General features: G+C 30.9%; 6 protein-coding genes across 10 annotated transcripts in view; 4 read left to right on the top strand and 2 right to left on the bottom strand.

Annotated features, from left to right (window-relative positions):
- LOC110636779 (multicopper oxidase LPR1 homolog 1-like) overlaps window positions 1–2,439 on the top strand; it is a 3,932-nt gene extending 1,493 nt beyond the window's left edge. Inside the window, exons 3-4 of the mRNA XM_021786621.2 lie at window positions 605–2,071; window positions 2,185–2,439. Coding sequence (XP_021642313.2) covers window positions 605–2,071; window positions 2,185–2,238 — 1,521 coding nt within the window. The 3' untranslated portion in view covers window positions 2,239–2,439. The remainder of the gene's footprint in view (window positions 1–604; window positions 2,072–2,184) is intronic.
- A 1,858-nt stretch (window positions 2,440–4,297) lies between these two features.
- Window positions 4,298–6,254, top strand: LOC131177316 (actin-interacting protein 1-2-like). The gene has a single exon (XM_058142293.1). It carries the CDS (start codon window positions 5,562–5,564, stop codon window positions 6,042–6,044), a length of 483 nt encoding a protein of 160 aa, XP_057998276.1. The 5' UTR covers window positions 4,298–5,561; the 3' UTR covers window positions 6,045–6,254.
- A 26,705-nt stretch (window positions 6,255–32,959) lies between these two features.
- Window positions 32,960–37,601, top strand: LOC131177311 (beta-glucosidase 44-like). Its single transcript, XM_058142277.1, has 11 exons — window positions 32,960–33,362; window positions 33,739–33,797; window positions 35,244–35,319; window positions 35,468–35,539; window positions 35,652–35,739; window positions 35,874–36,126; window positions 36,211–36,326; window positions 36,465–36,682; window positions 36,783–36,814; window positions 36,905–37,007; window positions 37,213–37,601. The coding sequence occupies exons 1-11, from the start codon at window positions 33,134–33,136 to the stop codon at window positions 37,488–37,490; spliced, it is 1,524 nt and encodes a 507-aa protein (XP_057998260.1). The 5' UTR covers window positions 32,960–33,133; the 3' UTR covers window positions 37,491–37,601.
- A 457-nt stretch (window positions 37,602–38,058) lies between these two features.
- Window positions 38,059–42,484, bottom strand: LOC110651019 (exonuclease 1). Its single transcript, XM_021806204.2, has 12 exons — window positions 42,363–42,484; window positions 42,253–42,289; window positions 41,982–42,156; window positions 41,758–41,836; window positions 41,184–41,228; window positions 40,899–41,048; window positions 40,648–40,762; window positions 40,176–40,276; window positions 39,622–39,719; window positions 39,411–39,503; window positions 38,889–39,100; window positions 38,059–38,618 (listed from the first exon to the last, which is right to left on the bottom strand). Exons 1-12 carry the CDS (start codon window positions 42,438–42,440, stop codon window positions 38,119–38,121), a joined length of 1,683 nt encoding a protein of 560 aa, XP_021661896.2. The 5' UTR covers window positions 42,441–42,484; the 3' UTR covers window positions 38,059–38,118.
- A 673-nt stretch (window positions 42,485–43,157) lies between these two features.
- On the bottom strand, window positions 43,158–54,280 carry LOC131177314 (alpha-dioxygenase 2-like). 2 transcript variants are annotated; one of them, XM_058142289.1, is made up of 10 exons: window positions 54,132–54,280; window positions 53,565–53,825; window positions 48,380–48,529; window positions 47,590–47,723; window positions 46,952–47,165; window positions 46,377–46,522; window positions 46,038–46,265; window positions 45,330–45,532; window positions 44,394–44,637; window positions 43,158–43,450 (listed from the first exon to the last, which is right to left on the bottom strand). In XM_058142289.1, the coding sequence occupies exons 1-10, from the start codon at window positions 54,222–54,224 to the stop codon at window positions 43,225–43,227; spliced, it is 1,899 nt and encodes a 632-aa protein (XP_057998272.1). In that variant the 5' UTR covers window positions 54,225–54,280; the 3' UTR covers window positions 43,158–43,224. The 2 variants fall into 2 exon arrangements, with proteins under 2 accessions (XP_057998272.1, XP_057998273.1); XM_058142290.1 differs by lacking the exon at window positions 48,380–48,529.
- An 11,290-nt stretch (window positions 54,281–65,570) lies between these two features.
- On the top strand, window positions 65,571–69,210 carry LOC131169030 (putative pentatricopeptide repeat-containing protein At1g12700, mitochondrial). 4 transcript variants are annotated; one of them, XM_058142286.1, is made up of 3 exons: window positions 65,571–67,609; window positions 67,774–67,864; window positions 68,751–69,210. In XM_058142286.1, the coding sequence occupies exon 1, from the start codon at window positions 65,696–65,698 to the stop codon at window positions 67,544–67,546; it is 1,851 nt and encodes a 616-aa protein (XP_057998269.1). In that variant the 5' UTR covers window positions 65,571–65,695; the 3' UTR covers window positions 67,547–67,609; window positions 67,774–67,864; window positions 68,751–69,210. The 4 variants fall into 4 exon arrangements, with proteins under 4 accessions (XP_057998269.1, XP_057998268.1, XP_057998267.1 ...); XM_058142285.1 differs by having other exon boundaries at window positions 67,721–67,864; XM_058142287.1 differs by having other exon boundaries at window positions 65,684–65,792; window positions 65,914–67,864.
- Window positions 69,211–72,089: the final 2,879 nt, after the last annotated feature.

The raw sequence follows: 72,089 nt of genomic DNA, 5'->3' as shown, positions 1-72,089 counted from the left end.
ATTAGTTTAATAAAATATTTCATAAGTATATTTATCTAACATTAAAATTATATATTTAACTATAAACATTTTTTTATGGGTATAGAATGATTGATTTGAGTATTAGATCTGCAAGATAATAGAAAACAGTTAACTACCACTCCAATACTTAAATTAGTAATGGAAAATAGATTATAAATGAATAAAACTAATTCCATTAACGTAGCTGATAACATTTATTTATATTTTAGTGTATTTCTATTAGGATTAGGAGATTGTAATTAAGTGAAATTAAAAATTCACTTTATCTAGAACTCTAATTACGGCAGTTATCTTGAAATCCTTATCTTAATCCAATTGTCCAGGAATATACTCAGACGAGTAACTCTTTATTCGAATATTTGAATTCATTTTCTAAGTACCTTACAATTACTTGAATTGGACTATGAACTTTGACCTATGTTATTCAGTTGTTCATTACTCGTTTTCAAGTATTATTAACCTCGATAAATTATTATTATTATTATTATTATTATTATTATGTAACACTTGTTTTTAATTATTTTAAAAATATAGTTATTTTGTGTAATTCATTTAAACGACATCGTTTTATTATTTCTTTCAGAAATTTCACCGCGATTTCCCAGCCACAACTGTATTTGCTTACGGAACATCGGCTGCAACCGCCACTGTACCTGGCCCCACTATAGAGGCAATTAAAGGAGTACCTACATCTGTGACGTGGCAAAATTTTCTCCCTCAATCTCACATACTCCCGTGGGATCCAACGGTCCCAACAGCCATCCCTAAGCACGGAGGTGTCCCCACTGTTGTTCATCTCCACGGTGGGGTCCATCCACCAACATCGGACGGTCATGCTTTAGCTTGGTTCACAGCAGGATTTCGTGAGACTGGGCCTACATGGTCTCAACGAACGTATACTTACCCTAACGTGCAACACTCTGGTAATCTCTGGTACCATGATCATGCAGTTGGTCTGACACGTGTCAATCTCCTAGCTGGTTTGATTGCAGCCTATGTAATTCGCGATCCATATCTCGACGCAAAATTAAAACTCCCAATGGGCCCAGAGTTTGATCGTCATTTAATGATCGTCGACCGAAGCTTTTACAAAGATGGTTCGTTGTACATGAATTACACTGGAATCAATCCCACAATACACCCGCAATGGCAACCGGAATACTTCGGTGACGCTGTTATTGTCAACGGTAAAGCTTGGCCTTATCTTGAGGTCAAACGAAGAAAATACAGATTCCGCATAATCAACGCCGCCAATGCAAGATACTTCCGTTTTTCCTTATCCAACGGCTTATCTTTTATCCAAGTAGGATCAGATGCATCATACCTACCTTATCCAATCTCTACACCCACCATACTCCTAGCTCCTTCGGAGATTGCTGACGTCATCATTGATTTCTCGAAAGCATCTGCCAAAGAATCCGTTTTGACCAATGATGCTCCATACCCGTACCCGACTGGTAATTCGGTTGACGAGCTGAACAGTAAGATCATGAAGTTCATCATTAACCCTAAATCACCGACACCGCCTGATACATCACGAGTCCCACCAAATTTGGTTGAATATCAGACGGCATCAACAGCAGGAGCAGCAGTTACAAGGTACATTGTGATGTACGAGTACCAAAGTCAAACCGGAGCTCCAACCCATTTATACATAAATGGGAAAAGATTTGAAGATCCGGTAACGGAGACGCCAAAATCCGGCAGCACAGAAGTATGGGAAGTGATAAACCTGACCGGCGATAATCACCCATTACACGTCCATCTCGGTACAATTCAAGCACTTAAAGCGCAGGAGCTGGTGGATTTATCTACATTCAGTGCGTGCATGAGTGTTAAGAACGATGCAATTGCATGCAACGTGAGTAAGCACGCAACTGGGAAGGTGATTAATACGCCGGAAAACGAGAAGACTTGGAAGAACACGGTGAAGATTGAACCTGGGTACCAGACGACGGTGGTGGTTAAGTTTAATTTGGTTGAGAATAACAAAGCAAAGGCGTATCCTTTTGACGCAAGTGCAGAACCAGGTTATGTGTATCACTGCCATGTAAGTTTAGATTCCATCTAAACACTTTCTTTTCTTCTTCTATTACATGATCATGATTCTGATTGATTGATTGATTGATTGATTGATTCATCGATGATGTTCTTTTCATGCAGATTTTGGATCATGAAGATAATGCTATGATACGTCCACTGAAGCTTCTTCCTTGAAAAATACACATATATATATGAATTATATATGTGGAAATGTAAATTTATACTATATATCGAGTCATTTCTTTATGTGCTGTTGTTTTTTTTTTTTTCGCATGTTTTGTTTTGTGGGGCTTTAAGTTTCCGTTTCCATGTTATTTTGCCCATTTTTCTTGTTGTAATTAAGGAATAAATTCAAATTTACCAAATGTTAACCTACCGGCATTAGAATTGCCTTATTCAGCTCTATTCCATAATAATTTTTAAAATAGCATTTATATCCATATATATATATATATATATATATATACCAAAACCAACTCCACGTATATATATATTTCGGTGGATGGTGGGACGACAAGGACGTGGAGTTGGTTTCGTATATATATGGTTTCGTATATATATATATATACACAAAAGAGTTGGCTCTGCGTCCATATATATACGAAACCAACTCCACATCCCTGTCGTCCCACCATCCACCGATAAAACCAACTCCACGTCCCTGTCGTCCCACAAAGCAGCAAAAAAAAAAAAAAAAAAAAAAAATATATATATATATATATATATATATATATATATATAAAAAAGAGTTGGCTCTTCGTCCCGTTCATCCACCGAAACCAACTCCACGTCTCTGTCGCCCTATATATTTTGGTGGATGGTGGGACGACAAGGACATGGAGTTGGTTTCGGTGGATGAACGGGATGCAAAGCCAACTCCATATATATATATATATATATATATATATATATATATATATATATTTCGGTGGATGGTGGGACGACAGGGATGTGGAGTTGGTTTCGGTGGATGAACGGGACGCAGAGCCAACTCTTTTGTGTGTGTATATATATATATATATATTTCGGTGGATGGTGGGACGACAGGGACATGGAGTTGGTTTCGGTGGATGAACGGGATGCAAAGCCAACTCCATATATATATATATATATATATGTGTGTGTGTGTGTGTGTGTGTGTGTGTGTGTGTGTATTACAAGTATCGGTAAAGAGGAAACCTTTTATATATTTTCTTATTTATATATATATATATATATATATATATATATAATACACACACACACTAGAGTTGGCTCTGCGTCCCGTTCATCCACCGAAACCAACTCCATGTCCCTGTCGTCCCACCATCCACCGAAATATATATATATATATGTGTGTGTGTGTGTGTGTGTGTGTGTTTGTGTGTGTGTGTGTGTGTATTACAAGTATCGGTAAAGAGGAAACCTTTTATATATTTTCTTTTTTTTTTTAATAAAAATCAGTTATTGTCCAACAGTAATCATGATCAACCCAATTCAATACCAATGATTAAAGAAAAAAAATGAATTTCTAGAGTAGTTGTAACAGATCAAGGAAAGAAAATAAAATCAGATTCACCCATTATTGAACAAAGAACGAGAATTTTTACCTTGAAAACAGAATTAAAGGTAATGAATAGAGAAATAAAAATTTAGGGATTCTCTGCGTACATCAGATTATAAATCGTAAATATATATATATATATATATATATATATATATATATATATATATATATATATATATATATATATATAACAATAAATAAAAGATGATGAAAATACCTGTTGAGAGTATTTGGTATAAAAGGAGGTGATAAACAGGCTTTGAGAGCAAAGTTTAACAGAAAGATATTATTAGGGTATATATATTTCAAGAGTTTCATTAGGTGTAGAATGGGATAAGAGTCATCATTGAACTGAGTTGTTCAGACTACAAATATATATTTAATTTCAAAAATAATATATCTATAAAAATAAATAAGCAGGCCATCCAATAAAATATATTTTTTTAGATAATTATATTAAATTATTGTTAGCTAATTAAAATAAATAAATAAATAAAATATTAGGTTTCCACGTAATCAAAAGCTACCGAATAATAGAATTTCTAGTCCTATATATAGTGTTGCTTTGCAATTCTAATCATAAGTGAATTAGGAACCCTAATTTAACTCTAGTTCGGAATACTAAATACGATGAACTAGGAAATAATAATAATAAACGTAATAATTATAGAATCCCTAAAGAATAAAACTCTAAACTTCCTAATTTTGCAATAAATAAAATTCCTAAACTCTGTCTAGTGTCTTCGTCCAATGCTGCTTCACCCAGTACCAGTACTGACTGACAATAGGACTAAATTATTTTGTAGGTTCTGACCATTTCTGCTGGTAAGTCAGCGAAAGTGTGGGAGATCTGTGAAGATGGTAATGGGGAATTGAAGAAAACATTGGCATGTTCTGGCTCAGGTGGAGTTGATGACATGCTAGTTGGTTGCCTTTGGCAGAATGATTATCTTGTCACTGTGTCCCTTGGTGGCACAATTAGCATCTTCTTTGCAAGTGATCTCAAAAAAAGTCCACGACAAATATCTGGACATATGAAGAATGCTACATCATTAGCTGTGCTTAAAAATGTCCAAAAAACTATATTGTCCGGTAGTTATGATGGTTTGATAGTTAAATGGATTCAAGGCATTGGGTACAGCTGCTGTTGAAGAAGAAATTGTCACATCTGGATTTGATAATAAGGTGACTGACATGCATATATTCTTCAATTCTACTTTGAAATAACTATATTTACTTTTTGTTTCCATTTCTAATCAATTATAGAGTTAAGAAAGTGAAAGAGAACATGCTTGTTACAATCTTTTTTCTTCCTTATTTAATTATGTAGACAGAATATATCTTGATTGTGGCTTCTCTTTCATTATTTGATACTTAGCTTATGAACAAATAATATGCATCTAAAGCTATAATTGAATTTCCAAGGAGAAGTATTTCCCCAGCAAATATTTTGAAATCCTCGAGTTCAAATATATACAGTATAAAACTGACAAAAGAAGACAGTTAGACTCCACTGGTAATTGAACTTTTATCTGGAAAGTTATTTGGAGAAAGTTTTAAAGTGTCTTTAAATAGCATTGGTGAGATTTTTCTTCCAATGTAAGTTGCTGCTTGTTGCTGAAATTATAAAATATCCTCAATAATTCACTCATTTATGTAATTTCTTGGCTTATAAAATTGACAATCAATGGAAGATCTACAAAATATGATGATGAAATTACTTGGTATGGATGATTTGTCAAATCATTTGTTAGTCCCAGATTCTGTAAAGCCACAAATGGATTATTATTATTATTATTATTATTATTATTATTATTATTGTTGTTGTTGTTGTTGTTTCTTCGTGACTTTAATAAATAATTAGATAAAATTCTACTTAGGTTTGATTAATTAAACATGACTTTTTCCTGAGGCACCATCATTTTTTGGAAAAAAAAAAAAATTATATGTGATGGTTCTGCTCGTAATGCTTTTCTTTCTTCCCTTTCCCTGTGCCTGGATTTGGAGAGTTCGTTTTCAAGGGGACCAATGTGGAGATGCCAATTCCATTGACATTAGCAGTCAACCAAAAGACTTTAGTCTTGCCCTTCTCAATCCTGGGCTTGCTTTGGTCACAATTGATTCAGGTGTTGTCATGCTCCGTGGCACAAAAATAGTGTCAACAATCAATCTTGGTTTTTCGGTGACAGCATCTGCAATTGCACATGATGGAAGTGAAGCAATCATAGGTGGGCATGATGGCAAATTGCATGTATATTCTATAACAGGTGACAATCTTAAGGAAGAAGCAGTACTTGAGAAACGTCATGGGGCTGTCAGTGTCATACGTTACTCTCCAGATGTTTCAATTTTTGCAGCTGGTGATGCAAATAGAGAAGCTATTGTTTGGGACCGAGTCTCCCGAGAGGTACCTTGTTCTCCTAATTTAATTTGACAATTTTGTTGCCGTAAAACTGTTTATTTATGACATTTGATTAGTTTAGCAGAAGTGACAAATGTGCAAACCTATGTTTGTTGTGTGTGCGTGTGTGAAATAACATTATATTTATTTTAAGAGTGATACAACTGATTGGCTCACCAACTTGGCTCACAACTTTGCTGATCTAGTAAGTTATGAGAAGGCCTTAAAATTTTCTAGCACTTTGCCTGGAGGTAAGAAACTTACCTACACTGGGTGTACATAGGTAGCTCTCACAAAAGAGTGGGCTTCATGCAATGAGATCCATTTCTATTAGTGATGGTGTATGTACACATGATAAGCTTAGTCATGTAGTTAAACCTAGTCACATGATAAGTCTGTTGGAAGTATAACTAAAATTAGATTATCCAGTTGACTGCTCATACCATTTTCAACATGAAGTAAACATGCCCTTAGAATAGTGAGAATAGGTACAGTCAAGTATTTAAAACCTGATTAGTTGGACCTGGTTAACAAGGAGTTGCTTTGTTAACTGATCTAGTTGACTGCCCAAACACCTGTGAGTGGTCAAAGCCTGATTAAAATTAGCTGATCCACTAATCCCACTGCAACCTGGCCTTCCAGATTAAAATGAATTTGACCTGCTTTCGGAAATGTTGAAAGTGCAAGTTGCCTGTTAGATGCTTGAACCCTGTTTCAGAAGAAGTCCACAATAGCCTCCGGGCCACCAAGCCACCTAAAGAATTTTGATGTAAACTGTTAGTCTCAAAGTCTCTACTCTCTGACAAGTGCAAAGGATATTCAAGTCCTGAATATCATTTCATCATTTTATAAACACTCCCTTATTTTTGGTTGACATTTTGTTTGTTTAATACGGATGCAACCAGATACTCCTAGGTGAACCATAGATTAACTATTAGACAATAGTGTAGACAAACCATATCATAACTATTAGACACTAGCGTATCCATAATGTATGCATTGGTGCTATTATTCTTACACTTAAACATCAAGTTTGCTATTACCTAATTCTAGTCTTGTCGTGTACTGTGTCCTTGTTCTGTGAGGAGATAGATGAGTTTATTACACAAGGGTTTGATTTATTCTACCAGGCAAAGCCCGACTGGTATATTACATTGAACCAAGCATTGATCCTTGATTTGAAATACTCCTATGATTGTATACTGTCAGATCCCCCTTAGGCCTGGTCGTCAGTTTATTGTTTTATTTAAGAATGTGTACCTTGCTTTATTTAAGAATGGCAACAACAGTAGATGTCCTCTTATTTGCTTTTTTAAGTATTCTAGTTTGTTACCTCATAATCTTGTTAGTTATATTTTTCACAACTTAAGAACATGTTATACCATACTGCCCGCATAAATTGCCATGCTTGGTCTCCTGATAGCAGCGTGGTTGCTACTGGATCACTTGACACTTGTGTCATTATGTACGAAGTGGACAAGCCTGCATCTAGTCGGATGACCATAAAGGGAGCTCATTTGGGTGGGGTATATTGTCGACACCATATTTTGGCCGATCCCCAAAATCAATAAAACTTTGAAACTGACCTCAGTACTAAGTCTAATTTTGACAGCCAGTCACATTTCCGATCTCTCTTTGATAGGCAGTCACATTTCCGATCTCTCTTTGATAGACAGTAACATTTCCGATCTCTCCTCACAAAGAATTAAATTAATGCTAAGTCCTCACATCAGTCAAAGCCTTACCAGTCTATTAAATCGCTCACTGATCTCTCGAACCCATTGTCGAATCTCCGGACCAGACAAGTATATTCCTGGTCTCTGTTAATAGACAAAATGAACTGACACCAAATCTTTTCTTACCAGTTTTATTGCCGATCTCCCTTTCAAAAGTTTAAAAGCTAAGGTTTTGGTCCGGTTTAATGAGGATTCCGATCTTAAGTGTTCAAGTTAAATTTCTAATTTTAATCAAGTCCCGTTCAACATTTCTTTCCTACCGATCTCATGCTCATTATGTTTTTCCGATCTCTCACACTTAGGATAATAATAGCTTTCAGTTATTTCAATATACTCAGACAATCAAGTGTTTAGAAATGTTCCGATCACAACCATTCATCAAACAAAAGGCATTATATTTCATTTCATCGCGAAATTTGTACAAGTTATTCGGCTGGGGGATCACCCCCAGCCTGATCTACATTTTGCTCATCCTCTCCTTCCTCTTCACTATCCTCACCCTCGCCCCCGGGAGCCAGGTCGGCCATCCAAGAGAAGTCCTCTTCTGTGTAACGCTTCTGGAGTTCGACCAAGAGGTCCTTGTGAGCATTCACATAGGCACCAGCTATCCCTGTCACCATTTCTTCGTCTTTCGCCTTAAGCTCCTCGATAAGTTGGGCGACCTGAGAAGCATCGTTGGCCCGGAGCGCCTCGACTTCCCTGAGAGCACGATCCCTTTCAGCCAGAACATGATTCTGTTCGACCACCTCTTCTTCGTCAGACGACCACGAGAACTGAATAGAAGGAGGACTCGCCGCTCTTTGACCCTCGACACCGCTCATTTTCAAAGAAAACAAAGAACTTAAACTAAAAAGAAGATCAAAGCCCTTACCGGAGTCGGATCGGCGTCGGAAGAACTTGAGCAAACGAGAGAACTTTGAGGTTGTGAGCGAGAGATTGAAAATGACATACAGGAGCAAATGGCTAACCCTTCACCCCTATTTATACTTGTCCGAGCATTTAATGCTCACGAGGTTCTAGGCAGTGCATCGGTTAACGAGATTCGCCAGCTGTTCTGACACGTCTCTCGAACATTCCAAGGAGATCGATTAAATGGAGATCGGCATAATAAGTTGAATATTTTGAATGAAGGATTAGTTAAGAGTCGTTTTGTTAGGAACCAGATCGGACAAATATATCAGAGATCGGAAAATAATCAATAAGATAATAATTGGAGAAACAAGATTTTTATTTCCAAAAGATCGGATTACATCATTTGGGCGATCTCTAGAGATCGGATGACAATAAAGGTCTAACTACATCATTTGGGCGATCTCTAGAGATCTGATTACATTGAAGGATTACATCATTTGGGCGATCTCTAGAGACCGGTGGAACATCCTATCTAAAGAGTCCCAGGTTTATAACTGATCCCAAGGGTGTCGCCGATCGGAGCTTAATCCGCTGTCGGAACACCCAATGTGGAAGGAAACAGCTGTCGGAACACTCAATGTGGTGAGAAGCAGAGTGAACTTGAGGAAGCAATCGCCTAGGGTCAGCGGAGCATCAGCAATTTGCTCAGTAAGGTTGTCTCATTTACTTATGTATCTGGGTGATCCAAATTTAGTGAAAAATCAAATGCTCCTTTAGTCAAAAGGATCAACATATCCATTTAAGCCCTCCTAACTAATACAAAGTTAAATCTACTTACCCTTATTAAGGGACGAGGTGGGGTGCCTAACACCTTCCCCACCCGTTTACGGACCCCGAACCTAGAATCTCTGCCTTGAAGTGGTTTCATTTCAATTTATTTTCACAAATGGTTTTCTTTAGTTTCCCTTAAAACTAAGGTGGCGACTCCTCACTCTTTCCCACTTCGGTGAGTGATCGACTAGGCGACCGCAAAATCCCTTGCGACAGCTTGGTGACTCCACTGGGGACAGTACAAAGACTGACTTAGCCCCGGTCTAGTGGTCCAAGAGTAGATTTAATTTTGTCCGATCAAATTATAGTTAAATGGGCTTATTCAGCGATGTTTTATACATTATTGCTGCTAACTATTTTGCTTGTTTCTGATTTTATTTCCTCTGATTGCTCTTCGTTTCAAAAAAGAAAAAAAGAAAAATGGAAAAATAAAATCCCCCTGAATTGGGAAGAGGTAAAAGTGTCCCTTCACACACTAAACACTCACACGATGTCCTCACACACTTTGGCCCTATACCCGGGCTTTCTTCCCCTTTTAGGAAAGTAGGAGGGAGTCATGTAGCGGTACCCGTGGGTTCTACCCCGTTAGTATCCGTGAAGGCTTCTGCTCAAATTGAAACTCGTTCTATCCACTGTGATACTCGTGGAATTTTCCCGATAATATCATGGTTATAGAATGGGGCTCTACTGTTTACAGTAGGGGCAATTTGGGAACCTGTGGCTTTTAGAAAATTAGACCCTGAGCTAAACTATCACGATAGCTGAAAGCCATAGTAAGCTACCTTATAAGATAGAACTACCCAAATAGGTAGCGCTCGTCCGATATCAGGAGTCTCCCTATTATAGGACAAAAGGGGCATACTTACTCTCATCCTTTTCTGCTTTAATTTCCTTTTGTTCATTTTTGTGAGGGTAATCTTGAATTCTACTAAAACACCTACACATTTTCCTACTTTGATAAATGTGTACGTGTCATCCTGTCAACAGTATGATTCAAAATTACCCTAATTCATCTTGCTAATAAGTTTTTCCCGCAGGCATCACCAAATTAAGGTCTGTAAAAGGATAAGCATCATTTTTAATATGGCATCCTCGAGTCAGTCGGCAGAAGAAGTTCTTAGACCAGAACAGAATGCTAAACCATTGTTGAACCTATGAGGCGGTTCGGGCCATGGTTTAGCAAAATTGTGAATGAATAGTATGACTCCCGTAGGAACCTCCTCGCTAGGGTTATGCAAAAAATTGGATGCGCCATATGGACAGGTATCATGGATGCGCGTTCAATCCAGTCATTCATGGTCAGACTATCGAACGATGCCATGATAAAATTGATGCGATAATCCTTTTACAGATTTCAACCCAGCTATCAAATGCCACTGTATCCTTCGTCCAGACCAGGACTTTTAGTTTCTTTGCAAAATTCAAGGTTCATTTAAAATCTTCTTTTTTTTTTTTTTTTTTTTTTTACTCCTTACAGGAAATCAATATTGCTTCAAACAAGGCAAGTCTGACCAAGCACACGGTTCCACCCAAGCGAGTATACTTAACAAGATCTCGAACAAGGAAGATAATGGAAGATCAGGAACAAGTACAGAACCTACAGGGGCAAGTTTCCGAATTGAAAGATCAGGTCTCAGAACTTATGAGACTAATGAGGGAAATGTCCCAGAATAAACCCACTTCAGAGCCTAGCCTACCATTACCTCCTCCACCACCTCCAACAAATGATCCTCACCAAGCTTCAACTTCTTTCACCTTTCAATCACCTATCCCGGACAGCGATCACTTTGTCAATCCGGTCGTCATGACTAATGACCTGCCTTTCTCCTATTACCCGGCTGTCTCAAATGCCGAGCCTCACCCTTCAATCCTAATCCCTCCAATTCACTCCACCCCTCAGCTCCCGACCGGGGGAGCATATCATGCAGTGGGAGGGGAAAATAAGACAAAAGAAAGTGAGAAACTATTTCCTCTAGAGGAGAGATTGAGAGCAATTGAAGGACTGAATATGTATGGTTCGGTCGACGTGGCATCACTAAGACTGGTGCCAGATGTGGTGGTGCCACCCAAATTCAAGGTTCCGGATTTCGACAAGTACACCGGGAACTCAGATCCCCGCATCCACCTGGCAACCTACATTGCCAAAATGTCTGCCCTAACAGAAGATGACCGACTTCTCATTCACTTCTTTCACGAGAGCCTCTCCGGAGCAGCTCTAAGATGGTGCATACAATTGGACAGGAGCAAGCTGCACTCCTGGAAGGATTTAGCTGATACCTTCTTGAAGCAATACAAATTCAATTGTGATGCGGCACCCACAAGGAGGGACCTCCAGAACTTGGCACAGAAAGACCGGGAAGGTTTCAAGCAGTATGCCCAGAGATGGAGAGAAAAGGCGGCGGAAGTATACCCTCCGGTGACCGACAATGAGCTATGCTCTCTGTTCATCGAAACTTTGAAGGCCCCTTACTTCAACTTGATGATTGGGAACACCTCCAACAGCTTCTCTGACATCATACAGGCCGGCGAAAGAATTGAGGCCAATCTAAGAATGGGACGGTTGCAGGAGTTGGCTGAGAACCCTGCGAAGAAGACTGCCAGCTTTGGCAAGAAGAAGGAGGGTGATGTGCATTCTGTCACCTGTCAAAACAATTATTCCCCATTCCCTCAAAACAAATATCGGCCATATCCTCCCCCTCACGGCCAAACAATAGCAAATATTTCACCTCCTTTCCCAAATTATCCACACCCACGCCCACAATACCATTCACCTACAAATTACCAACCAAGACCACCTCCTCCTCCTGCTCAACCAAGACCACCACAAAACAACCCAAGACCCCCAAGAAACCCTGATCCACCTCTTCTCCTCCCACTCAGTGAAATATACCGATACCTTGTCGGTATAAACCAAATTGTACCCGTTCCCCTAGACCCAATTCGGCCTCCATATCCCGGTGGTATGATGCCACTTTGCCGATTGTGAATATCATGGAGGAGCACAAGGGCATTCAGCGATAAGCGTGGGGCACTCGGAGGAGAGTGCACGCTTTAATCCGGAACGGGTGGTTGAAGATTGAGGGAAATGGTTCCCTCCCCAATGTTACCTCAAACCCGTTGCCCAATCATAATGCGGGCAATGGAGTAAATATGATAGAACCTGGGGATGAATGCAAAGGGTCTCCTCTAGAACCATCCATTGATGTCATCCAACTGGATTCCTTGTATGAGGCCCTAATCTTGCCAACGACTGAGGGGCAAGAGCTGAACAACTGGACAACTGAGGACGTCCCTGTACTCAATTTCGAGTAAAGTACCTTTGGTTATCTACACTTGATCATTTTGTCCATGGTGACAAGTGTAATATTGTAAATGGACCTTTTTCTTATGGCACAAACGTTAATGAATTAATAGCGCATTTTCAATCCAATTCTCTCTTTCTTTTGAATTCCATCCTTAATATACATTTTTTTATTCATTCAGGACCATTCATCAATTAACACCTAATAATCCAATAGATTCAGAGATTCCTCTGGTTAATTTTGAAATCCCCATAACTGCCATTACTTCAAATGATTCTGAGGAAGACCCTACACAAGAAGACAGTGAAAAGGATGAACCTTCCCTAGTGCCTTATGAAGACGAAATGCATACCATAAACTTAGGCACGGAAGAAGTAAAAAGGGAACTCAAGGTAGTGGAGAGTGAAGAATTGGGAGATATGATCAGTCTGCTTAAAGAATTCCTCGACGTATTTTCCTGGAGCTATGATGATATGGTGAGTTTGGACCCCCAGATAGTGATGCACAAAATTCCCCTAATTCCAGGGACAGTCCCGGTAAAGCAGAAGTTAAGGAGAATGAACCCCGACACACTGCTCAAAGTTCGGGATGAAGTTAAGAAAAGTATGACGCTGGGTTCCTGGAAGTGGTCAAATATCCCCAATGGATAGCTAATGTGGTCCCAGTAATGAAGAAGGACGGGAGAGTTCGGGTGTGCGTCGATTACAGGGATCTCAACAAAGCGAGCTTGAAAGACGATTTCCCTCTCCCTCACATTGATGTGTTAGTTGACAATCTTTGCGGGATTGGGCGGTGTTCGTGTATTGATGGGGCATCAGGGTACAATCAGATCCCGATGGACGAGGAAGATAAGGATAAAACTGCTTTCATCACTCAATGGTGAGTATTTTGCTATCGGGTCATGCCTTTTGGGTTGAAGAATGCTGGTGCTACCTACCAGCGTGCAATGGTCACATTATTCCACGATATGATGCATAAAGAGGTGGAAGTGTATGTGGATGATATGATCATCAAATCCCGGGGAGAAGAAGGTCATGTGCAGGTACTGAGGAAAGTATTCGAGAGACTCAAGAAATACCAGTTGAAACTGAACCCTGCCAAATGCATATTCGGAGCTAGATCGGGAAAGTTGTTGGGATTCATAGTAAGCGAAAGGGGAATAGAGGTTGATCCAGACAAGGTTCGAGCTATTCAAGAGATGCCATCCCCAAGAACAGAAAGGGAGGTGCGCAGTTTTCTAGGAAAGTTGAACTACATTTCGAGATTTATTGCCAATCTCACTGCTAAAGCTGAGCCAATTTTCAGGCTACTCCGGAAGAACAACTCTACCCAATGGGATTCAGTTTGCCAAGAGGCTTTTGAGAAGATCAAGCAATACTTGTCAAGACCACGATGTGGTCCCACAGTGGCGAGAAGGCCTCTTATCCTGTATATGGCAGTCCAGCAGAACTCGATGGGATGTGTTTTGGGACAACATGATGATACCGGGCGAAAGGAGATGGCTATTTATTACCTAAGTAAGAAGTTCAATGATTGTGATTCAAAGTACTCTTTCTTAGAAAAGACTTACTGCGCGTTAGCCTAGACAGCAAATCGCCTCAAGCACTACATGTTGAATCACCAGACATGGCTCATCTCCAGGATGGATCCTATCAAATATGTATTCGAAAGCCCATTCGTGCCAGGTAGGATAGCCAAGTGGCAGGTTATACTCTCCCAATACGACATAGTCTACATGACCCGGAAGGCGGTGAAAGGTAGCGTGATCGCTGACCTCCTAGCAGAGAACCCTATCCAGGATTATGAAGCTCTAGATTTTGAGTTCCCTGATGAGCATATTAATGAAGTGGACTGCGAGGAGGAGGGGCCAGCCGATGTATGGGAAATGTATTTGACGAATCACAATTTGTCAGGAATGGAATTGGAGCTGTATTGATATCCCCAGATGGAAAGCACTTCCCGATAGCCGTTAAGTTGAGATTTGACTGCACCAACAACGTCGCGAAATACGAAGCTTGTGTGATGGGTCTACAGGCCGCCATCGAAATGAAAGTCAGGAAGCTGGAGGTATACGGAGACTCAGCCCTGATTATTTATCAAGTCAAGAGAGAATGGCAAACCAAGGATCCCAAGCTAATCCCGTATCAGAAGTACCTATTAGAGCTGATCAAGAAATTCGAAGAAATCTCTTTCACTCACCTTAGTAGGGACAAGAATCAATTTGCTGATGCCTTAGCTACTCTAGCTGTTATGGCTCAAATCGAAGAGGGTCAGATGATTCAGACATTGAAGATTAAAGCAAGAAGTGAGCCAGCATATTGCTTCATGATTGAAGAAGAGCCCGATAGAAAGCCTTGGTATCATGACATCCTGGTCTACTGTAGAACCAGAGAATTCCCTTTGGGGGCAAGCAAGAATGAAAAGAAGATGATTCGAAGATTAGCATTGGGATACTTCCCCAGTGGAGAAACCCTATATAAGAGGAGCTCCAACGGCGAATTATTGAGATGCGTGGATGCAAAGGAGGCGAAGAAAATCCTTTTTGAGACTCATGAGGGAAATTGTGCAACCCATGCCAATGGGCACATGATGGCTAAGCAAATCATGCGACGTGGGTATTTTTGGACCACAATGGAAAAGGATTGCGTCGAGTATTTCCGAAAATGCCATAAGTGTCAAATCTATGCCGATCCGATCAATGTGCCACCTCACAAGTTGTTCAACCTCGTCTCACCATGGCCTTTTGCAATGTGGGGCATCGATGTGATTGGTCCCATCAATCCCAAGGCATCCAATGGGCACAAATTCATCCTTGTAGCCATCGACTACTTCTCCAAGTGGGTCGAAGCCACGTCATACGCGCACATCACACAGAATACGTTTCTCAAATTCTTCAGAAACAATATTATCTGTCGGCATGGCCTCCCTAATGAAATTGTCACTGACAACGCCAAGAATCTGAATGGTCCAAAGATTCAAAAATTGTGTGATCAATACAAAATCCGACACCTCAATTCCTCCCCATACCGTCCCCAGATGAATGGAGCGGTGGAAGCTGCGAACAAAAATCTCAAGAGGATAATCCGGAAAATGACGGTCACGTATAGGGATTGGCATGATATGCTTCCTTACGCTCTCCATGCATACTGAACTTCCGTAAGAACCTCAACCGGGGCAACTCCGTACTCACTGGTTTATGGGATGGAAGCAGTATTGCCGATTGAAGTTGAAATCCCTTCCCTAAAGATTCTGAAGGAGTCAGGAATTGATGAGTCAGAATGGATCCAGTCAAGGTTGGATCAGTTAAACTTGCTTGATGAGAAAAGGTTAGCAGCAACATGTCATGGACAGTTATACCAGATGAGAATGGCTAGAGCATTTGACAAAAATGTTCGCCCGTGTGAATTCCAACCCGGGGACTTAGTTCTGAAAAAAGTACTGCCGAATCAAAATGATCCCCGGGGCAAATGGTCACCAACCTACGAGGGGCCCTATGTAGTTAAGAAGGCGTTTTCTGGAGGAGCCTTGATCTTGACCCACATGGACGGTGAAGAGTGTCCGAGACCTGTGAATGCTGACACCGTCAAGAAATACTATGCCTAAAAAAAATAATAATAAAAAAAAAATAATAATAATTAATAAAAAGTAGGGGTGAAAACCCGAAAGGGCACTCCTAGCAAAATGTGTGAAAGAAGGCGAAAATCCCGAAAGGGCGCTTTCTGTAAAACGAGTGAAGGATGAAAACCCGAAAGGGCGTCCTGAAAAGTGAGTCAAAAAAAAAAATCTAGGGGTGAAAACCCGAAAGGGCATCCCGAGAACAAAAAGGGAGAAATAAGGAATGGGGGGTATAAAACCAGGATGAAGAGGAAACTGTCACGGCATGAGGCTTCAGAGAACTTGAAATAATGGCATTTAAGGGATTTCAAAATCAGCCACAGGGAATATGTGAGATCTATCTTTGTACCCTTATTCTTTGAAACTTCTTCTTTGTTTACATTAAACCGTAATAAAATCGCACTTCATTCCCCATGTTTCTATCTTTCCCTTATATTTATCTTTCTGCAATCTCGTTATTTAATGCGCTATTTAAATCAGTTAAAATTTTTTGCCATAAGATTAAGATTTGACAATTGATAACCTTACGTACTTTACTATGAGATTTGCAGGGAATGACCTAAAAAAAAAAAAAACACTAGAGGTGAAAACCTGAAAGGGCGCTTCTAGTCATATAGACGAAGGGGAAGTGAAAACCCGCGAGGGTGCTTTTCGGGAGAAAGTCTCAAAAACAGAAAAGGGGCATTTGAAGGAACAAGGCCATAGGTCAAGTCTTGCAACTCGTCCTCCATTCGTCATTGGTCTTCGGGATTCTGTTAAGTACACTTCATTGGGAAAGAACTTTTTGCGTCCGGATTAGACTTGCTTTGTGAGTGCAATTTAAATTTCCTGCTGATTTCCTGCAATTTAAATTTCCTGTTATCAACCTCTGGTTCCTTGATCTAAGTTGATTTTAATTTCCTGCAATTTAAATTTCTTGCTATCAACCTCTGGTTCCTTGATCTAAGTTGATTTTAATTTCCTGCAATTTAAATTTCTTGCTATCAACCTCTGGTTCCTTGATCTAAGTTGATTTTAATTTCCTGCAATTTAAATTTCCAGTTATCAACCTCTGGTTCCTTGATCTAAGTTGATTTTAATTTCCTGCAATTTAAATTTCCTGTTATCAACCTCTGGTTCCTTGATCTAAGTTGATTTTTAATTTCCAGCAATTTAAATTTCCAGTTATCAACCTCTGGTTCCTTGATCTAAGTTGATTTTAATTTCCAGCAATTTAAATTTCCTGTTATCAACCTCTGGTTCCTTGATCTAAGTTGATTTTAATTTCCCACGATTTAAATTTCCTGCTATCAACCTCTAGTTCCTTGATCTAAGTTGATTTTAATTTCCCGCAATTTAAATTTCCTGCTATCAACCTCTAGTTCCTTGATCTAAGTTGATTTTAATTTCCCGCAATTTAAATTTCCTGTTAATCAACCTCTGGTTCCTTGATCTAAGTTGATTTTAATTTCCCGCAATTTAAATTTCCTGCTATCAACCTCTGGTTCCTTGATCTAAGTTGATTTTAATTTCCCGCAATTTAAATTTCCTGCTATCAACCTCTGGTTCCTTGATCTAAGTTGATTTTAATTTCCCGCAATTTAAATTTCCTGCTATCAACCTCTGGTTCCTTAATCTAAGTTGATTTTTAATTTTCCGCAATTTAAATTTCCTGCTATCAACCTCTGGTTCCTTGATCTAAGTTGATTTTAATTTCCCGCAATTTAAATTTCCTGCTATCAACCTCTGGTTCCTTGATCTAAGTTGATTTTAATTTCCTGCAATTTAAATTTCCTGTTATCAACCTCTGGTTCCTTGATCTAAGTTGATTTTAATTTTCTGCAATTTAAATTTCCTGTTATCAACCTCTGGTTCCTTGATCCAAGTTGATTTTAATTTAACTTCTGATACCGATCCCTAGGTCGCTGACTTAGGTACGGACACCTAATCGTCCAAAATACAGGTCTGAATCTTTACATAATTCCTACACGGGAAATCTTTCCCTTAATAGAAATTATGTAAAGAGGGGCAGCTATCGACACCATATTTTGGCCGATCCCCAAAATCAATAAAAATTTGAAACTGACCTCAGTACTAAGTCTCCTTTTGACAGCCAGTCACATTTCCGATCTCTCTTTGATAGGCAGTCACATTTCCGATCTCTCTTTGATAGACAGTAACATTTCCGATCTCTCCTCACAAAGAATTAAATTAATGCTAAGTCCTCACATCAGTCAAAGCCTTACCAGTTTATTAAATCGATCTCTCGAACCCATTGTCGAATCTCCGGACCAGATAAGTATATTCCTGGTCTCTGTTAATAGACAAAATGAACTGACACCAAATCTTTTCTTACCAGTTTTATTGCCGATCTCCCTTTCAAAAGTTTAAAAGCTAAGGTTTTGGTCCGGTTTAATGAGGATTCCGATCTTAAGTGTTCAAGTTAAATTTCCAATTTTAATCAAGTCCCGTTCAACATTTCTTTCCTACCGATCTCATGCTCATTATGTTTTTCCGATCTCTCACACTTAGGATAATAATAGCTTTCAGTTATTTCAATATATTCAGACAATCAAGTGTTTAGAAATGTTCCGATCACAACCATTCATCAAACAAAAGGCATTCTATTTCATTTCATCGCGAAATTTGTACAAGTTATTCGGCTGGGGGATCACCCCCAGCCTGATCTACATTTTGCTCATCCTCTCCTTCCTCTTCACTATCCTCACCTCGCCCGGAGCCAGTCGGCCATCCAAGAGGAGTCCTCTTACGGTAACGCTCGAGTTCGGCCAAGAGGTCCTTGTGAGCATTCACATAGGCACCAGCTATCCCTGTCACCATTTCTTCGTCTTTCGCCTTAAGCTCCTCGATAAGTTGGGCGACCTGAGAAGCATCGTTGGCCCGGAGCGCCTCGACTTCCCTGAGAGCACGATCCCTTTCAGCCAGAACATGATTCTGTTTGACCACCTCTTCTTCGTCAGACGACCACGAGAACTGAATAGAAGGAGGACTCGCAGCTCTTTGACCCTCGGCACCGCTCATTTTCAAAGAAAACAAAGAACTTAAACTAAAAAGAAGATCAAAGCCCTTACCGGAGTCGGATCGGCGTCGGAAGAACTTGAGCAAACGAGAGAACTTTGAGGTTGTGAGCGAGAGATTGAAAATGACATACAGGAGCAAATGGCTAACCCTTCACCCCTATTTATACTTGTCCGAGCATTTAATGCTCACGAGGTTCTAGGCAGTACATCGGTTAACGAGATTCGCCAGCTGTTCTGACACGTCTCTCGAACATTCCAAGGAGATCGGTTAAATGGAGATCGGCATAATAAGTTGAATATTTTAAATGAAGGATTAGTTAAGAGTCGTTTTGTTAGGAACCAGATCGGACAAATATATCAGAGATCGGAAAATAATCAATAAGATAATAATTGGAGAAACAAGATTTTTATTTCCAAAAGATCGGATTACATCATTTGGGCGATCTCTAGAGATCGGATTACAATAAAGGTCTAACTACATCATTTGGGCAATCTCTAGAGATCTGATTAAATTGAAGGATTACATCATTTGGGCGATCTCTAGAGACCGGTGGAACATCCTATCTAAAGAGTCCCAGGTTTATAACTGATCCCAAGGGTGTCGCCGATCGGAGCTTAATCCGCTGTCGGAACACCCAATGTGGAAGGAAACCGCTGTCGGAACACTCAATGTGGTGAGAAGCCGAGTGAACTTGAGGAAGCAACCGCCTAGGGTCAGCGGAGCATCAGCAATTTGCTCGGCCAAAATCAGTTTGTCGATCATGCCAGTTGAACAACTCGGGATCGGCACGGTCGAGGTCCGCAATCCAGATCGGTCAATTAACCCAGTCCTCTCACCATCATCAGACAAGGTTATGCGATCACCGGGATCATAAATTTTCAGCCGGTGGGTAAAGAAATCCATCGGAAAGGGATCAACAGCCACAATCATGGCCAGAATTTCTGCCGGAGCAGCTAGAATAGCAAAGAAAGAAGGAAGAGAGGAAAATCAGATGAAGGAAATGTCTCTGTCGTCAGGGGTATATATAGGGGAAAATGGGCATTTATTGCTAAGCGGAAACGGCTTAACGGGAATCGAGGAAATTAATGTTTTGACCAGACCGGACCTAAGAAAGGGAAAGATCGGAATAATAGATCGGAAGATGGGAGACCAGCATGAAAGATCGGAAAAGAGCATGTAAAAGAGATCAGAAAGAGGGAAGATCGGAAGATAAAAAGAATAAGACAAATCCCAATAACCATCGTCAGAATCAGAGCCGAGGTAGTTAAAGCATTGCAGATGAGATCTCCACCGCACGCCTAAGAATCGCCCGCAATCTTGCCGACAGTGCCAGGTATGTCATGTGATCTGTACATCCCAATCTCCACCGTTGATCTCACTTGTAAGGACAAACCCGGGACCCTTGGATTAAGAGAGAAGACGACAATACCAGCGTCTTTCGCTCTTAGCCCTCAGATCGTTCCGGAGGAGAAGATTTGGGACCATCAGATTGAAAGAAGAAAAGGACAAATATTCTGAAGAGTGATCTCAGCCATTCATTTTGATTCTCTTTAATTCGAACATCCGATCATGTCCTTCAAATCTTGACCCTCCATCTCCTCAAAATAAATCGACCCTTCATGGGGAGCACCGATTCCTATAAATACCGCTTGAAAACTGCTCAAGAAAGCGGGCAAAAGAGGTAGTTATTATAGCGGAAGAACTCTGAAACTTGATTCAGTTTGTTACTCTGCTATTTTGAAGTTTTGATTAGAAAGACTTTTGAAACTAGTTTTCTGAAGTGTTTTCTTGAAAAGGATTCTGAATACTGAAACTCTACATTTTCAGTTTGTTCATTATCTGGACACACTCTCACTTTCAGCTTTTATCATCTCTGTCTTCATTCCCATTATCCAAGCTCAACTTCATTTAACTCGGTTTTTATCTTAATTTGATTGCATTTTAGCTAAGCACCCTTCAGTTCACAACGAACATTACCCCTCAAGCTAATCAGTCTGCTGTCTTATTACTATTTGTCTCCAGTAGTCATTTCAATAGATTTGGCTCCTTACAGGTAAGAGCTCATATTGCCGTCTGTTAAGTGTTTACGTTTACTTTTCGCATTTTCTTTGCTCTTTTTATGCATGTGATTTTCTCTAAGTTCATTTAGTGCCAAAGAACCTTAAAGAATGTTACTCTCGAGTTTATTTCTTTAGTGATCAGTCCGTCATTTTATTAATCTTCGTCATTTTTGAATGCAAGTTTTTTTAGCTCCTAGTAGCGTGTAAGTGGTTGGGTGAAACGTAGGTAACTGCAACTTAAGGGTCTCTTTTGAGAGAGAGAGCCTGAATAACACGTCAGGAAAATATCCAAACTATTAGGCTGACGTAAATGGCAAATCGGCAAGATGCCATAAAGTGGAATAAAGCCAAAGTAGACGAAACAGAATAGATCGGACATTAATAGGTACTGGTAAAGTGACCTTAGGGGAGGTCAGCAAAATTCAGTCCAGCTACTCTTATTTAGTCACAAAATATCAATTAGTTAGAAGAAGCCTTATCCCCAGCACCTTAGAACGCCAGAATCCTTAGTTTTAGGACCTTATGAAATTTAGCTGAAATTAAAACTCGGGAGATCGGAAAGACCCCATTCAGGTTCCTGTTAATTTAAAAGAGATCGGAGGAGAGTTCTTATCTGGTCTCAACTCAAAATTTAAAATAAATACTTAAAAGAGATCGGAGGAGATTTCTTATCCGGTCTCAACTCAAAATTTAAAATAAATACCCAAAAGAGATCGGAGGAGAGTTCTTATCCGATCTCAACTCAAAATTTTTAATGATTTAATAGAGATCGGAGGAGAGTTCTTATCCGATCTCAATTCGAAATTTTAATAAATATTAAAGAGTTCGGGGAAGAGTTCTTATACAACTCTTAAATTAAATCTTAATAAAATAGTTCTTTTAGATAAGATTAACATGCACCAGTAACTCACTAAGGTTGTCTTATTTACTTATGTATCTGGGTGATCCAAATTTAGTGAAAAATCAAATGCTCCTTTAGTCAAAAGGATCAACATATCCATTTAATCCCTCCTAACTAATACAAAGTTAAATCTACTTACCCTTATTAAGGGACGAGGTGGGATGCCTAACACCTTCCCCACCCGTTTACGGACCCCGAACCTAGAATCTCTGCCTTGAAGTGGTTTCATTTCAATTTATTTTCACAAATGGTTTTCTTTAGTTTCCCTTAAAACTAAGGTGGCGACTCCTCACTCTTTCCCACTTCGGTGAGTGATCGACCAGGCGACCGCAAAATCCCTTGTGACATATATGGATTTGGCTTTCACTGATGAGCTAAAGTTTGGTAAGCTCTGGTGAGGATGCTTGTGTTCGCGTTTGGAGATTAAGCCGACAGTGATGCTCATTAATGGAGGTCATCGTGAAGATGCTAGGCTAAAAAACTATCAAGGTTTGGTGAGGATTCTTGATTGGTTTTCGACTTTTATTTTTTGTTAAGTTGGGTTGCATTGAGGTTGGAGAGAGTTTGAAGAATAGGCATATTCATGAAGATTAGAGTCTGCCCTTTGTTGTTGTCATATTATGTTGGAAGTGGCCATCTACAAACAACAGTTTGATTGAGAATTTGTGATCTATTCTCTTTTGTAGCTTGGAGTTTGCATAGTTTTCACTTGGCAGGTGATCGAAGTAGGGGAATGTCTGTCATATTGTCTTTTATTGCCACTGTTATTTTGCACGCTTGTCTTTGTCAGATTGGAGTCTGCAGAAATCCTGGAAAATAAGCTGTAGAAAATAGTATGCATCAAAGAAACAAACCTTGAGCACAGATGAAAGTTGTTGAAGTGGCCAAGTGAGCTTTTTCCTTCGGTTGTAAGAGGATTGTTGCTGCAGAATGTTGTGATATTAGGTAATTTCCCCTCAGTTACAGTCTGTAAGTGATGAGAGTTGTCCATGGATTTTAGTTGTTTTTTGTAGCTGGTCTAGGGATGGCCGTGGTCCGGCAGTTCCGGTTCAGTGGTTTAAGTTAACCGGATCAAATCACAGGGTCTTTGGTTGGGTTTGATTATTATATTTTTTAATGTTGTAATTATTATAAAAAAAATTAAACATATTTTTATCCGTTTACAAGTTTGTTTCTTATTATTAATTAATTATAGATTATAGATTAATTTTGCAAAACTAACAAGTTAATAAAGTGACCTTAAGAGATAACATAAATAAAATATTATTAAAAATTTATAAACCTTTAAACTCAAATTTAATAAAAAAATAAAGTAAAATAAAAAAAAATCAATGCTTTAGCCATTGAACAACCGTTAGTATGCTCAATTTATCTTCTCACAAGCACTAACAATGACAACCTCATAATACCACTTCTGTTTATCCCCTCCCATGCATGCCCTATGGGCCCGTTTGTTTGGAATTGTTGTTGAGAATAATAATTTTTTTTTAATATATTAGTGTTTTAATTATTAAAATATTGAATAGTAAAATGGTTTTTTTAATTATTTTTTAATAACATTTAAAATAATGTTTTTTTAAAAAAAATAAATTTGATCTTAAAATCTCAATGTTAAACATAGTTAGGGTTAGGTTGTTGATGGGCTTGGTTCGAAATTGTTAGTTGGGTCTTATTGTTTTATTTGTAAATTTTTTGGGTTTAATGTTTGAAGGCTGTTGTTTATGTTTTTTTTATTATTATTTTATATTAGCTTTACAAGTTTAATTAAAGAAAAAATTAATTAAAAGACTTAATTAAACTCAAAAGTGAAAAAAAAAATAATGTTTAAAGTTTAAATTAGACTAAAAATATAAAAATTTAATTAAATCTTTTTTTTAAATTATGAAAATAATTTCAAAACAAATATCTTCAAACAAAAAATGGGGGATTCATTGTTTCCCTACTCCCAATAGAAAAATCAAAATAGGCAGCTTGACTTGGGAGCAGCATTGTGAGTGGCTAAGCAAGCTTTTGGCTAAGATGGACCACCTCCTAATCATTGGCTTCATGCCTACTCCAAGCCCTAATTGTCTACCACTTCATGGAGCCTTGGATTTGCTTTTATTTTATTTTATTTTATTTTTTAATTGTCTCCAATATGATTGAACCTCAATTGAAAATTATGCTTGTAAAATAATCAGTTCTTTTTTATATAATTAGCATACAAGTTATAATTGTTTAATAAATTTTTATATGATTTGGTTTAGACCAATAATTTCACACTCTAAAGTAGTTAATTAGAGTTGAGATATGAGACATGTTTTATTCTCAATTTCTATATATTATTTTACTATCAAATTCTCAATTTTTTTTAAAATTATCAAATTTATGAAAAGTTTACAATTTTATATATTTTTTAATTTTTTATTGAAGTATTGAATCTCTTATATCTATTTATTTTTATTTAATTTATTTTTAAATTGCTAAATACAATATTTGACCTCTAATCTTTATTGAAAACCCTACTTTAAGTTATAACACTCTAATTTTATAAAAGTGTAACTATTTAATCATCAACCCTTCATCTTTAATTTGATTTCATTTGACACGTAACTTTATAAAAAAAATAATTATTTAACTCTTGTGATTGATTACTTGCATGCACTTTGATGTAGACATTAATGTTTCTTTTTTTTTATAGTAAAGTGAAACACATACACACACAGGAATATAGGAGTTACTGTATCAACACTCACATCTAGCAATTACTGACTGGAAGGAGCTTTAGCACGTGCCTATAAATTCACACACACGCACGTCCACAACCGATGTGGGAGCTCGAAGGCTCTGTCCTAGGCACACCCCACATGGGACCTCAATTAGACAATACCAGTCCACCTACAAACGGCAACAAGGCCTTTTGATATTTTTTGACAGTAAAGTGAAACACACGCACACATAAAAGTATAAGAGTTACTGTAGCGACACTCACACCACACCCAGATAATTGCTGACTGGAATGAGTCTTAACACATGCCTATAAAATCACACACACGTTCACAACCGATATAGATATTAATGTTAACTTGTATTAATTTTATTGAATAATAGGAACATTAAAATTACCATGGTTAATAGCAGTACATTAAAGACTTTTTCTCTCTTGATGAAATCTGATAAAATAGGATGACAAATAACTTTTTTAAATAAAACTCAAAAAGATGCTTTTAGCCTTTTCTAAATACAATAATAATTTTTTTATTATAAATTATAAAAAAATATTAAATATTAAATTGGTATCATATTTAATGTTTTATGCTTTTTTTTTAATATTTTATTGAATAAATTGTGTGAAAAAAATCAATAATGGTATTGGGGTCAACAAGGGACAGGATTTCTGCTCTTTATTGTTATCTTTGGAGAAAAATAATAAATCATGACTTTTTGTTCCCTTACTTGCGTACAAGCCAAAGACTTTACATCAAAAGGAGGAAAAAAGAAAAATTATTAATTATACTCATATGAATTTTTTTCTTTATAAATTTTTTAAAAAATTAAGATTTATTTACCTCTCAAAACTATATATATATATATATATATATATATATATATATATATATATATATATATATATATCAAAACTTTTTTATGCTTTTTATGTTGTATTTATTATATAAAAATTATTATATTTTATAATTATAATAATTAGTATTTTTTGTACTAAATATTTATTTTTTTTATTTTTTAAATACATTCATCTAAATTTCATGATTAAATTATTAAAAATATTAGATATATCTAATTAATATTTATTTAATTGCTTTTTATTTATTATTTTTAAATTTTTTAATATTTCATTTAATTATAAAAATTTAAGAATTATATATCTTAAAATTAATAAAATAATTTAAAATTATATTTATAAAATATAATTAATTTCATTTCATTTTTTTTTTACTTTCTATATAGCACATACCTATAATTTTGATTTTCTTTTTCTTTACACTACCTTTATATACTTTTCTGATTAAACTTATTACTAATAAAGATAATATTTGAATATATTATATTTCTTTAATATATTAAGAAGATATAAAAAATATGATATTTTAAAATAATAAAATAATTATATAATTTAACCAACTTCAACTATTCTATATTTTTATTAAATATTTTTATTATATTATTATATTTTGTATCATTTTTATTATAAAATTTTTATTAAAAAAATTGAGAATTAAAAAATTTAAACTCTGTTTTTCATTTCTCAAAAACTAAAAATTTATTTTTTAAGTTTTTAAATTTTAGAAAACTACTTATAAATTTGTGTTCTCTCTCCTACTATATGAATAATCTAGACTATTTATAAAAAAAAATTATTATAATTATAAAAGAAAATTCTTATATTCCATCAAATTTTCATTAAAAAAAAATCAAATCATTAAACACCAAACAGTAAATTATCCATAATTATAGACATCAAAATCAAGTATTATCATATTTTAATATTGGTAGTTATATATATATGTATATATTGTAATTTTTTTTAATTAAAGCGTTTTTCAATCACAGAACCCTGAAATTTTTAATTTCAATAAATTATTGCAAAATTAAAAATTAAGAAGTGCAATAAAAAATAATAAAATGTATAAAATCTCTTGAAAAAATGGAAATTAAAAAAAAAAAAAAAAGGTGAAAGCTGTGTGCTGAGAGATATGAGAGAATCCCACTTAAAAACAATAACTATGAAATGAAAACCATGATATATGGTTTTTGAAACTCGATTCGTTTCTTTAAAACAGTTATGGAAAAGGATAAAAAAGAAACGGCAACAATTTTAGTCGTTTCATTTTTTTTCTTTTCAAAATAAAACAGAAAATAAAAAAATAACAATATTCCCCAACAAAACCTTAGTCTACATAAAAAGTAATTAATAAAACTAAAATATCGATAATTAATAACAAATTAAAAATATTATTTTATTTCATATATTAAAATAATAAAATATAATTAAAATTATTTATTTCACACGTAAAAATATGAGCAATTTCTTAAAAATGAAAGTATATTAATTAATAATATCATAATTAAAATGAATTGATTTAAATTTTTAAATGAAAGCATATTTTTCTGTTTTATTTTTCTTTTCATATATATATATAGTAATTTCTTGGGATATAAATGTAGGTTTATGCTAATAATTATTTTGTTAATTTATTTTATGGATATGTTTTTTAATAATTTTTGTAACATTAAATTTATATGTTCTATTATAATTGGTCAATTTAATTTTAAATATATATATATTAACAATTTAAATACTAAAACTTAAAAATTAAAATTCATATATATATATATAAGCAAGTAGATATTCTCAAATCACTATCACGTGGCACTTTATATGAAAAGTGAATTTAATTTTTTCATGTTACTATACGCGTCACTCTCTATAAAGAGTGAGTATTTTCTCTAATACAAATTATTTAATTCTCTTTTTTTTTTTAATTTATCCTTTAATGATAATATTATTTACATTATTACTTTAATTTTTATATTTTAAATGATTATTTTAAAAAATAATTGCTTATCCAAATTCAAGAATTTTGTGATTAAATGAGTTATTTAAACATTTATTATATTGCTTTTTTATAATTTCATTTTACAATTAATTTGTACTTAAATTTTATATTTTATTTTCAGTTAATAAAAATATTTTTTGTATTAAAAAAATTATTATAATATATTTCCTATTGATGAACATTATATCATTTTTACCATTTCAAACATGCATTCACTTTTAGAAGAGAGTTTTGCATCATTATTATAATATTATCTTCTAAAATATCTCTTTTTATTAAACATATTTACACATAATTAGTGTATAATTTACAATGTATTATTTAAATAATTTCATATTGTTAAACTTAAAAATATTATTTCACTATTTATTCAACTCTTAAAATTTTTTAATCAACTTTAAGTGTTTCAAACTAAAAAATAATAATAAAATGTATTATTTGATAATGCAATATTTAAAATGAATTGATTTATTTTTTGAATGAAAGTATATTTTTTTATTTTATTTTGCTTTTTATTTATAATATTTTCTTATAATTATTTAGGGTATTAATGTAAGTTTATGCCTATAATTATTTCTTTTAACATTTTATTTATTCCTAATTCATTTTATAGATATACCTTAATTGAATAGGCATTAAACTCAATGTGAGCTAATGATAATTATGTTAAATTAAATAAAAAATAGCTCAAGATCTGCCCAAAAATCAAATATTCTCCTATGCTTTTATCAAATTTCCTTACTTATAATTACAATTAATAAAAAAAAAATTCTTTATATATTTAGCATAATAAGTTTCCATAATTATATTTAAGTTACAATTAATAAAAATTTCTCTAATATTAATAAGTTAAAATCTCCAACTAAACAGAATCAATGATCCACGTTATATTTTAAATTATCAAAAGTCCATCATAATTGTAAGAAATAAAAACAAAAATAAAATCTCCATCATAATTGTAAGAAATAAAAACAAAAATAAAATCTCGCTAAAGAAAGACAATACCCTAATATTTGGGAGAGAACATCAAATACATATCTTAAGAAATAAACCAAGATTTATTCTAAAAGAACACATTTTATAATTTTATTAAATATGAAAGATCAACATACATTTTTTTAAATATAATATTTTATTAATAAAATCAGAAAAAATGTAACATATTAGGTTCATTCTAAATTCACACTAACAAGCTTCCTTAATATATCAAATCTCAAACTCAAAATGTAAAGTGAAAATACCTAAAATAATATCAGAAAAAATAACATTACATAATAAACTCGGAGGCTCAGACCAATAAGTAAAATTAGCATGTAAGGTAGCTATCTTAGTAAGAGAGTGAGCAGCGACATTAACTTGTCTCTGAATTCAAGTCAAGATTCAATCAGACCCATGTGATAATAACTGTATACAATAAAAAATAATTTAATCAAACTCAAAGGGATCCTGCTACAAAAAATAAATAACATCGATGACACCCTTTGGAGCCATTTCAATATCTACACAGCTAACATAATAATTACTCAATAAAAAAAGAGTTTCCCAAGAAGCAAAGGACCCAATAATAATAAAAATGAAAATAGAAACACCGAAACTCCCAAAATAAATTACTCATCCGAATCTGGAAGAATAGCACCTCCATTTTATAATTTATTGAAAACAGACCAAAAAAAAATATTATATGATTCTGGGAATCAGCACTATCATAATATCATTTAAATTGCTGACATGATGCATGAAAAAATTATTTTTTTATTAACATAGTCCACAAAAATTTTATTTAAAAAAATAATTAAAAAAAAATCTCTTCAATACCCAAATCCTCGAAATCTCAAATCAATGGCTTTGTCCACCTTTCAACGGCCTCAATTATTTAATTTCTGCATATCCCGCAACTGAAGGTTGGATCTTCTTCTCCTTCTTCATGATATAGGTTTTCTTGAATTTTCTGCAAACTTCTAACTTCCTTTAAAATAAATTATTAAAAAAAATTCTTTTAAATTAAAAAGTTTAAATTCTTCCATTTCAAACAAGGATAATGTTAGAAAATTGAATCAATGGTAGCAAACAAATTTTGTTTTACTTATTAAGGAAAGAAAATATAAACAATAAATTATTTACTAAAAAAATAATAAGTCATTAAATTTTCATTATAACTTTAAATATATAATTATAAAAATATACTATTTAGTGATTATATTTAATTTCTATTAAACTTTTTAATATCTTTATCAAATTTTCTTTTAGTTAATAAATTTTAATGTCAGATAAATTATTATTTAATTCTTTTATTTTAGTAAAATTAATTAGTTTATTTTGAAAAATATACTACTATTTAGTCTTATTATAACAAAACTAATTAATTGGTTCTTATATTTTGAAAAACACGTTCTTGAATAACAAATGAAATTTTTGCTATGTATAAACTAAATCTAAATTTGTATTTTTTTAAAATTATTTAAGTATTTTCAGTTAATGTCATGGATATTATATTTACATTTTTCCTATTGAGAAATAATTTTTTTAATATTATTGTCTTAATTACTTAGAGATATAAGGGAAATTATTAACCTTTTTACGCATATAATTTTTACTATTTTTATTAAAAGATGAAAAAAGAAAGAGAATAAAGGAAAGAAATATATGATGTAGAAAAGAAGAAATATAGAGTGAGAAATAAAGAAAAAGAGTCGAGATATTTTGAGTATAAAAAATTAATAGAGAAATTAATGAAAAAATTAAACAATTTAATGAAATAAAAATAGAATAACTAAGCATTTAATTCTGTTAAAATATAGTAATTAAATAATAAATTTTATTTTAAAATATAATTATATATATATTCTAAATTTTATTAATTAATTATATAAAATATATATTATATTTTTCGATTAATTCAATTATAATATATAATTTGACAAAATATTTTTAGTTCCAGTTAAATTTTATTTTATTTTTCTTGATATTAATTTAATTTGATTAATATTTTAAATTTAATTAAAAAAAATAAATTTAATTGCATGTCTCTGAAATTCTTTCCAAAGAAATAAAATTGTAAACAGCATTAGTGGAGTTGTAGGCAATTTCACGTGGCGATTGAAGCCCATAAAAAAAGGACAGTTTCATTGATATTTTTTATTAATGTGTTTTGGACAAGCATGCAAGGAAATCTTCGGACCACATCACCACATCCACCGTTCATGTCTTGCATTACCCAACTTGAGCTTCGTGGTCCTCAAAATTTGACCCCTTTTTGACCAAATTATATGTCTATTAGTTGATATTTATAATTAAGTTTTATTGTTTCATTTTTTAAAACACCTTTAAATTATAATTATTAAATAATTATTAAAAGAAAAATTGATATTATTAATTTATTTAAAAAAATTATAAAAATTGACAACAATTATTAAATAATTGTCATTTTTGTGCACAATTGGAGGGAGAGACATCTTGTTTGTTCTCTCTCTTTAGTTTTCTTAGAAATAAAAAATTCCTCTCTTTAGTAATAGGTTAAGGACTGTAATTTTTATGCATTTTAATGGAATCTATTTTCAATAAAAAAATAATAATAATAATGGAAGGAGAGTGAGAGGGAGAGATGTATACACTCAATTAGGGATGACAATGATTTGAGTATTATATAATCGTGTTTAGATTGAGTTCGGATTTGAAAAATAATACTCGTAATGAATTTAGAATCAAATTCGGATTTTGCATATTTAGTATTCATTACCCAAACTCATTTATATAAATATTAATTAAATATAAAATGTATATTTTTATAATAATATTTATAATATTTTATATTTTATATTTTATATAAAATGAAATTTAAATATTTTATGAAATTATTAATTTTTTAAAATATAAATTATTAATCAAAATAATTTTTTATGTAAAATATTAATAAAAATATATAAAATTAAATGGGTTAGAATTTTTTTTGAATAATAATAATCAGATTTGAGATGAATTCGGGTAATTGAAAATAAATTTTAATCGAATTTGAGATGAATTCGAATTTTAATAATAGTGATTGGGTTTAGGTTTGAGTATGGTAATTTTGCGATTATTCTAATAAGATCTATTAGATCCCTCATTTCTTCTTGAAGATCTTTATCAAAATAGTACGTTCAAGTTTCTCGAATGGATCAATGCTGGATCAATGCTCTCTTTAGAGCTCATCAACTGAACAATACGTAACCTTAGAAATTTCACCCCATTAATTCCTAGTTTCCTATTTCTTTACAATTTACATTAATTAATATTATTTTTATTTTAATTGGAAATTTCAATCTTTTTCAAGCAAATGTCAAGTAGGCGAAGATAATGCTCATAATTACATTTTTTAAAGGAGAATAAACCGTCGTTTTACACCAGATTTAAGGCCAAATCATGCGATTGATTCTTTACCCCTTTTCCTTTTTAAGGAGTGTTTCTTCAGTGAGTTGCCAAACCATCATTTTTCATGCACCTTCACCATTGAATATTTTTCGTAATTTATAAAAATTATCGATTTTTATTAAAAAAATATAAAGTTATATAGTTATTCATTTTATTTATTATTTTATGATAAATTAATGTGTAATGCTTTAATAACTAATTAAAAAACAAATCTATATATCTGATTAAATAATAACTTAAATTTTGCTTGAAAATTATTTATTAATAAATTTTAATATAATAATATTAACATTATATTTTTTTATATGTGAAAATACTTATAAAGAAATGAGAGTTATATAGAGAATGTATAAATTTAAATATAAAATTTTAATTTAATAATTGATAAATTTATTTTCATATGAGTTTAAATTTTTTATAAATATATCTTTTTATTTATAAAGGAGTATAATTTTTTAATATTTTAATTTATACAATAATTTTCTTAGAAAGTGAATAATTTTTGAAAAGATGATAATATTATAATAAATTGTATTTAAAAATATAATATTCTACTTAAAATTATTATTATTATTTAATTTTTTATTTGATATATTAAATTAAATTCATACACACGTGAGAATTTGCCGGCACATTTATCGGGCATGATGTGGTGCCAACTCACACTAGATTATTTTCCTTCCTGCTAAGGAGATTTTTCAAGGATAAGATGTAAATAATTTATCCTCATCCTGATTAATAAGTCTATAAATAAGCACAGCTTGCTCTTCCCCTCTGCACTCACTCTTCCGCCATACTGCTACTCTCTTTCTCTCTCTCTCTAATCTTTGTGTTTGAAGATGAGAGGCAGCGGATTGCGATTGCCATTGTTGATATGGGTGGTTAGTTTACTGTGCGCGGAGTATGCAATGGCGGCGACGATACATTTTGATACTGGAGGACTGAGCCGAGAAAGTTTTCCGAAGAATTTCGTATTCGGAACGGCGACGTCGGCTTATCAAGTCGAAGGAATGGCAGATAAGGACGGTCGTGGACCTAGCATTTGGGATGCCTTCGTTAAAATCCCTGGTAAATGATTATAAAATAATTTGTTGGCATTTATTTTTACTTTTGCAAAATTTTTATTTTTTGAAATTTAATTAAAATGTTAATTTTTTTACATTTATTTCTGTTTATTTATGTAATATTAAAATATTAAAAATCTGCACGTAATTATGTAATTTTAGTCTAATTTATATTTTTTTAAATATATTTTTTAAATTAAAAATAAATAAATTTCATACTTTTGAATGTGAGAATTAATAAAAAAAATAATTAAATTAAATTCCTAGCAATTTAAGCGGAAAATTGCTTTTTCATGAGAAAATAACTAAAATAATAATAATAATTATTATTATAATTATTATTTCATGTAACATGACATGTGATTATCACGTGGGGACAGGGATTGTTGCCAATAATGCCACGGGAGAGGTATCAGTGGACCAGTATCACCGCTACAAAGTATGTCCTTATTTTTGTCTTAACTTTTGTCTATGAGTATTTCTTTTATATTTTAATGTTTTTACAATTTTACATTTTCATGGTCCATAAACAGGCGATATTTAGTTTTAAAATCCAAATTAGACTGATTTAATTAAAATATAAAATTGGATTAATTGGATCAAAATCAAACAATTCAATTCGGTTTTGGGTTAGAATCTTTTTCCTTTTTTTTAAATTAAAAATATTTTGGAAAAAATCTAAGTAGCTGAATTTGATCAAAGTGATTGAACTAGAGTCCAAGGAGTGAGTGAACTAGAGTCCAAGGGGACCCTGCCATCTTAATTCACCGAATCAAAACTGGTCCAGACTGGGACTGCGACCACCCTACCATGGACATGCCCTTTAATTATGTGCCCTCTACCATGGAGTTATTATTATTTAGTTTTTTTTACCAGAATATGAACTCAAGACCCCAAAAGTTTAGAAATTATTGTAATATGGAAAAGAAATGAGAGAAAGGCATTAAATTAATAGCTAACTGATGAGTGTTGGTCTTATAGCATAAGATAATTTTTTTTTTTTAAGAAATTTTGTCAATGATGCAATATATGGAACAAGAGCAATCATATATTACCAATACACTTTTGATATATATATATATATATATATATATATATATATATATATATATATATATATATATACTGAATTAAGTCTACTTCCATCTAAATTTGGGATAGAGAATTTGACGAGTACATAGATTAAAGATTCGAACTATAATCAATAAATGAAGACAAACTTACTTGTTAATCGATTCAATTAAAGGGGTTAATAAGGTAATTATCATCTTGTAATTTTTACTCAATTAATGTTATTTGGATTTAGGTTGACTTTTCCCATATTTATTTATAGAGATTTAATGTTAACTCTTGATTTTTTAAACTTCCATCATACACATCCTATACCCTTGATTTTCCTGTCAGTCACTGCATAGTAATTTTACCTGTATACCCATATTCAGATGAGTATCGCTACGTACCTGAATAAGGGTGGATGCCCATTGTCCACAAAGCGCAGATGCCTAAGTCATATTATTATTAAATTTTAGTATTCTTTGTGACTAAATACAATAATCTTCTGGCCATTTACGCTTTGTTTACAATGTTTATGTTGGAGATAATAAGGTTTTGAGTCTCTAATTCCCTAATGTTATTATAACTAAAAGGGCAAATATTGCTCTTTAATCCTTAGTTCTGGTGTGGATGGTTTGCCTTCAACCGAACCGGGGAGGTAAACCTAATACAGTGTGCAAAAGCTGATCTGTAATGCCACTTTACTGCAATACCAAAAAAATAAAAAATAGAAAAAGGGAAAAAATACAAATAACCATTGGTTATGTGTGTTGCTAGACAGTAATGAAAAGTGATGGATTATGTATGGGTCACATTTCTTCTAATGTTACAGGAAGATGTAGATATCATGAAAAATTTGAACTTTGATGCATACCGGTTCTCAATTTCTTGGTCCAGAATTTTCCCAGGTAAAAAGTTATTTTTCCTTGATTTCTTTGTTGCCTTTTTTTTCTTCACTCTCCCCCCGGCCGCCCACACCCCACCCCCCCTCTTTCAAATATATATCTGTAAAATGTTTGCTGCCCTGGTCTAATCTCTGAATCACTGTTGATGTAGATGGCACTGGGAAAGTGAATTGGAAGGGTGTTGCATACTACAATAGATTGATCAACTACATGCTCAAAAGAGGTTGAATTTTGAATGAAAATAAAAGAAAAAAAATCTGACAGTATTTCAATTTCCATCTCTTGATTTTCACATATATATTGCCAAAGAGTGACGTAATTTCATGTTTTTGCAGGGATTACTCCTTATGCAAATCTTTATCACTATGATCTTCCTCTGGCACTTGAGAATAAGTATAAAGGACTATTGAGTCGCCAAGTAGTGTAAGTATTCTATGTTTTCTTGTCAAGTTTTTACCAATAATCTTTTATTTGATGAGTGATTATTTCAATGCTAGCTGTGTCACTGGGCAACCATCTGTAGTTAGATTGAGAGAGAAATGTTTCCAATTCTGCAGGAAAGACTTTGCTGATTATGCAGATTTTTGTTTCAAGACCTTTGGGGATCGAGTAAAGAACTGGATGACATTCAATGAACCTAGAGTTGTGGCTGCACTTGGATATGATAATGGGTTTTTTGCTCCTGGAAGATGCTCCAAAGCATTTGGAAATTGTACAGCTGGCAATTCAGCAACTGAGCCTTATATTGTTGCTCATAATCTCATTTTATCTCATGCAGCTGCAGTTCAAAGATATCGTGAAAAGTATCAAGTTAGCACCTCTTCAGTTGTTTTTAAATTCAATTCCTTGGAATTTGTAATAGATTGTGTTTACTAATAAATGAGTAAATTGCAGGAAAAGCAGAAGGGGAGGATAGGAATTCTCTTAGATTTTGTTTGGTATGAACCTCTTACCAGATCAAAAGCTGACAACTATGCAGCTCAAAGAGCAAGAGACTTTCATGTTGGATGGTAAAAATTCTTTATGTCATAATACTTGAAACCACATTCTTACTTCTTTTTTGGGGAGCTAAGGACTGCAGTTGCATGCTTTTCTTCAGGATTAAAAGTCACGTGAACTGCAATAACTGTGATTTTGGCCTTGTGCAGGTTTATTCATCCCATTGTTTATGGTGAGTATCCAAGAACGATGCAAGATATTGTGGGTAACAGGCTACCAAAGTTCACTAAAGAAGAGGTTAAAATAGTGAAGGGCTCAATTGATTTTGTGGGTATCAACCAGTATACCACTTACTACATGTATGATCCGCATCAGCCAAAACCAAAGTACTTGGGCTATCAGCAAGACTGGAATAGTGGATTTGCTTGTAAGAATATTCTGACACCAAGCTCCTCCAAAAAAAAAAAAAAAAACCTTGTGCATATATTCCTTTTATCACTAAGTATGGTTTCTTTTGAACTTTGTAGATCAAAAGAATGGAGTGCCAATTGGTCCAAGGGTAATTTGTTATCATTATATTGATCTTTGACAATTAATGCAAGACACATGATTTTGATTTCATACTAATTTATTTATTGAATACTTATAGGCAAATTCTTATTGGCTCTACAATGTACCATGGGGCATGTACAAGGCTTTGATTTACATAAAAGAGCGCTATGGAAACCCTACAGTGATATTATCTGAAAATGGTATCCTTTAGTACCTATTTATCTTCTTTTTAGTTAGATCTACATCAGGTTTTTCATGTTGTTTTCGTTGTCCCACAGCAGTTTGGGATAAAGAAATTTTGCTAAATAAAAGTATTTAGGCAATCCTCCTTTTTAGCTAGTTTTGAAGTTGAGTTAGGTCCAGTTCATTTTCTCTACAGTTTCTTTACTCCTTAATCTCATGCAGGCATGGATGATCCGGGTAATGTCACACTTCCCAAGGGATTGCATGATACCACTAGGATCAACTTCTACAAGGGCTATTTGACTCAGTTGAAGAAGGCAGTTGATGATGGAGCCAATGTGGTTGGGTATTTTGCTTGGTCATTGCTTGACAACTTTGAATGGAGATTAGGCTATACTTCAAGGTTCGGCATTGTCTATGTTGATTTCACCAACCTAAAGAGGTATCCCAAAATGTCTGCCTACTGGTTCAAGCAACTGCTTACCAAGGAAAAACATTAGCCGGTCACCAGTCTGTATCTTTTGGAATTTCAGTTTGCTTAGAGAATAATAATGGTTTTGTATTGAAGTAATCAATCCTTAATGAATTTGAATTTGACTGTTTGAGACTCCTATGTTGTGTTCAGGTTGTATGTGGTATTAGTTGTTTCAGAGCGCTTACCTAGTCAACAAAATTAAAATTAATTCAGTTATATGATTTAATAAATCATGTTAGCAATCAAGTGATCTTTCTTTAGGTACTTATGATTCATGAAATCAACCAAAATATTGGCACGATACTCTCTTCATTACTGATAAACTTATATATACTCGAGCATATACACCCATCCAATTTATAAATAAATCATTTCCCCATAAGACCAAGCATAAAAAACAAGACATTTCTTAGCCTTTGATCCTTGATGCTTCATTCTTGTACGTTTCCGCTGCTTTTATATGCATATGGTGGCCAACCTATTAGAGTTTTCAACTAAACACCGCTCCAATCTCTAATTTCAAATTTGTTCAGGTTTTCACATTTTAATGTTTCTTTTCCACTCTGTTCCAGCATCTCAAAGAAAAGAGTATCTAGAGAACTAAATGATTATCAGAAATGGATAATAAATTATAATCTGTAGAGAATGAAAGATTACACACGAGAAAAGAAATTCAAGATAGTGTTCTGCTTCTTCTCTGTACTCCTGCTATTACTTCTCTTTGATTTTTCATTTTTAGCTCTACCTTTCCCATCAGAAATCTTCCTAGGCTTAGAATTCACACTTTCCTGAGATTCCTTGGTAACATATAACACATCTGAATTTTCTACCTCAGTAACCCCTGAAGCTTGTTCTTCAATGCTCTCCCTCTGATGCAAGTCAATCTCATTCTCATTTCGTTTTCTTTTCTTGGAAATTTTAGGAGTTGAACACAATATATTAAAATTGTCATTATCTACTGCAAATGCAACTTCTTCAGTACTGCTCTTTATCATAAATGGGTTGTTAGGAATCTTCACTGAAATATCCTCGGGCATCATTTTGTTTTCTGTTCTTTCATGAATTTCTCGTGGCAAAATAAATTTCTGAAGTGTGAGAGCTTCATTGATATACTTCCTTTCAGTTACAACTGGATCCTGCCTGATCACTATTCCTGCAATCATATAAAAATATGCAAATCTGATTTCAGTTTTGACAATCTTGCAAAATGCAAATCTCATCAGTATAATGACCATTTCGCATACCATGGAAGAGAAAGATAGAATCAAGTAAAGAAAGCTAGAAGTCTAAAGCATCTCAGACTAAATCAGGAGTTGCAAATGTACATTTCAGCAGAATTTTGCCCAAAAAATTTCCTCTAACAAAATTTAAGTAATTGCATCTGTTTGCAATAATCCATGGATTGATGGATCAAACAACTAACCTGCAATATCCTTCTCTCCTGTTTCATGAGAAGAAAGGCCCAGAAAGCAGCTCTTTTCTCTGGATACCACAGTGGATTCAAGTTTCTGGAGATTTTGGATGACAATGGGATCTATGTGACATTCAGAACATGGAAAGAAATCGAAGGCTTCCATGTTCATTGGATTCAATTTTCCTTCAGCAATTGCAGTTGCTACTGAAGGGGGAAGTTCTCTGATATCATTCAAAATTAGTTAAGGCAAAAAATTTCACACCACAGACACATACACACCCCAAGTGCAGACTTATTGCTTTACTCAGAACACCCTGATCTGATACCACTAGATTGGCAACATTCATACTATATTTGTAGTATTTAAGGTGCTGATATAAGTGTTTAAAAGCAAAAGTTCATGATCCGTTCATGGAGTGTATGCTGAAACTAGGTGTTAAGCTCCCTGATACTAGGAGATGCATTCATGGGTAGGTTTGCAATAGATGCTACAGACTTTTAGAAAGAGACTAGCGAACAGAAATAGGATACGGTCCAAGGAAATCAAGCTTCTCATCCAAAGAATCTTGAAGATCTTGTGAAAGAGGTTTCATGTGTTTTAGTTTCTTGATGTTGGCATCATATCTGCATAGAACATTTAAAAACAATAAGTCAGTACGTAGGTGCACAAACTAACTTGATTTCATAGATTACAAACATAAGATCAGGAATATTATATAACTTAATTTCACAATTTACACACATTCGGGCATGCTGGAAAACAGCAAGAGCTTCTTTGAAAGACTTGCAGTAATCTTCAGGCATTTGATTGAGCTTCTCCAACTTCAGAACTGATAAAACCTGCAAGCACGCCACCCAATATGAATTTGTTGATAAAAAGTTCCATGATCACATGAAATATGAATCTGCAACACCACTTAAAATTTCTATAAAGTACACATGGCATGCAAGAAAAGTTTGTTAGAAGAACACGAGCAGAAGTCTATGCCAGCAGAAGTGTCATTGTCTGATCACATACTAAACTTGACCAACAAGTAGAACTTTCACATCATGTTACTGCCTATTTTGTGTTGTGTTGTAGAGTATCCATATTTCATACTAAACTTTCACATCATCTTTGATTCCCATCAATGCTGAAGAAAGGATCAATCCATTTGAGAATGCTATTGTGCAGAAAGCCATTACCCATTTACACATGCCAAGAAGCCTGGAGCATGTTTTCATAGTTTTATGTACTTTATTCAGAACTTAAAATGTGATCAATGCTACAATTATCTCAAAAATCAGTATACTTACACGGTCCAAGTTTCGATACTTTGAAACGTAGGAATGAGCCCTCACAATCCCAATCCCAGGAACAGATGGAAGGAAATCACAACCAGCTAAGACACACATGCCTGTAAAAATGTGAAAAACATGAGCAATTTTACAATCCAAACTTACACATGCAACAGAGTTATAGGCTTATGGCTCTCTATCTCATCACATATGAAAACCTGATGGTGGATACTTCTCTGTTATCATGGAGTATAAAATCAGAATCCACAATCAAAGTTGGTGAAATAAGGGGATTTCCCAGCAGGAAAGTAGTAGGAATATTATCCTCACAACGTACAGATTCTCTCTTATGGTTTCTTCTTTACTTTCTTAGTTCAATCACTGTTTTGTTTTTATGTGCACTATTTACTTCTGGTTGTAATTGCATTTTTATTTTCAAACTTGTGATAACATACTTATTTTGTCAAAAAATTAGTCATAGAAGACTCACCCGTAAACAACTCCCTATTAAAATATTGGAATGAAGGTTTGCAAGCCACAGCATCAAACACCTTATCTAAAACTATCTCTTCGCCGTTGCCATATCGATCCATCTTAAAAATGGTCTGTTAGCAAACAAAGCAAATCAAGAGAAGACGATACCAATAGTTTTGAAAAATGAGTAAAAAAAATAACATGGAGTGATCAGGAGAACAGTAGACCTCCATCTTGAACTAATCAAAGTTTCGTGGAAGTTCTTACAGCTTGGCAACCATATGCCAATAGATCACTATCCTCTGTTATAACTGCTACTATACCACCCTCTTCTGCTTCAAGACTTGATAAATATGCTAACTGTGCATCAGCTTCATATGGAGCTACCACAAATTCCACATTTTCTGATCTCAATATCTGAAAGATGACAAGGGGACATAAGCTGCGGCAGAAGTACATGACAAACAGTTCTCTGATTTTGCAGGTTATAAATACAGAACTTCTAGAGCTAGAAGTAACAGATAACAAGGGGATGTTACAGCAATTATATACCTGAATCAGTTTACTTGCCATGAGTGGGGTGATACTCACTGCTCTCTACAAATTACAGCAAAATAGTAAATGTTAATTGATAACTGTTGACATTGTTGGAAAAGTAGCCAAAAGCAGAATCAGATTATATTAAAAATTTAAACAGACCAGTTAAAGATTTCAGCAAGAACTTTTTGATGACTAGAGTTTAGTGTAAAACTTGCTTTGCAATTCCCAGAATCAAATCAAATAGGAAATAAAATTTGACCATAAGAAATCAGTAACAGTTGGGAGAATATATGAACTAAGACAAATAATGTAGAAATTCAGGGGTGAAGAGAGATGGTCCAAGTTACCAAAAGTTTCATAGAGTTCAGTTGGTAAAAATTGGAAGAAAGAAAAAAAAAAAAAAAAAAAAAAGAAGAAGAAGAAATTATAATCCAATCAAACCCGAAAATTAAAATAAATTAATTTGCAAAAATAATAATAATTAAATTCATTTTGCTTATCCCCGAGAAAATTGCTACATAGAACACAAAGCAAGATTTGCTAGTAGACAACTGGACATGACACCCAAAATGTGAAATTCCCATACCTGGAAGAGTTCACTGGCAGCATTAACATTCCCTTCCTTAAGCTTTTCCATGGCCAAATCACGATTAGATTCTCTTCTCCTAATCAAGCCAAAAGAAAAACCCCACAAACAAACCTCAAATCCCATTCCCAAAAATCCAAATGGGTAATCAATAAAAAACATATTACACAATATCACATAAGCAAATTTCCTATGAAAAGTGAAGAATAGTTAAAGATGACGACCTGTGTCTCTCATGTTCAGTTGCAGCTTTACAAGGAATACTTGCACCATCAAAAACAACAACTGGGGTAATCTTGTAGTGTCTAAGAAGATTGATTCTGTGCATGAAGTAGTCTAAATATCGCAGCTTTTTATCGCTATCTAAATCTAGACATATCTCCATACTACATGAATAAGCTGCAACAATTTTCACCAACCCCAAAAAAGAAAAATTCAATTTTCCTTTCACCCAGAAAATATATTAAAAAATGCTGAAAGAATAAGGAATGCTACCTCCTTTGTGAAGCCATGAATACGCATCAATACCCACCTGTAAAATAGATAAATTGAATCATATAAGCAAAATATATATATATACAAGGGACAGATGATAGATTTATTACTCGTTTTCCAGCGTATTTCTTGATGTGAATGGGTTCAATGTAGGATTTCATGAACTTGAGAAGATCTTTGATACCCATTTGCTGCTAGCTAGCTGCTGCTGCTTCTTCTTCTCTCTTTATTTTTTAGATAATTGGGGTTTTGGTCTATTGAATTCTATAATGCTATTGAGAGAGAGAGAGATATAGAAAATGGCGGGAAGATTAGCAAATGTCAAAATATGGAGGCAAAGGGAAAATAAAATTGACCACGTGGGAAGCACGTGTGCTTTGGAATTTTCCCTTATGTGAAAGCTCCCGCGCCTTTTTTTTTTTTTTTTAACTTTTTTACATTTTACCCGCGATTTATTTTTTTCTTTTTAAAATCCATCAAAAGAAAGAAAATCAAAATTAACTCCAATTTGAGACTCAATTTACAATGGGTAATAAATATATATATATATATAATTATGAATTTTTTTTTCTCAAACTCGATTCATCGTGAACTCAAAATAATATGAAATAAATATTGAAATTAATAATTTTTCTTACTTAAATTTGATTCATGGTGATCTATTTCACAAAATTTATTATGAATTTACTTATTAAATATTATTGTCCTATATTTATTTGAGATAAAGATTTTGTGTTAAATATAAGATTGTTGATAAATCTCCTCTCATTGAGTTAGCTCTTGAATAAAATTAGATTCGATCCATTTTCTCTGAAGATAATATTTTCTTTCTATTTTTTTGTTAACATTAATTACTTTTATTTATACACATAAGAAATTTACATTCAACATATGTTTAACAAGTCTTTCAATTGAGACAACTATACTATTCTGCCAAAAAAGCTTTCCATAGCCATCAAAGAGATAAGCATTTCATGGGGCAGGTCTCAAATACAAGGGTAAGTGGTTCATATGATCTGGTTCTGAATCCCAAACTGCGAATGCACTTGAACATTTCATCCATTTCTTCGTCATTTCAGGGAAATGGCGATCAATCACATCTTTCATTGTCTCTGTACTGTTAAGCCAATCTAACCCTTTTTGTGTATAAGTTTTGGAGTTGAAATTTGTAGTGAAGAAACGATCCGCCTCTAGTCTCCTAACAAGTGAAAAAAAAAAGTTAAAGTACGTGTTTGGCAAGCTATATATAGTATAAATTATTTTTTGCTACTTATATTATGCTATAATTAACACTTAATACCTATATTTTAAAAAAAATTAAAAAAAAAGTTTTAAAATTTTAATTTTGTCATACAATTTTGCTTCTTTGTCTATTTTTATCAAATTAAACCCCTAATTACAGGACTCAAAGGTAATTAAAACTCATGAATAAATCATATAAGTGTATGTAAGATATTAGGGTATTATCACTCTTTATTAATAACAAAACATTGAGAAAAATAAATTCAATGACGAAAATGCATAACAAAATCAACATAAAAGGGTGTTTTATAGGGATGACAACGGATAAAATATCAAGTAAAATTATTGTACCCAAATTTAAATTGATTAATTATTATTTTCAATATCTAAACCTAATAAAAAAACTTGATTAAAATTCATCATAAATTACCATAACCCATCTCAAATTTTATTGTCATTATATGAATAATATCTGAATTCATTTAACTTTATATATTTCAATTAATAATGTATATAAAAAATATTTATTTTAATAATTTATATTTTAAATTTAACAATTCTATAAAATATTTAAATTACATTTATATAAAATATAATTTTTAAAATTTTATAAATATTATTATAAAAATATATTTTATATTTAATTAATTATTCATGTAAATGATTTCGAATGCGAGTATTATTTCCTAATTAAACCAAAACCATATTGAAATGAAGTAGCAAAAAAATAACTAGCTCATTGAGATCCCTAACATTGTTCATCTATATTTTTCAAAATGCATGGACCCAATAATTAATTTTGCAACTATATTTCATTAATTATGTTGAATTATGTTGCATGCACAATGGTAAAAAAAATAATCAATCAAATTCAGAAAGTGTAATGGATTGGAGTTTACCTTGATGCAACAAGTAAGAAGATAAAAAATGCAGTCTCACTTATGGCAAAGCCTTTAATTTTCTTTTCAGCATGCAGACCAACAAGCAAATCTAGCTTTTCAACATCATTTCCATAAACTTGATGAAGAGCTTCTATAACCTCTTCATCATCTGTCAAATCTTCCCACTTGCTAATAGGAATCATCAACAAGTTCCTTCTAAATTCATTATACCTTGCAACTTCTCTCTCCCTATCTCTGTAGACTAATCAACCAAAACCCATAGTTATGTTTAGATTATGAGGACAATTAAAGAAAAATAAAACTTAAACAAAAGGGGAAAAAATTATTATTTAGTCTCTGCATTTTAACGAAATTAATTATATAGTCTCTTTATTTTTTAGTCCGTTAATTATTTAGTATCTTTGTTACTTTCAATTTTTTTTCCCAACTCAACCATTCAATCAATGTAATTTGAATAATATGACTATTTATTCTTGTTGATTTTAAATTCATCAACTATTCAATCACTATCTGCAACTATTCTCTCCCATTTGACTAGACTAACAAAAAGTCAACGGGAGGGACTAAACAATTCATGGATTAAAAATAGAATAACTAAATAGTATATTTTTAAAAATATAGGGCCTAAATAGTTAGTTTTGTTATAATGAAAAAGACTAAATAATAAATTTCCCTAAATAAAAGGATTAAGTAACTATTTGACATTGAGGTTGGAGAGTCAAAACTACTTTTTATGAAAAAAAATATATCATTTTAGATACTGTTAAAAAAATTATTTTATTATTTTAGCATTTTTATTACTAACGCTTATCAAATTTAATTTTAAATTACCATTTAATACTCTCTAAACAGTATATTTGAAAAAATATTTTTATCAACAACAGCTCCAACAGTAATATTAAACAGATCCTAAGTGTGAAAGACACTTCTTACTTTCCATTGCAGCCATATCAACCAGATCTGCTCTATCTTCTCCATTGATATCATGAGCAATAAGATTTCTCATCCATGAAGGATAGTTCCATAATGTGACAGCTCCACTTGCTTGATGACCCATTGATACCAACATTTTCTCCATTCCAATTTTTGATAATCTTTTCTCCCCTTCCTTTCCCACCATTTCCCTCATAGGCACTCTAGGGAAAAAAGAAAAAAGAAACCTAGTGAATTGATTTCATTTTCTCAAATAAGCTTTCAAAAATATTTCAGTCATCACTATCAGGGCAACATCACCACAAAAGTGCTTGTTTGCTAGCTAAGAGATAGGGTGGCTGAGTTATTGTTCAAGCCAAATTCAAACTATTATAGTTTATTGAGTTCTTACAATAGTTTGAACTCGAAATTTCATAGTATTAGAGATAGCTCTAATAACATCGAGCTAAAACTTTTCAATCCAAATCTCAATATTTCTCTCCTAAATTAATTGAATAAAAAATGTAACAATAAAAGAAAATAAATTGTGCCTTAAAGATGAAAACTAATTCAATGCAACTGTTGTATGTACAACGAATACACTGTGATAGATGATTATGATAAGAACCACATGGGACCTACCACGGTCAATGATCATAATACAGTCGTTGTACATACGATGGTTGCATTTCAAAATTTTCCCTTAAAGATAGAGAGAAAGAAGATTACTCTTCTAATACTGGAGGGCATTCAAATTCTGAAGAAGTGGAATTGATATCCCTTATAATGAGTGTATCAGGTAAAAGAGAATGCATTCTATAGACACTTGAAAACTCTTCAGTCAGTGAATAGGGAACTCCATGATCTCTTGGCCTTTTAAGACCAACCAATCCACTAAGCAAAGGTCCTCCAATGTGTCCAAACAAATCCTTAACTTTCTTCCCCAGAAATCCATACCTGTGTCAAATTTGCAACATGTTTCAGCTTTAAATTTCATTGAACATGAAAAATAACTGGAATAGGGAGCTCCAGATAATTCAAATGAAAGCAAATTTATACTCTTTTTACCAGTTGATCCTCATGCCTGCAAGAAGAGTATCAGTTTTCAGAAGTTCTACAGTCCAATCAATGGTGTGAATTTTAGCAATTAGAGCTGAAGTCACCAATCTTGCATGCCGATAGAGTTCCTCATCATCAAAATCAGGATAATTTTCCTAAAATTATAAAGAAATTGAACAGATTATCAGCTAATCGATTTATCAATGCCACTTCTAGAAAGTGCATACATCCACTAAACATCAACAATCTATAAGCTTTAATTCAGTAGTATGGTTAGAGTTGTTTTCAAAACTGCGAAGTTTCAAATTCAAGTCAATAAATAAAATATAAGCCTAATCATACAAAAAAGCCAAATCTTTTTGCTCTTTTATGATTTAATCCAATTGTTTCAATTTTGACACAAAAATAAAAACCTTCAAAGATTGAAAAAATTTCATCTAATTATAAAATTAAATTTATAGGAAACCGGTATGGCATTTTTTATTATTAAATATATTCTATTAGGCCTTGCATAGCACCAATTCATTCATGAAATTTTAGTAGTGAAATTGGAGAAATGAAATAGAGAAATATTTTCTACTTACTTGAAGCATATCACATACTGCATTATGTTCTTTGACAAACAAGGCTTGTAATAGGGAGAAGCCTGCCCAGCAATTCCTAACATCACCTGAGATTGGAATCCCATTCTCGTCATGTTCAAGAAGCCCATCTGCTGCGATCTTTAACTTCCCATCTTTGAATGTTCTCACTCTTCTCATTCCATCCTCATTATTTCCATAAACTACACTTCCATCCCTAGTTGATTAGAACAAGTCATGGTTAAAAAAAAAAAAATCTTATTTAAAGAAATTGAAGCATAATTAATGTTAGAGAAAATTCCTATTTTGAAAAATAAATTAATTAGTCTCTGTATTTTTGTACATTTATTCTTTAGTCTCTATTGGTCAATATATATAATGGAAAGAGTAATTACTGATATAGGGACTAAACAGTTTAAGAGTTATAAAATAAAGAGAATGCATAATTATATTTTTTGAAATTATAGAGATTTAATAAAATTCAAATTAACGCTTAAAGTAATAAAAAATAAAGAGTAAAGAAATAAAAATATATGAACTAATTAATATATATTTTTAAAATAAAAAAATGAATAATTAATATCGATAAAATATATAAACTAAACAGTATTTTTTTTTTCATAATTTTATGAGGGACCTACCACCAAGGAGTTCTTGTATTCAGGCATCCAGCCTTTAAAGAAGGTGACTTTGTGGCAACTTTCTTTGTTTTGTAGAATTTGAAGGACTTCAATGGACACCCATTTGCAATTTCATTAGGTGCTCTAATTTCCACCTGTGGAAATAATCATGAAACATTAGTTTTTTCAAGTTTGAGTATACTAACTCCTATTTCCACCCATCACTTCAAATTTATTTAGTAAAAGCTTTTTGATTTTAAATGTTAAAATAAAATATAATAGAGGCATAAATATATTTTTGGGATAAGTACACTTTAATATCCATTGAGTTGTTTTTTTTTTTTTAAGGGCCTACATTATTATGTAATTAGCATTTAAGGACAAAATTACTAAACGATGTCAATGTATATTAATGTGGCAAGTCTACTTGTGCTCTTAAACTGTCGTGATAAGTGGACCCTACCTATTTGACAATATAATTATGTCATCTATTTAGTACCAAACCAGGAAGAATGAGGAAAAAAAAAATAAATATGCTGACATTTATTATGATTATACAGCCAAATAAGTAGAGCCCACTTGCCATGATGAGAGTACATGGAAATTTGTTACGCTAACATATATCGACGTTATTTAATAATTTTATTTTGAAATGCCAGCAGCATAATAATATAGGCCCTTAAATAAAAAAAGAAAAAAACCTCAAACGCTAATTAATAAAACGGTAAATCACAAAATACTAAAATATACTTTATTTCTATATTTTTATTATGTATAGTAAATATAATATATAATGTAATTAATAATATACCTGTTGGGTATCCTCCATATGATCAATCCAGTCATGAATCATGAATTGGATCCACGAGCAAGCTATCATGTTGAATTGCTTCCCATTGTCTATGAACTTCTTTCTTGCCAAAAGCTTGTTGGCTACAATTGTTGGATGAGGATCCAGCAACTGCATATCATTACACACTTCCATGTTAATAGGAGATCTTTACATGATATTTAGTAATTACTTTTTTCAAAAAAAAAAAAGCCTTTTTATAATTTAATTTAGCTATTTTAATTTTAATTAATTTCAGTTAATTAATTATAATTTTTTTCAACTCAACTCAACTCAACTAAGCTTTTATCCCAAAAATTTATTGAGGTCGGCTATATGGATTCTCTTTCTCCACTCTAAACGATTTTGGGTTAAATCCTCGGAAAAATGTGTAATACTTCTAAGTCATATTGTACTATTCTCCTCCAAGTCAGTTTAGGTCTACTATTTCTTTTCTTTCTATTCTCTAACCCAATGTGCTCTACTTGTCTAACTAAAGCCCCCGTATGTCTACACTTTACATGACCAAACCACTTCAATCTCCCTTCTCTGAACTTATCCTCAATTGGTACCACTCATACATTTTCTCTAATACTCTCATTACAACTTTATCTAGTCTAGTATGGCCTCTCATCCACCTTAACATTCTCATTTCCACAACTCTTATTTTAGACACATACGACTCCTTCATTGCCCAATACTCACCACCATATAACATGGCCGGTCGTATGGCTGTACGGTAAAATTTTCCTTTCAACTTATTGGGAATATTGCGATCACTCAAAACTCTCATGACACGTCTCCAATTCAACCATCCGGCTTTAATCTTATGACTAACATCCTCCTCACATCCCCCATCTACTTGAAGGAGTGAGCCAGGATATTTAAAGTGATTACTTTGGGGCAATACCAGTCCATCCAAACAAACTCCTTCCCTATCACCAGTTCGGCCTTCACTGAACTGGCAATGCATGTATTCTGTCTTCGTTCTACTTAACTTAAAGCTCTTTGACTATAGAGTACTTCTTCAAAACTCTAGCTTTCTATTAACTCCATCTCGCATCTCATCTATTAGAACTATATCATTGCAAACATCATGCACCAAGGGATACTCTCTTGTATATGTTTCGTCAATTCATCTAAAACTAATATAAAAAAGTAAGAACTTATAGCTGAACCTTGGTGTAATTCAACTGCGATAGGAAAATCTCTTGTATCCCCTCTCACTGTGTACACAATAGTAGTTGCTCCTTCATACATATCTTTCAATATTTGTATGTACCTAATAGATACTCTCTTTTATTCTAACACTCTCCATAAGACATCACTTGGAACACTATCATAAGCCTTCTCCAAATTGATAAAAATCATATGTAGATATTTCTTTACATCTCTATATTTCTCCATCAAACTTCTAATAAGAAAGATCGCTTCCATAGTTGAACGATCGGACATGAAGCCAAATTGATTGGGAGAGATAGAAGTGTCATGACATAGTCAATGTTCCACAACTCTCTCCCACAACTTTATAGTATGGCTCATGAGTTTAATTCCTCTATAGTTTGAGCAACTCTGTATGCCTCCCTTATTTTTAAAAATAAGTACTAAAATATTCCTCATCCATTCATCATGCATTTTCTTCGAATTTAGAATCTTATTAAACAATTTAGTTAACCATGCCACTCTCATATCTCCCAAATACTTTCACACTTCAATTAGTATTCCATCGGATCTACAGGCTTTACCCACTTTCATTCTCTTAAGTGCTTCATTTACTTCTAAAGATCTAATCCTTCTAGTATAATTCACATTATTTTCTATTGCTCTGGAGTCTATATTCATGCTATTACCACTTTGACTATTATTAAAGAGATCATCAAAATAATTTCTCTATCTTTCTTTAATATTCTTATCTTTCACCAACACTTTTCCTCATTTATTCTTAATGCACCTAACTTGATTGAGATCTTGACATTTCTTTTCTCTCCTCCTTGCTAATATATAAATACTTTCTCCCCTTCTTTAGTTCTAAGTTTCTCATATAACTTTTCAAAGGCGTGCGTTCTTGCTTAACTAACTGCCTTTTTCACCTCTTTCTTTGTTATCTTGTACTATTCACACGCCTCATTATTATTACATTTAGGTAATTTCTTATACCATTCTCTCTTTCTCTTTACTGCCTTTTGTACTTTCTCATTTCATCACAATCTCTCTTTTGAGGGTGGTCCATGTCCTCTAGACTCTTTAAGTACTTTTCTAGCTACTTCTTTAATCTTTGATGCCATTTGTATCCACATACTATTAGCCTCCACATCCAGCTTCCATACTTCGGACTTGAGAGGCTCATTTTTGAATTTCACTTGCTTTACTCCTTTGAACTCCCACCATTTTGTTCGAGCTACATTATTTCTTATAGCCTTACTTGAATTATTCCTAAACTTGACATCAAAGACCACTGATCAATGTTGACTTATTAAAGCCTCTCCCGGAATGACCTTGCAATCATTGCATAGAGCTCTATTTGTCTTCCTGGTTAAGAGGAAGTCAATTTGGCTTCTATGTTGCCCACTTTTGAAAGTCACTAAATGTGATTCCCTTTTTATAAAGTAGGTCGTTGCTAGTATTAGGTCGTACGCCATAGCAAAATCTATGATACTTTTTCCCTCCTCATTTTGGCTACCAAAACCTCTATGAACATTCTCATAACCTTGCTTATCACTTCCTACATGTCCATTCAAATCTCCACTGATGAAAACATTCTCTTCATTCGGTATGCTTTGCATTAGATCATCCATATCTTCCCAAAATCTTTGTTTACTCTCACTATCTAGTCCTATTTGTGGAGCATAAGCACTAACTACATTTATTGTTTCTTCGTCTAGTACTAGCTTTACTAATATAATTCTATCTCTTACTCTTTTCATAGCTATTGCGGCATCTTTCAATGTCCTGTCTATGATTATGCCCACTCCGTTCTTGTTCCTCTCCTTTTTAGTAAACCACGGTTTGTATCTTGAATTTCCCACTTTCTTGCTTTTCTCTCCTACCAATTTAGTATCCTGAATGCAAGCAACATTCACCCTTTTCCTTTCCATGGTATCCATAAGCTCTATTAATTTTCCTGTAAGTGATCTAACATTTCAAGTACCAATCCTGATTCTCCTCCTATCCTGTTCCTTCCTAATTGATCTCCTTCTATGATACCTTCTATTATTCTCTATGCCTATCTTGTGTTATGTTCCACTTTCTGTTATACTATTTGTCCTATAGATTAACTTATTTACCCACACCCGTTCATGATGTGGGAACCCTTGCTCATTTAACATCACACCCGGGCGCCAGCATGTCGCGTCGCTTTCAGTGAACGCCCTATACTCTTGTATATTTCTCACTACACTCGAGCTTCGATGTAGCGCATTATAAGTATATGACGCCCCAATGTTTATATCATAAGAATCTATATTATGAGGTGTGATGAAATTTTACGCTGGTTATCATCTACCGCAACCCTCCTCCTTTATCCGGGCTTGGGACTGGCTAAGCACAAATTACTTAGGCAGAGTTTAATTATAATTTTATTCAATTAACCAAATTCTGTTTAGGGTCAAACCAGCAATTCAAAAGGAAAAGTATGTGGTTTAATGCTTTTTCACTTATGATTTTAATATATTTTTCATTTTAATATTATTTCGTTTTTATTTGACTTTACTGATAAAGCTACTATTAAAAAAATATTTTTATAAATATATTAATCAGAAAATATTAAAAATTAATTAAAAGATAAATTTAGTATGTTTTAGATATAAGAATATAATTTTTTTATAACATTAAAATGATTTTTTTTATGAAAAAAGCTTTTTCAACCTTGAAATTCAATGTCAAATGAATCTATATTTATATGGTGGACATGATATTATAAATAAATTATACTATTATTATTATTATAATAAAATTTGGAGTATACATTTTTTTCCTAAAGCACATAAAAATAGTGTTAATAATAATAATAATAATAAATTATTATTATTATTATTATTATTATTAGAGATCAACCGTCAAAATTATTCCATGTAAATTGATATAAAATAAATAAATTTAGTTTCATTCTTCACTTTTATAATTATAGTCAAAATTTTCCATCAATTTTGGTATAATTTTAAAGGTTTATATTACAATTATAACTAAAGTTTAAATTTTAAGAGGTCAATTGTCAAAATTTAAGAGATCAAGTGTCAAAAGTATAACACGTAAAATTGATTTATATTTTATTATGAATTTTGATTATAATTATAATAAATAATTAAAATAACAGTTAACGGCTACTAAAGTAATTAATATTGCCAAATAGAATCAAAGTTTGAATTTTTTTTTATCATTAAGCCTTTTTTTTTTAAGTCAATTAATTGAACCATGAGTACTTTTAACTAGTATAAAAATTATATAAGAATTAAAAAAAAAAGGAAACTTAAATGAAAATGATAAAAAAAAAAATCTCCAAAATGTGTAAGCATCAACTTAACTATTAGATATATTTTAGAACGTTTCTAAAATTCTTAAAAGCTAAGCATGCACTCCCTAAATTGAAGTTGACAATACATTTCTAGCTTCCTCTCAATAATTGCATTGCACAAATGAAACTTTGCTCTTTTTTCTTATACTAGTTGTTGAGAAGGACATCTAAGGCCTCTATTCATTGTCGGTGGATTGTGCATCTTCAACTTTACTCATTCATATTGCAAATTATAGCATATATTTGATATGCTAAAAGCAATATACTTACTGGGTATTTACGAAAGAAAAAAAAAAAAAACAGTTAAACTTGCATTTAAGAAAATAAAATTCATAATTTTATAAATGAGAATATACGTACCCCAATGCACTCAATAATTTATCTATATGGAAAGATAAATATTTTAAAATAAATAAAAATTAGGTAAAAAATTAATTAATTATGTGAGAATTAAATTCAATTATTTTTTTTTATTTCAAAAGAAGACTTTTAAAAAAAAGTACAATATAAAGTCTTTAACTTTTATGTAAATCTCTCAATCGATAAACGTCGAAAAATCGATAAATAGGTTTATGTAAAGAAGTTGATGATTGACCTACAAATTTCAAATAAAGGCAAAATGAAAGAAGATAAAATTAAAAGGAATGTGAAAATTACCCCATAAGGAGAAGAAGACGGAGGCATATTCCGGCCAAAAAATGTTCCTTGACTGCCAATTGTATCATCGGTGGGATGGTTGCATTTCCCATCAGCCGTTCGATATGAAAACTGCTTGGTGTCATATTTAAGACCGTTGATTCCTCCAACATGTAATAGATTATAACGTTGGTGTAGATGTCTTCTGATCGCCAAGTAAATGATTCCCAATATCACTGGTAGCCTATGCCATACTCCAAGCTTGTCCACAAAATGTATAGCCTACGTATATATAATAAAAAAACAAAATATCTTATATAGTGGGCTCCATGATAATAATTAAAATCCCAATTTATAATTATAAAATATAAATATATATTTACCTTCAAACTCTTAAAATAACTCTAAAATTATTTATTTTAAATGATTCGAAAATATTTAGATTATATATATTCTAATTTATTATGAGAAAAAAAGATTGGAAAAAAAAAAAGGAGATGAAAGTATAAGAGATTTATTCTTAAAGCTAATATCCATTTGCATATCAAAATAAACAAAAGAAAGGGAGAGAAAAGGAGAGATACTAACAGAGAAGAGTATGGAGTCAAAGAGAGACATATTGGAAATGAGATTCCACAGTTGAGGATGGATGATGAAGTAAGAGAAAACAGAGAAAGCCATGGATTAAGTATAACCTATTTCTAGCCAAGATATATGGATAGATAAAGAAGCTTTTAGCTCCTTATATATGCAAGAGACAAGGTGACGTTGAAATTATAGAGAGAGAGAGAGAGAAATAATTGACACTTGCTAGCTTTTAGTTAAAGTTGGTTTTGGGTTAGAATCGTCAATTTTGGTTCAAGGTTTAACTGGGAATTAGGATGAATGTTGAATTTTGGAGCTGATTTTAATTGTCATATCAATAGCAGTTTGGTTTGATTTTAATTAAATCAAATGATTTATTTAAAAAGTTTTTTCTATTTTAAATAAAAAAATTAGTTTTAATTTAAATTAAACTAATTAATTTTAATTTAATTTAATATTGATTTTAATTCAAATTAAATCGATTTGATTTTAATTTCAAATTGGATCTTGACTTATTAGCAACTATTATTTTCTTTTAATTAGCTACTATTATTTTTTTTTATCACTTCGCTTTTGAATTTAAAAAAAAAAAAAGGTTGTCTCTTAAGACTCCATTTGTTTTGAGAAAATATTTTTTATATTTTTTAATATTTAAATTATTTAAAAAAATAGATTAATAAAAAATATTTTTCTGATCAAAATAAAAATTAAATAATTTTTAAGAAAAATAATTTTCTTTCTTCAAAAGAATAAGTTATTCTCATAACTTTTATAATCTTATTAAAATATAAAAATATATATATATAAGAGGAAAAAACAAATTAATTTTTGTTGATTATAATATATGAATTCTTTTATTAATATTTTTTAAGTTTTTTATTAATTTAATTTTTTATAAGTTCATTTCAAAAATATTTCATATAAAATAAATTTATATTTTTTAATTATAGATATATTTTTAAAATTTTTAATTATTGTATTAATATATGAGTTAGTTCTAATTAAAATAGTTTAAAAATTCTATGTCAATACTACTCTCTCTCTCTCTCTTTCTCTCTCTATATATAAAACAGCAAAAAAATATTATAAAATAATTCATATTCATTGATTTATAAAAAAAATATTTAATCAGAATGTAATATATAATAAAATTATATAAATATAAAATTTATAAATAATATATAATTATATACAAAGCATATAAAATAAATTATATATATGAGCAAAAATTAAATAGATAAATATATTATTTAAAAAATTAATAATTAATATGATATATGAGGCTCAAGTTTAATTATAAAATTAATATAATTAATAAAATGATTAAAATTTATAATAATAATTTTTTTAATTTTAAAATGATACATTATTAACAGTTTAAAAAATATTAATATACGTACAAATAAAAAAATATAATGATTTTTTAATTTTTAATACTATAATCTTATTCTAACATGATAAATAGTGAATATGTATAAAAAATTATACTTTAAATATAGAATTGTTATTTTAATTAAATAATTTATATTTAAATATAAACTTAAATTGATATTTTGATTTAAAAACAATATAAGTTTTACACTAATACAAGCATTACATCATTTAATAAAATTTTTATTTATTTAAATTCAACAACTTTTTTTTGTTAAAATTTGACATTTACTTTCAGAAAAATAATTATAAAAAATTTAATTCAAAAATATGTTATAAGTTAATTTTACAAAGCGTTTTATTGTTGATCAAATAATTTTCTATAAGTTTTTCCAATATAATCATTTTAATTAAAAATAATAATATATTAATATTAGTGCTTTTTATTTTATTAGTATTAATTTTTTATTTTTTATGTATATTATTAGCAGCTTAAAAAATATTAATATGTGTATATATAAAAAATATAATATTTTTTAATTTTTAATATTATAATCTTATTCTAACATGATAAATAGTGAATATGTATAAAAAAAATCATATTTTGAATATAGAAATTTTATTTTAATTAAATAATTTATATTTAAATATAAACTTAAATTGATATTTTGATTTAAAAATAATCTAATTTTCACAAGAATACCAGTATTACATTATTTAATAAAATTTTTATTTATTTAAATTCAATAATTTTTTTTATTGAAATTCAACGTTTACTTTTAGAAAAATAATTATAAAAAAATTAATTCAAAAATAGGTTGTAAGTTAGTTTTACAAAGCATTTTATAGTAGATTAAATAAGTGTCTATAAGTTTTTTCAATATAATCATTTCAAATAAAAGTAATAATATACTAATCTTAGTGTTTTTTATTCTATTAGCATTATTTTTTTATATAAAAACAAAATTTTAATTATTAATTTATTACTTATAAATAATTTATTATTATTAATATATTTATTAATGTTATTTTTAAAATTATTCTCTATATCATAAGAAAATATTAAACTATATAAAATATTATATATCAAAACACTTACAATGATAAAATTAAATTATAGTAATAAAATTTTCATAATAAATTTCATTAAATTAATTTCTTATTTTTATTTATATACTTTTATTTTCATTAACTTAATCTAAAAATAATAAATGCATATATAACATAAATGTCATAAAAAATAAAAAATTATTATATTATCATAATAATATTTAATAATTATAATAATAGTGTATCATATAAAAAGTTAGTAAAAAATTATATATAATAATATTAAATTATAATACATACAACAAATATAAAAAATATATAATGCGCATTTAAAATAACATACATAAAACACATATCACTAATTTAATATTATAATTAAATATTTTATTAAAAAATAATTTTCATATAAAATTTTTTATATATATAAATTATTTTTTATGAAATAAATTAAACTTAAATAAAAGAAGATATATAAAAATATATTTAAAAAAATAAATATAAGAAAAAAAAAACCTCATCCATGCTGTTCATTGAAGATGTGAAGGGTGCCTATTGTGGATTTTGATCAATGTTTGTTGTTACACATTTATTAAGTTTGCATTTAATTTTGGATAGAAAGAAATTAGAAGAGAAAAAAAAATTATTTAATTTCTTTAAATTATAAATAAAAGAGGAAAATAAAAAAAAATAAATAAAAAGAAATTCCATTTCCTAACTTATTATAATTAATTAACAATATTTTTCTGTAAATTAATGAAAAATATCAGAAATGAGTATTATTTATATTAAAATACTTAAATTTCCTTGTATAATAATAATAATAATAATAATAATAATAAAGTATCATAATTATTTTCTCTATTTTTTTTAAGAGATAAATTGTATTTGTGTTGTTTTGTTAGATTATTAAAATAGGAGTTGAAGTAAATTTTTTTTTATTCTATTTTATTTTTGGTTACAATTTATTCAGTAAAAAAAAAACATATTCTTAATTTGCAAAAATTAACTCGAAAAATACCTTTAATCATAAATAAAAAAATTAATAATTTTTTATTAATATAAAATTAATTGTGATCTGTAGGAGATCTGCCATTAATTTTAATTAATATAAAGTCAATTGTGTTAATTGTCAAAAATTAATTATCTTCAATTAATTAAATATAAAGTTAATTGTTAATTATGAGAGACTCCCTCGTTAGTTTATAAACTAAAATTTTATTTTCCTAAACCTTGTAAACGAATAATTTTAGTAATGATTTGCATATAAAATAAAAGCACATATAACCCATTATTCAATTCTATGAATTATTCAATTATTTTTTGAATATTGAGAGTAATAAAAAAATTAACATTGTTGACTGGTCTGCAGTTAATTAAAAATTATTATCTAAACTTGATTTATCATGATTTAACATATAAATATATAAGATTTATATATATATATATATATTTAATAGATGAATCACTATCACATATATATTTTGGATTCATGATAAACTGAGTTTAGGTAAAAAAAAAAAAAAATTTATGCATAACAGGTGGTTGGTTAATGAAAAGACTATAAACTCGTAAGAATTTTTTTTTATTATAAATTTTAAAGATGAGAGAAAAATAAATATTCATTGTTTGATTAGTGATTAATGTGGTATTTTTTCTATGTTATTTTGAAAATTATGTATAATTTTTTTAATCAAAATAAAAAGCAACTACAAACAAAGTAAAATTTAAACACTTAAATTCAGTTTATTTGACGTTTTTTTTTTTAATTTTTTGTATTTTTTAATGTTTAGAACAATTATAAAAATTAGTCAATAAAAAATATTTTTCTGATCAAAAGAAAATTAAGTAATTTTTAAAGAAAATGATTTCTTTTTTTTTTAAAGAGAAAGTCATTTTTCATTTTTTAGATTTTAATAACTTTATTAAAGCCATTTCATCTTTTCAAAATAGGAAGTAATTTTTTTAATTTTTATAATCTTATTAAAATGTAAAAATATTTATGTATATAACAAGAAAATAAATTATTTTTTGTCAGTCAAAACATATGAATTCTTTTACTAATGTTTTTGAAGTTTTTTATTAATTTAATTTCTTATAAGTTTATTTAAAAAATATTTCATGTAAAATAAATTTATATTTTTTTAATTATAGATATATTTCTAAAATTTTTAATTAGTGCATTAATATATAAATTAGTTCTAATTAAAATTAAATTTATAAATCCTATATATATATATATATATATATATATATATATATATATATATATATATATATATATATATATATAAAACAATAGAAAAACATTATAAGAAAAATTCATACTCATTGATTTATAAAAAAAAAAAATTATTACTGTGTAATATATGATAAAATTATATAAATATGAAAATTTTAAATAATATATAATGTTATACAAAACATATAAAATGAATTATATATATGAACAAAATTAAATAGATAAATATATTATTTAAAAAATTAATAATTAATATAATACGTTAGGCTTGAGTTTAATTATAAAATTAATATAATTAATAGAATGATTAGAATTTATAATAATAATTTTTTTAAATTTTAAAATGGTACATTATTAATAGTTTAAAAAATGTTAATATATGTACATATAAAAAATATAATAATTTTTTATATAAAAAGAAAATTTTAGATATTAATTTATTATTCATAAATAATTTATTAGTGTTAATGTATTTATTAATTTTATTTTTAAGATTTTTCTCTATCACAACCTGATCTCATGGGTCAGACCAGCATCAGAACTTGAGTCAGTGTAAGGCCCCCAAAGCCCGTAGTAAGCCTAATTATTCTCTAACCTAATTTCAAGCCTAATTTCAAGAAATCAATCAGACAAGTCTGACCAAACTGGACTATCAAACGGGGAGTTTTTGGCTCACCCGATTTGTGATCACAAAATAAAATCATTTTAGGAGCTCAACTCGCCCTTACAATCATCAACTTTCAATATGATCACTGGGAGCTCACCTCCCTCATCCACACATAACCAATAAGTTACAGATTTCAAATAATAACATATTACAGTCCCAAGTCAAATGAAATATCCTCTAATACATGCGGAGTTTTAGAATTTTCAAATTTACAACACAGACATAGATAGAACATCTAATAAACCCGCGAGGTAGAAAGCAGGTTATACACAAGAAAGAGTCATATTGTGGTATGAAAAAATAGGTGAACAGGAGTGAGCGTTCAATTCATAGAGTAATATATTAATTTTACTTACAATTTCTATAACCATTTATGTCTAGTGCATCCTAAAAGTGAAATGTATCATCTTCACATATTTCAAATAAAGCAAGTCATAATCACATCAAAAGCAATATGAAACACTCACATACTCGTATATCACATCCACACTCACACATATATATATAGGAGTTGATCCCCTATATAGCTCTCTTAGTTATAACCTCTGCCAACGAAATCAACTCAAAGTCGAACTTTCTCTTAATATCCAAATGCGGGGGCTAGCGAGATCAACTCAAAACCGTGCCTATCCCGACTTATCCATAATAAGGATTGGCTCCCAGCGAATCAAGCTCCAGCCGCGTCTACCCGTCCTACCCATATCCATATACACACCACATACACACCTACTCACACACACAGCTCCAAATCGCCATAAGACAATAATCACAACAATATCATCAAGAACAAATACAATATAAAGCCTGCCTAATATTTACTACATACATATATGTATAAGTGATGCATAATCATGCTTTGAATATAATAATATTAAAATTATAAATAAAATCAATATCTATTTATAAATTAATCGAAAGTTACTGTGGTGACTGGGCGGAGGAGGAAAGCTGACCTGACCCATATAAATATTATATCAAAAATTTTATCAATATTTAGTTAAAATAAAATTTTAAAAAATCAAGGGACAATCCTAAATTTTGCCAAAAATTTGACAGAATTTTTCCTATATCTAGGACCTATCCAACATATAAAAAGATCCAAATAACACTTTTAAATCTTAAATTCCTACAACCACATCTCATCAACATCATATTGTCCCTTATGGACTATCCAAAACAGTAAAAAATCATATAGTTACACATAAAATAATTATTTAAAATTTTGGGGTGTTACATTCTCCATATCATAAGAAAATGTAAAACTATGTAAAATATTATATATAAAAACACTTACAATTATAAAATTAAATTATAATAATAAAATTTTCATAATAAATTTTACAAAATAATTTCTTATTTTTATTTATATACTTTTATTTTCATTAACTTAATCTAAAAATAATAAGTGCACATATAACATGCATGTCATAAAAAATAAAAAATTATTATATTATCATTAATAATATTTAATATATTATAATAATAGTATATCATTAAAAATTAATAAAAAATTATATATAATAATATTAAATTACTATATATACAATAAGTATAAAAAGTATACAATACATATTTAAAAAATAATTATTATATATAAACGCATATCAATAGTTTAATATTATAACTAAATATTTTATTAGAAAATAATTTTCATATAAAACATTTTTCTTATATAAATTATTTTTCATGAAATAAATAGAGCTTAAATAAAAGAAGATACGTATAAATGTATTTTAAAAAAATAAATATAAGAAAAAAAATTTCTCATCCTTGCTGTTCATTAAAGATGTGAAGGTGTTGGCCAAATTAATTCATAGTGAATCCCATACTGCTGTCTATTGTGGATTTTGATCAATGTCTGTTGGTACGCATTTATTATGTTTGCATTTAATTTTGGATAGAAATAAATTAGAAGAGAAAAAAAATAATTTAATTTCTTTAAATTTTAAATAAAAGAGAAAAAATAAAAAAAAACAAATGAAAAGAAATTTATTTCTTAACTCATTATAATTAATTAAAAATATTTCTTTCTAAATTAATGAGAAATGATCAGAAATAAGTAGTGTTTATATTAAAATACTTAAATATCCTTATATAATATAATAATATAAGAAAAAAGAATAATAATTATTTTCTCTATTTTTTTAGAGAGAAATTGTAATTGTGTTGTTTTATTAGATTATTAAAATAGGAGACGAAGTAAATTATATTTTTATTTATCTTATTTAATTTTCTGTTATAAATCATTCAGTAAAAAAAAAAACTTAGTCTTAATTTACAAAAATTAACTCGAAAAATACCTTTAATCATAATTAAAAAAATTAATAATTTTTTATTAATATAAAATTAATTGTTATCCATAGGAGATATGTCATTTTCAATTAATATAAAGTCAATTGTGTTAGTTGTCAAAAATTAATTATCTTCAATTAATTAAATAAAATGTTAATTGTTAATTATGAGAGACTACCTCATTAGTTTATAAACTAAAATTTTAATTTCCAAAACCTTGTAAACGAATAATTTTAGTAATGATTTGCATATAAAATAAAATTACATATAACCATTATTCAATTCTATGAATTATTCAATTATTTTTTGAATATTGAGGAAAAAAAAATTCATCGTTATGGACTGGTCTGTAGTTAATTAGAAATTTTTGTTTAAACTTAATTTATTATGACTGAAGATATAAACATATGAAACTTATATATTTAATAAATAAATTCCACCATATATATATATATATATATATATATATATATATATATATATATATATATATATATATATATATATATATCTTCGATTTATGGTAAACTGGATTTATGTAAGAAAAATTCATATGTGGAACAAGGTGATTAATGAAAAAACTATAAACTTGTAAGGATTTTTTTTTATTTTAAATTTTAAAGAGGAGAGAATAATAAATATTCATTGTTTGATTAGTGATTAATGTGGTATTTTTTTCCTATGTTATTTTGAAAATTATGTATAATTTTTTTAATTAAAATAAAAAGCAACTACGAAAAAAGTAAAATGTAAACATTTAGGCTCCGTTTGTTTGATAAAAAATATTTTTTTAAATAATATTTTTTATATTTTTTAATGTTTGAGACACTTATGAAAATTAGTAAATAGAAAATATTTTTATAATAATAAAAAATTAATTAATTTTTAAGAAAAATGATTTTTTTAAAAAAAATAAGTTATTTTTTATTTTTTAAATTTTAATAATTTTATTAAATTATATATATATATGAAATAAACACAAACTATTGATTTAACATTGTAATCAAATAACGAAAAATTTTCACGAAAAATATTTTTTAATTTTTTAATATATAATTTTTTTCCTTGAAAATAGCATATAATAATTATATATAAAAAAATTAAAATGAATCTCTTTTATATTTTTGGACATTTCAAATGCAATATCGATATTTATTTTCTCAAAAGGTAACTTTATACTCTTATTATACTCTTATTATCAATGATATAAATTTATTATTGATATTTTTCAATATATAATTGATTTAGTGAATAATATTAAAGAGAATTTGAAGGTAAATTAGATAAGTTGATTGAATATTAAGAAGACATATTTTTAAATACAAATTAATATATTCAAATTTTTATAAAATATTATATTTATTATTTTAATATATTAATATTAAATTATAAAATATTATTAATTGCACACTTAATTTAATATTTTAACGTACTTATAATAAAAAAATAATTTAATATACTAACATTAATGTTAAAAAATTATTAATTACATAAAATAATTTCAATATTTGTTAAATAATATTTATGATAAACTGTATGTCAAACTTTAGACCTTTAATTATTCCTCCTTACCTACTCTGATACCGCACCAAATTTAAAAAATTTAAATAAAATTATTAAAATAATTAAATAATTTTTTCTTTAAATTATTTTTAATAATTGATGATTAAATTTTTTTTAAAAACAAAAACTCTCAATATTTACTAAAATATGTAAGTAACTTTTTAATTTTTTAGCCTAAGGCAATTTGTTCTAAAGAAATCAAAATTAAATTCCCAAGATCTCATTAATTTCAAATCGATCAAATTTAATAATTAAATTTAAAAGATATATTATTAAATAAAAAATAAATAATTTTGAACTGAATCAAGTTTAAAGATTTTAATATGATTTTAATCTCTTTCAATACCAATTTTAATTAAAAATAATTTTAATCAATTTCAATTTCGAATTAAATTGGCCTAATTCTAAAACTAACCCTTCCCCAAGTCCATTTTAGCCCATTTATTAAAAAATTGTGCCATCCAAATGAATTTTTAGAAATGCATTAAATGGAAATTTTTTCGAAATATATTTTTTTGTTAAGGATTTAAATTATGAGATGACCTTAATTAGTTAAAAATGTTATTAATTGCAAAATTCGTAACTAAATTAATCAAAATCAAAAACAAAAAATACCTAAAATTTATAAATATTTTTATATTTAACATAATTAATTTTTTTATTAAATTAATATTATTAATTAAAATTCTTTAAATATATAAAATATGGTAATTAATATGGATAGAGATGTATTAAACAAAGTTGGGATGTGTAGTTGAGAACTTGAGATGTGTTTCCACGCATCGCCAAAATATTGATGAAAAAAAAAAAAACAATTTTATGAAAGCCATTTGCATGTGCCATGAGAAGATTTATTTCCTTTTTTTTTTTTTTATTTTAGACTAAATGATTAAAAAATTAATTTTATAAAATTTTGATATTAACAAGATTATCATTATCCTCGTAAATATAAATTTTTATTTAGCACAATCATTATACATATAACAGTTTAATTATAATTATTAATTATTATGAGACTTATATAGAAATAATCATAATTAATTATTATGATAAAATTATTGTATATACATTAATTTTATTATATAATTTTTCTTGAAAAGAATTTTTATTTAGAACAATCATTATAAATATAACGATTTAATTATAATGACCGATTATGGTGGTATCCAATAAGACTCACTACAATCAATATTTATAATAAAATTATTGTAAATATATTAATTTTATTATATAATTTTTTTAAAAAAAATTATTTCATATAATAATTATATATATAACAATTTAATTATAATTCTAATAGAGTTTTCTTAAAAAATTAAAAAATTCGTGTTGATAAAAAATTATTTTTGTTAATAAAACAAAATTTATTAAAAAAGTTTAAATTAACTATAATATAATTAACTATTTAAATATAAAGTTTAAATTAAAAAATTATTTTATTAATAAAACAAAATTTAAAGAATTATAACTATGTTGTAAATTACTCTCATATATATATATATATTAAATATTTAAATATAAAGTTTAATGAAGGAAATTTTTTTATTAAAATAAAATTTCAAAAACTTAATTGTTTTATAATAAAAATATAGTTAATGGATCTTTTATTAATTTTTCTATAATCATTGATAAGTTAGACAAGAAATGAGTAGTTGAACCAATATATCCAAGTAATAAAAAGTAATTAATTAATTTTTTTTTAAATATAAAAATTAAATTATTAATTTTGTAAAACCTTAAAAATTATATTATAATTTACCTTAAAAATTTTAAAACACACAAAAATTAAAAGAAAATTTTCTCGACTTCTCCATTACCTTAAATAATAGCATCCTCGTGATATAATGATATTGTTTTATTTTTTTATTTAAATATTTTATTAAATTTATTTTTAAATTATTTTAAATATATATTAATTATACATCCATTAAAAAGAAAATTGATTGAATAAAAATAAAAAAAAGAACACGAATAAAAAAAAATAATTATGTATTTTTAAATAATTTTATCTTTTATTTTATTGACATGCATATGAAAATGCCATTAAAAATAATATTTTCAAGAATATTAGAAACTTTTTTCACAAAACCTTTTTTCAATAGCATTTTATCAAAATAAATATAATTTTTATAAATAATTTTGGATGGACATTAGATTTGTAAATATTTTTTTAGTTATAAAATTCACTTAAATTTTGACTTAGCTGAAGGATTTGCTCATCTTGTTAACAATTCTTTATTCAATTTAATTAACATTAAATAAAGTCCCAATTAGCGTTTGGATTAGCCGGTAGAGCTGCTGTATAACGGAGCAGGAGCTCCAACGCAACACACAAACGCTCTCTATTTGCCGACTGAAAGTTTGCAACTTTACTGAGATCCAAAGATGATTGTAACGGCGAAGCTAAGATTGTTGAAAACCATGTGTTTTGCTTCAGCTTTCAGGAGCTTCCGCTTTCCATTGCTAAGGGAATTGGGAATGGGTAACTTTCAATCTCCAACCCTATTATTTACTTGTTCTTTCCATTCTTCTTCGAGAGCAACTTCCGCTCACACGCATAAAGATGCAAGCTTGATATCTAAATTCAATTCTGCTTCTTTTAGGGACGTTGATGATGCCCTAGCTTCCTTTAATCACATCATTCTTATGCATCCTCTGCCTTCTATTGTTGAATTTGGTCGATTTTTATCTGCTCTTGTCAGAATGAAACAATACCAAACGGTCATTTGCTTGTCCAGAACAATTGAGTCGCTAGGAATCTCACACAATGTTTATTCTCTTGCCATCTTGATTAATTGCTTCTGCCGCTTACATCTAGTGGATTTCGGGTTCTCAATTTTCGGAAAAATACTCAAATTTGGATTGGAGCCCAACATTGTGACATTTAACACCTTAATTAACGGCCTCTGTTTAGAGGGTAAAATCAATAGAGCAGTAGACTTTTTCAATGACATGGTTGCAGGAGGTTACCAACCTAATGTTTGTACTTACACTGTGATAGTAAGTGGCCTTTGTAAATTTGGGAAAAAAAATGTGGCTATTTGGTTGCTAAAAGAAATGATTGAGAGAGGTTGTGAGCCAAATGTTGTGACTTACAATGCAATTATCGATGCCCTTTGCAAGGATAAGCTAGTTGCTGAGGCTGTAAGCCTCTTCTCTCAAATGAGGGATAAGCGCATTTCGCCTAATGTTATCACTTACACCTGCTTAATTCATGGTCTTTGCAATTTAGGCAAATGGAATCAAGCTCGAGCCTTGTTGAAAGAAATGGTGGGGCATAACATATCACCAAACATTTTTACCTTCAATATATTGATTGACTCTCTTTGTAAGGAGGGACTGGTTTCAAATGCTCAAAGTATAATCAAGATAATGATTCAATCAGGTGTGGAGCCTAATGCTGTCAGTTACAATTCACTGATGGACGGATATTGTTTGCGTAGCCAATTGGATGAAGCTATAAAAATTTTTGATTTGATGGTACACAATGGAATAGTTGATGCTTTTAGCTACAGCATCTTGATTAATGGATATTGCAAGAGCAAAAGGATAGATGAAGCAATGCAACTTTTTGATGAAATGCCTCAAAAAGGTTTTCTTCCTGACACTGTTACTTATACTACTCTTATACAAGGCTTGTGGAATGCAGGGAAGGCCAGGACTGCACTCGTTCTTTTCAACAACATGTGTTCTCATGGTCCGCAGCCAGATATAATAACTTTCTCAACTTTGCTTGAGGGCTTGTGCAAACAGGGGGATCTTGATGAGGCACTTGCATTATTTAAAGAAATGGAAAAGAGTCAATTGAAGCCTAATCATGTGAGTTATACCATTTTGATTGATGGCATGTGCAAAGCTGGGAAGCTTCATGATGCTAAGGAATTTTTTTCTAGGCTTTTTGAAAAAGGTTTGCAGCCTAATGTTTATACATATAGCATAATAATTAAAGGACTTTGCAAAAAGGGATTGCTGGATGAAGCATACAAGGTGTTTAGAGGAATGGAAGATAGTGGATGTTTACCGGATGGTTGCTGTTATAATGTGATTATTCAAGGGTTTCTCAGGCATGCAGATGTACCAAAAGCATCAAAACTTATTGAAGAAATGGTTGGCAAGGGATTTTCTGCAGATGCCACGACCACCGAATTGGTAATGTGTTTATCCCGCAATGGCCATCCCATTTTGAGAAAACTACGAAATCAATCTAAAGGTTTTCATGGTGTAAATGTGAAGTGAGATGTTATCAATCAATGCCTGATCAACTGATGCAGGAAGTCTTTGTTATGCTGTATATTATAGGTACTTGGTTCTATTTCAATATGTATACTATAACAATTTTGTCTAGTTAGTTGTACTTGCTTTTTTAAATGAAACTCTCTATTAGTAGTAATATCATTATCCTTTTAATAGGCTGTATATGCTCATTAACATCAATGAATCTGTTCTATTGATACACTGTTCAGAAAAAGCAGGGTAAAGCCAATTTCCTATATACAGTGAGTATAGTGAAGATGGTTGTATTTGGCATAGGAAAATGGACGAAACAACTATTGGGTAAGCATATGAATGACTTAAGATTTCTTACTGCCTTGTCTTTTGGTTTCTTTCTCTTTCTCTACGGTGAATGCAACTACTATTACGTTATGTGCTATTTCCATTGTCAACGCATTTTGTAAATTGTTTCAGTTTTGGAAAATCGTTTCTCAGCGCACTATGATGACATTAAATTTCAAACTTCTGTTAACTTCCTTTGAGAAAAATACTCGCAAACTCACTAGATATGTCCTTTTATTTGTTGGAATTGTAATAGTATTTGAAATCTCCTAGCAATAGGTGCTTAATTCTCTGTGAGTTTCAATATTTATCAACCTTCTTCTGTATAAGAAATCAGTGCATATGGTTGTTTTTAACTTGCAAGCATCATGTGATTGTGATTCCATAAGCACAACTCATAATGTGCCTATTCCCTAATTTGCTCCTTACACATTATTCTTGACTTGGTGTTGCAACTGCAAAATGTAGCAAGTATTTTGGCAAGAAGAAAAAAAAAATGGATAACTAAAAACATCTATAGAATATTATGTATGCATTGTTAAATTTAATGGAAGGGGAAAAAAAGGATAGTTTTGCTTGCTATTTCGAGAAAGTGAACCTTCGCGAACTGTCTGAATGGATTATGCATTAACCTGGGTGGTAGATATTTCTATTACAAGTGTTAGTGATATGTATCCAACAGGCTAGGAATGATATGTTTCTGAAATTATAGTTCGATTTGATGAAGTTCATTAAGGTGATGAGGAGATGGCCTCCCATTTTAACTTGGTCTGGGTCTGCCATTGAGTACCCAATGCAACAGGCTATGTGCTTTTGTTTGGGACTGCTAGTCTTATCATTTTATTGGTATTACCCACACATTAATGGAGGTCTCTGATAAGGGCAGAGATGAAAATGGATGGAGAAACTCGAAGAAAGATGGCCAAGAGTTCGAGAAGGAAAATCAGTTGCAGCAATTTCGGGTTCATAGCTAAGCAGAGAGGGAAATTCTGTTGTGAATGGAGCTTGCACGTGGGCAGAAGCTTGAGGGAGTGGTTCTTTCTACTCTTTTCCAGCCTATGAGGTCGGGGGGCCAGTTTGTACTTGCTTAGGTGATTCTGCTCCCGGTGACTTCTGGTTGTTTTCTTTTCTATTCTCATGAACGTTCTCATGTCCTTTGTAGTGTGTTGGGAACAAATATTACAGAGCTTCTCATGAATGTTCTCATGTCCTTCGTGGTGTATTGGGAATAAGTATTACAGAGCTTGTCTTACTGTATCAGTCTCTGCATAAATTATATGCAGAATGAGTTAATTAACTCTATTAATTTTCCTTGCTAACGATTGAACTCATTTAAAATTTCATCATTTTTAGCATCTTTGCAGAAACTTTTTGCTTCAAGCAAGCAATATTGTTTGGATTGATATAAACTATAACTACATTTCTGGTACTATAGAAATCGCATGTGCAAAGCTCTATTACACAACCTTCTTTAGAATCTGTATCCTAAGTTTGAGGTACCGTCTCTCGGGGCTGGAGACACTAGAAGACTATATAGGTAAAGATACTTTTTTTTTTCTTTTTTAAATCCATAGCTGCAAAAATTTTCAAGATAGGATCAAAATTTAAATTTTTATATGAATATATCTAAGTTATCTGATTCAAACAAAGTTAGTAAATTATTAAAAACTAATTAATTGTATAATAATAAATATTATCTCTCTTAATATAAATTTATAAATTTAATTAACTTTTTTTTAATTATATCTATTAATATAACTAAAAAATTAAAATAATAATTTTTTTAACTTTCATGTGCATCTTTGTAATGACATTCTTAATTTTTTTTGGTAAACTTTAACTTTATCAATTTTGTGTAAACTGCAAACTGTTTAAGGCAATTGAATAATGGTTGTGGTTTTTGCTCCTTTTGGGCAATGTTTTCTACATTGCTTTGTGGTTTTGCTCCTTCTCCTTAGCTTCTTCAAGAACAATGGTTGCATTTCTAAGCGTCTAGTGAAACAATGAAAGCAAAATCCACTTGCATTTCTGAACAACTTCAGTCAGTATAATAATTTTAAGTTGTTTTGAGGTTAATTTTACTCATTATCCTTTGATTTTGAGTGTTATTTGGTTACTCATATTATAAAAATATTTAGAATATAATTTAATATCATTTAAAGTCCCTTTGATCATATTTTATTGGATATTTCGATTAAAATTTAATATAAAAATACCCAGATGGATTAAATATAATAAAAAATAATTTAAGATTTTATCTATCAAAAAATAAAGAAAAAATTAGATGAAATTAAATATTATTCATAATATTTCAATCACAATTAGAGATTTTGATATTTCCATGTGAGGCATGTCAAAGTCAATTTCTAACTATGATATCCGATAGAATCTAGCCAGAGAGATTTCAAATTATATTAAATTTAAGTTTGAGCATTCTTGTGATACAAATTAAAGTTAAGAAAACAACGATAAAATAACATCAAAATTAAGGAATGGTAAATACTAATTTATAATTTTTTCAAAGTATTCAATTTTGAACTAATTGTTTAAACTTTTCAATTTTAAAGAATTTTTAATTAAAATTAAAATTTAATTAAATAATTAACAACATATGTGTAACACCCCAAAATTTTAAATTTTATGAGCATTTTTGGTATTTTAATTTTATTTAAATTTTAGGAATTTTTTTGAGATTTTTCGGATTTTAAAAATCGGGTTCGATTTTCCGAAAATATAAACTTTCATGATTTTTAAAAATTAATTTAAAGACCACGTGGCAAAACTAAAAATATATTTGGAGTCTACGTATTTTTCTGAGTTTTCTGAAATTTTTTCGGAATTTTTGGACCTCGTTTTCGGTCCCGAGGCAGAGTAAAAATTCAAAATTTTGTATTTCGAATCGAACCGGCCGAATCGAGCCCTTCCCTTTTTCTTCCCCGCGAGCGTCGTTCCCTCTTCCTTTTCTCTCTCTTTTCTCTCTCCTCCTCCGCCTGGCCAACCACCTCCCCACCACCCAAGCCGCCGCCACCCAGCCTCCCCAGCCAGCCGGCCGCCGCCCAGAACGGCCGGAAACCGCGCGCGAATTCCCTCCCTCGCGCGCGCGGCGTTTCGGCTTCTCCGGCCAAAATCCGGCCGATCCGGCCACCAATTGGACCGGGTCTTGTGTCTAAAATCATCTACTCGGCGAGAGCTTTCCATAGACACCAAGAACGCCAAAATCCATCGAGCGGTTTGTCCGATTTTTGCTCGGGAAGATTTTAGCCCATTTCGACTTTTGGGCTAGATTTCTCGAAAACCGTGAATCCCACGAGAAAATCGAGGGTACCAAAGACGCTCCACTGCCGAGAGCTTGGCGACGGCGATATAAATTTCAAAATTTTCCGACACCGTTTTTCGGTGGGTCCCACGGAACTTCGCAGTGTTTTTCCGAGCATTTAATGAGCTTAGAAAATTCTGAAAAAATTTATGTACTAACCCCCGTGTTATGGGCTTCGTGTAGGTATCCTCGATTCGCGGAAATTCGATTGGCTGACCGGTTCACAAATTAGGCGTGCGGACTGCTTCTGGAAAAGTCTCCGAATTGGACCGAGGTTTTGGCTAGCCCCCCATTGTCAGACGTCCCGAGCGCGTTCCCGAAGTCGGAATTGGCAAAGGTAAACCCGAACCTTGCTTTTTCGTAATTTTCTAGTGCTTAAATAGGATTAAAAATCCATAAAATATTCGTGGTAGCTTAGAAAATTATGATTCTTTTTGCAATAGCTTAGTAATATTGCTAAGGACCGCGGGGCAAAGTTTTAGAATTTTTAGAGCTTATTTGGGCAGTTTTTGCAAAAATGGTCAATTATAAGGACTAAATTGAAATATTACATACTGTGATGGATGATTGATTTGATGGGCCCAGGAGGGGCTGTGGATATATGGATTGTAAATATAGAAGTGTGTTTTGAGCCATTTTGCAGGTTGGGTAGGTCCTAGGTATAGGGGAGACTCTGCCGGATTTTCGGCACGACTTAGGACGTATTGGTCTTTTTCTTTGTTTGTATTGAGTCAAATTTATTAAATGATTGTAATAAAATTGTCAGGTGAGCCGGGACAGCCTTCTTCCTCCGCCCAGCCGCCACAGTGATTATCGTCAAGTCTGTGAGTAAAATATTAATTTTAATTGTAATTTCGATATTATTATATGTTCAGCCTGCCCATGCATCACTTATATGCATATATTTAT

Source organism: Hevea brasiliensis, unplaced genomic scaffold (assembly GCF_030052815.1).
Source record: "Hevea brasiliensis isolate MT/VB/25A 57/8 unplaced genomic scaffold, ASM3005281v1 Scaf4, whole genome shotgun sequence".
Taxonomy (NCBI): Eukaryota; Viridiplantae; Streptophyta; class Magnoliopsida; order Malpighiales; family Euphorbiaceae; genus Hevea; species Hevea brasiliensis.
The sequence above is the reverse complement of the archived record's forward strand: the minus strand, read 5'-3'. Positions and strand labels throughout refer to the sequence as shown.

What these genes read in the sequence shown, in the direction of transcription:
- LOC131177316 (XM_058142293.1), top strand. Translation starts at nt 5,562, where the DNA reads ATGGTTCTGCTCGTAATGCTTTTCTTTCTTCCCTTTCCCTGTGCCTGG.
- LOC131177311 (XM_058142277.1), top strand. Translation starts at nt 33,134, where the DNA reads ATGAGAGGCAGCGGATTGCGATTGCCATTGTTGATATGGGTGGTTAGT. An exon ending in TGCCTTCGTTAAAATCCCTG is followed by an intron (nt 33,363 to 33,738) that starts GTAAATGATTAT and finishes ACGTGGGGACAG; the next exon opens with GGATTGTTGCCAATAATGCC. An exon ending in CTATTGAGTCGCCAAGTAGT is followed by an intron (nt 35,740 to 35,873) that starts GTAAGTATTCTA and finishes CCAATTCTGCAG; the next exon opens with GAAAGACTTTGCTGATTATG.
- LOC110651019 (XM_021806204.2), bottom strand. Translation starts at nt 42,440, where the DNA reads ATGGGTATCAAAGATCTTCTCAAGTTCATGAAATCCTACATTGAACCC. An exon ending in ACTGAACATGAGAGACACAG is followed by an intron (nt 41,837 to 41,981) that starts GTCGTCATCTTT and finishes TGGCTTGATTAG; the next exon opens with GAGAAGAGAATCTAATCGTG. An exon ending in TGGCATATGGTTGCCAAGCT is followed by an intron (nt 40,763 to 40,898) that starts GTAAGAACTTCC and finishes GTTTGCTAACAG; the next exon opens with ACCATTTTTAAGATGGATCG.
- LOC131177314 (XM_058142289.1), bottom strand. Translation starts at nt 54,224, where the DNA reads ATGGCTTTCTCTGTTTTCTCTTACTTCATCATCCATCCTCAACTGTGG. An exon ending in AATACAAGAACTCCTTGGTG is followed by an intron (nt 47,166 to 47,589) that starts GTAGGTCCCTCA and finishes CTAATCAACTAG; the next exon opens with GGATGGAAGTGTAGTTTATG. An exon ending in TTCTTACTTGTTGCATCAAG is followed by an intron (nt 43,451 to 44,393) that starts GTAAACTCCAAT and finishes TTCACTTGTTAG; the next exon opens with GAGACTAGAGGCGGATCGTT.
- LOC131169030 (XM_058142286.1), top strand. Translation starts at nt 65,696, where the DNA reads ATGATTGTAACGGCGAAGCTAAGATTGTTGAAAACCATGTGTTTTGCT.